Below are 71,144 nucleotides of genomic sequence, written 5' to 3'. Positions count from 1 at the left end.
CATTCAAGCGATCTAATGCCAGCGTAACTCTAGTTTCAGTAACCATCCTGGGTTCAAGATCAATTGAAGTCATATAGTTCTTACCATCTGCACAAGGCCACCCCACAAGGAGTTTGTTATTCATTCTAAAGCTCAGTGGGTAAATACTCTTCCGTTGAGGAATAAGAACAACATCCAGTGCCTTAAAAGCCTGTTCTTTGAGAGCCCATATGCCAATGAGGTCCGGTCCCCTACCTATATTGGATAGCAACAAGCAAACTGACCCTTTGTACTCTGCAATTAATTCCTTGTAATTACCAAGCCCGGAATTTATTCCACATAGAACTACATCTGGTAGCCGGAATTCTTCAAATACCTCACTCCCGGTATCAAAAGACACAAAACAAAAGGTACCATTCTGCTTTTGCATAATCCAGTACGCTACTCCATTACAAACTGCATTTCCAGACTGCCAAGCCATGGTCTTTACCAATGGATTATCAACCCTCTTCCAAGATTTTGTGCTCAAGCTATAAACCTCCAGTTCACTGCAAAGCTTCCCTCCATTAAAAGAGACCATCCTTACCACCTTGTAGTCGTTAAGCCCTGGGTGGAACCCAAATGAAACAGTGACACATACATCAGAGTGCCTGCTCAGAGTGCTGGTCGGAGGAAGGACCACATGTTTCCGAATTGACAGGTTGCATAGGTATATAGAAGTATCCAAATCCCCTAGTTCATATGACAGACAAACTAAGCCATCAACTGAACCATGTACGTCAATTTTGTACCCAGACAAGGGATGCTTAATCTTCAAGCACGGCTCCATCGTCTCATTAGACAAAAGAGTGTAACTTATCTTGGGTTTGCTCGTACTTTCGTAGAGAGCAATTACAAAAGAATGCGCATGGTTTGTTACATTCCTATGAAGATGTTTTCCAATAAACCTCGAACTTTGAATCAAATCACTCCATAACTTGCATACACACGTAAACCGAACAAGGGATTTTACTGGTAATCTTACTAGAATGTTGACCAAGATCTCTTCAGAAAGGTACTCGGAAAAAGTGCAGCCTTCGTCACTCATCCTGACAAAAAAGTTAAGGAAACCAATCAAGACACAGCTGTGCAATCAAATGAAACAGAGCCATCACGGTTTTCGGGCAATTTGTAAGTTGAAAAAGAAGTTTGGTTTCACTTTTGGAAAGAACTTTCCAACAAAATTATATTCGTCTGTTTCAAGCATTCAAGTCTAAATTCACAAAACCACCTTCAATATTATTACGACATACTGCATGAACAACCAAAATTCAACGCACCTTGAATGTAAGTCATAAATTATAATAATTCTTCCTCTGTGGAGAAGAAAACGTAAACAACCAAAGCTAAACAAGGAAAACCCTGAAATTTGAGAAAAAGGAAAGCACCCCTACCTGAGGGCTGAGGAGCGTCGAAGTTCGACTTCCGAGTTCCAACTGCCGCGCGGTAGAAAAGTTTTGGAGAGGAACTTCAAAGTTCGAGTTCCAAGATCCCTACGGCACATAAAATATATGCGCCGGGGGGGGGGGGGGGGGGGGGGGGGGGTTTGGCGGGGGTGGAAGAAGAACGTCAATACTCTCGTTAGTATTTATTTACAACCGTTGGATGAGATCCAAGGGTCGTAAGGTAACAATATTCAATTCTAGCGTGCTTCACAATCCAAGTTCCAAATCCAGTCCGATCACAACTTAATTTCTTCTTCAAAAAATAAAAATAAAAAAAAATTTAATCGATATGGAAAGATATTGAATTGTATTTTTTTTTTTACTTCAGAATCCGAGTCATCGTATCAGAAGTTCAAATCAAATGTAACTTGTGTAAACATAGATAATGATTGTTCTAGTGCTTTTTACAGGAGTTTATCATATATAGCTAAAATTTACACTTAAATTTTATAAATGTCAATTTTAATAAAAACTATCAAATGTATTCAAAATTTCACTAAAATAGACCTTAATACTCTCGAAGTTATTAACAAATCTAACCCTAAATCCAAACACTGTTAGATAAAATTATGACAATTCCACTTGTTTATGAATGAACCTGAATTCATTTCCAAGAAAACTTGGTATTGTCATCTCACCGTCTCATCCACACCTCCCAATCAATCAGAATGCTCTTTTGGATTTTTTTTTTTTTTTTTTTTTTGCAATAAAAATTGAAATTTGTTTGTTTACATGCAATTGTGATGGGCTTTTGCCAAAAAGTAGAGCTTCTTATGATCGGTGAAACAGATGGTAACATGTTGTCGTTGCTCCCAATTAGCCAGACCCTCCTTCAACTTTGCCAATATATTTTCTTTTGATTTGTTAGGTTTTCAAGGCATACCGAATGTATAAGAACAAAAATTAATTATTATTTTAATTTTTTTTAATTGAACATTTCAAAACAATATGAAGGAGAAGGATAAGCAGAGGTCAGAAGGGCAGAGGTCAGAAGGGAAGAGGGTTGCGGCGCTGGGTGTAGACTTGATAATTTCTTACATGATTCGTTAACACGATACGTAAATAATATAAAAATAATATATTTCGAATTAACGCGATAACTAATCCAATCATTATTGGATCATACGATAATAATTCGTTAATAACATGCATCATAAAAGGCCTAGAACACCCGGTTATCATTTCCCATTTCTTCTTTTAAGCTTCGAACCCTCAGCTGCTTATATATATATATATATAAAGCCGCGGTCTCATGTCTTTCCTTTATCTGTAACCAAAAGCCAAAACCATCTCTACCTAGCTTTCTAGTCATTCCAAAATCTTCCAATGGTCCTAGATTTATCGAAGCTCCAATCTGTCTAGTCAATGTCCCAGTGCACACCAAGGTAAATATCTCTTTTTTCTTACGGATTTCATGACCAGAAGTTGTATGAACTCCATTCTGAACTTGAGGCACATGGGCCCATTGATATGACGAAATTGTCTGATCTGATATTTGTGTATACCGTGCTTGCAGGTTCAACCCAGAATGGACGCAGAGGCCCAAAAATTCATAGATCCACCCCCAAACTTAGTCTCGATCCATATCCATCGATCTGCATCTAAGCTTTCTGTCTTCAGCCAAAACAAGATAGAGCTCGCTGCCATCAATCACTGCCCACATTCAAGCCGTCCTTGCTGGAAATTTGTCATAGTCTCAGGTTGGCTCCCAAATCAGAAATCCAGTACTCAGAGCCGACACCCACATGGTAAAACTCCACTCCATCATCCTACGATTTCGTCCCCAGAGCATAGATTAGGTAAAAATGTATGCCAGGATTTTGCATGCATGCTTGCTCTCTGTGCAGGAGTCCGGAAAGTGACGGTGATAGCAAAGATGAACAACATGAAGCACAACAAACTGGAAATCCGGTGGACAAGAAACCGGTAGATTTCACGAGATCCTCAGGTTCAGAACTAAAAAGGTATAAACATGCTCCCATCACTCTGTTGGCTGGAATTTCTTCATAGCATTTGGATGATGGCTCACATGAAACTCTGATAATTGTCTATAGTTTGCCTCTGTGAGTTTTGTCCGTGCATGCATCCATGGATCTAATTTTATTCTTCAGTATACACATGCCATGCATTTGCTGTGGTTGCATGCCTCCAATAGAAGAATGTTGAGCAAAAACGAACGTTGCATGATTCTGGATCCCTGGCCTGGATGGATAAATGTATGTGTTCACCTCTGTGCTGTCTGGATTCCCCACCCCCAAACTTGCATGTAATAAAGATTTTTAATTAAATGCGAGAGTGAGTGAAAGGGGCTCCAAGCGGTGCAGAGGTCTTCTCAGCAACCTCACCTTAAGCATTCTTGAACTCATGTGCTTGTTTAATTTTCTGCACTTTCCATTAAGGGTAATGCTATTCATACCATATTTTTATATTATATTTCTATACCATCTTAGATAGCATTTGATGTAGACAGTTACAATCATCATTTAATTAACTAGTTTTTCTTAATTATTAGTTTATTAAATAATGAGCTAAATTTAAAAATCTGATTAATTCAAATGATGTGGCTGTCCACATCAAATGTCACCTAAGATGGTATGAAAATGTGATACAAAAACATGGTATGAATAACATTACTCTTCCGTTAATGATGAATTCTCTGATGAATGTAGATGAATAATGGAAGTGTTGAGTTGAATGTATGAATGTTGCTGAATGCATGATTCAGTTGAATGGTGTGCTTGGTGGGCATTGAGGGTCGTTCAAATCCAAATGCATCCTGCAAATCACACAATAAAAATCTAATTAGAATAAAACCCAAAATAAAATACTGATTAACTAAAAAAACTTTGCTGTTTTTGTGTTTTTCGATTCTTTTTTATTTTATTTTAGTTTTTTGTAATTAAAATAAAACCAAGAAAATAAAATAAACAAATATAAAAAGAAAAGAGTTAGAAAAATTGGGTTGTCTCTCAATAAGAGCTTCAGTTAACATCTATAGCTAGATGAATTGGAATGAGGTTTGTGATCACGTCACTTGTTCTCTTAGAATCAACCACTCCTTGATAGCATAATACAATGATTGTAGGTACGGAATGAGTTGATGTTTATCAGTGGTTGAATTCTTCATATTTGCCCTTCTATATGAATGAATCTTTGTGATCAAATAGGGTCCCCTCCATCGATGTTTGTGTTTCCCTTGAATTGACTTCAATCTTGTATTTAATACCCATAATTTTTGCATTGGTCGAATTGCGTGATGGAGATTTGGGCTGCCATTAAACTCTTTCTTCATTCCCATGTAGAATTTAGCTCGCTTGTAGGAGACTTTCTGGATTTCCTCAAGTTTGATTGGCTATGCATGTGCATTGTCATGTGATTTTCCATATTTTGATTTGTTGTGCACAATCCTGTCCAACCCATCAGTTGCAATGCAATCCTGCAGCTTATGTGGGAACCGTTCTGGTGGCACATAAACGTGGTTAGTACTAGGTTCTGGGAAGATTTCAAGATCATCATGTGCTGCTTCCTCCTTTGGGTGTAAGCAAGCGGCAGATTTCTCCTCAGCTTCCGCATCAATCTCCCCTTCATCATCAAAAATTTTCTCACAGTTTAATGCTTGAATTTGAAACCCTTGATTGGTTATTTCAATGTACAACTCAATCGATTTCAACAATTTAGAGAGTTTGTCCTCCACCAAAAGTTCTTGTCGCACATTAGACTGCTCAAAATAGTGCTCAAGATGTTTTTTCAAGCTTGGAGTGTAGAACTCTAAATAGGATTGTTCCAACTCTTTTTCTAATCGTTTCTCATATTGGTATGCTCTTGGACAAACCCTGGAAAATATTCCCTTTTGGGACACTGCAAAATATTATGGGTATTCAAACAGCAAAGTGCACAAATTGTAGGCTTAAATCCATTAAAACCCCATTATGCAGATTTGACCCATAAAGGCAGTCCTCCAGGTTGTATATTGAATTCAGAAGGAGGTACAAATTTCATTGCTGCACAAATTGTAACCTAAAAAAAATAAAATTAAATCAAGTAAAAAAAAGATATATACAAAAATAAAAAGAGTCAATTCTGAAAGGTGCAAGAAGATGATAGAGTTAGTTCTGAAAGATGTCTTTGTCGGGCCTTAGGTGTAGGCCATGAAGCTCGCAATCAAAACTAACTACGTGCTGAGGCATACCATTGTCATCTCTGTATGACAGATGTAGAATGAACGTATTTAAGCCGATTACTTGCGCCCTAAGTTATTCTGACTTTTTATTATCAAAGGATCGTCATGGATGGGTTAAGTTCACATTAAGTACTTTTCTATGCCTTGAGATCTATGACTTTTGTTTATCTTGTATGCTTTAAAGGGTAGGGGTTCAGATTTGATCAAGGCATCAGTTTCATTTACTTTTACGATAGTAAAAGTACTAAGTGAATCAGATCTGAGAGTTAATAGAACTTTGAATCATCAAGAAACCAAAAATGACTTGCATATATATTGAGGGATATATTATAACACCAGATCTATTAATGGAAAGGCAAAAACAAAGAGAGTCAGGCAAGATTTCACCTTGTCGGGTAAGGTTATAACGTCTTGCAATCTCTTCTCTTTGCAGTTACAAAGGGTTGAGTAATAAAGAAGGACGAGGGGTAAACAAGTTTACACAAGGGAATCGATACTACAACATTTGGGGACGGTAGCAGAGCTTTTACATAGACAAAAGATTTCTTTCTACGGGAAATCTAAGGCTAAAAGGATGCATAATCTGGACAAAGCGCATCTTTCTGAGTATTTGCTTGACTGAGAGACAAGTTGTATGTTTGTTTGTTTGATTGGTTGAGTGTCCTTATCTCTGAGTCTTCTTCCTCTTTTTATAGACGAATAACCCAACTGTGTTGTTTCTGTTCTTACTTGAAAGTAACTGAAGGGTAGTGAATCATTAGCATTTTTACATGTTCTGCCATCCAAAAGTACTTTTGGGCCCGGTGTAGGTGAATTTTTATCGGTTGTCACTTCTCTTAAAGCTCAAAGTTTAAATATTAACCCAAACAATTTTCCATTGCATTTACAATGAATTTGGAAGTTTTAGGAAGTTTTAGGTCACGACTTACAGTTTATGGCTCCAAACTGTTTGTTACGAAATTGATTATTTGATTGGTGGTGTTTTGGTATCAAGAGGACGAACAAATTCGTGCTCTAGATCAGGGCAAAAGCTTGCTGTCATAAATTGAGGAGGGAGATATTTAATGACATGTATTTATCCAATCTCAAATTATATTATATTTTTATTTTTATTTTTACAATTTTTGAAGAATTGGGTTGTTTTGTAATGATGAAATGAATGGTGGTTTTCTGTTGAATTTTACTGTTTTTCAATTTGGGATTTTTGTGTGGATTGCAGACTTTGAATTTTTTATTTTATGTTGGTGATTGAATTTTTCTTGCAATTGACACAAAATTAATGAAATGAGATTGAAAAATGAGGAGTTCCTATCAAGCGTTTATGTTTTAGTATAATTTCACATCTACTATTTGAAAGCGTTTCCCCCAATCCATGAAGAAGAATATTAGCTGAGTGAGCAACTTTTGTTTTTAATACTGTGTTTTGAAAATATTTTGGAGCAACATTGTTGGACTGTAGGGCAGAGTTTTTTAACGAAAGAAAAGATCAAAGAATCCCAATTTTTTATTACAACAATTCAGGTTTAGTCAAGCATCTGCAATGTGGAGTTCTACTGTGAGATAATTCTTCACATTGTGGCTAATTGTCTTGTTTTTTCTTCTGATTCTACCCAACAAAGATTTTGTTGGAAATTCAAATAAAAAGAGGCTGTAAAAGGTTGCTGCTAGTTTCTTTACAGGTTGTATTCACACATGCTGCAACTACAAAGACTAAAGTTTCCTCCATGTGCTAGCTGAAAGTGTGTTGAAAGACAGCAGAGATGTGAGCTGCTGTGTGCAAGCTGTCCAAAGTTCACATGATATGTTTGCATGTGTTGTCTTATTGTTTATTCATTTTCTGCTTGTATAAATAAGCCTCCTTGCTAGGCTTTAGTATCATCCCATCCGAATCCCACTTCCAATTGTGAAGAAGCTTGTAAGCTTTCTTATTCCATCAGTTTGTAAACCTTCTTTTTATATATCAAAGTCCAAGTGTTTTGCCAAAGCTTGTTGCTTCCCTCCTTTCTCTATTTCTTTCCTTGTCCAATTTTATTGAGAGTGCAAAGTGAGAGGTGTGATAGAGTTTGTAAACTTATCACCCAAATATTTTGGTATTGAGTTAGCAAACTCCTTTGAATCCCAACAATTGGTATCAGAGCCAGAATACCATTCTGGCAGGTGCAGCAGTTATGGCGTCCAACTTAGTACAACTCCAAGTTCCCACATTGAAGAAAGAAAATTATGAAAGATGGTGCATCCAATTCAAAGCATTGTTTGGATCACAGGAGCTATGGGAAGTTGTCAGTAGTGGGTATGTTGTACCCACTGCCGAGCAAGAAGCCGTATATACTGCGGATCAAAGGAACACTCTCAAGGACTTACGAAAGAAGGACCAAAAGGCGCTGTATCTTCTATACCAGGGTTTGGAAGATTCAACGTTCGAGAAGGTTGCAGAAGCAACAACGAGCAAGCAAGTATGGGATACACTCAGTACAATCTACAAAGGAGTAGATCGAGTCAAGAAAGTGAGGTTACAGTCACTTCGAGCAGATTTTGAAACTGCTCATATGAATGAAGGGGAGTGCATCTCCGACTATCACTCAAGGCTCATTGTGATAGTAAATTAGATGAGGAGAAATGGCGAGAGACTCGATGAAGTACGAGTTGTGGAGAAGATACTCCGGTCACTCACATCTAAGTTTGAGCATGTGGTGACTGCCATTGAGGAATCCAAGGATTTGGAGGTGATGAGCGCAGAGGAGCTACTAGGATCCCTCCTAGTTCACGAGCAACGCATTCAGAAGAATGCAAACCCCACTACGCTAGAGCAAGCTTTGGAGTCAAAGTTGAATATTGACAAACCAAATGGAGGTCGTGGGCAGTGGAACTCACGTCGTGGGAGTTCATCTAACCGTAGCCGAGGACGAGCTCGAGGAAGAGGTCGAGGCTATGCACAAAATCGAGGTCAGTCTCAGGAGTAAAGATCTACTCGAGGAAAGGCGCATATCCAGTGTCACAACTGTAAGCAATATGGACATTATGCCAATGAATGTTCACATAAAAATGGTGAGCATGTCAACATGGCAGAATCAAGTGGAAATACTGATGAAGAACTTACAGTCTTGCTAGCACACCATGATTCCAGTAGCCAACAAGATGTTTGGTATTTGGACTTTGGTGCAAGCAATCACATGTGTGGAAAGAAGGAGTTTTTTGCCGAACTCAAAGATGGGGCCTATGGATCTGTAAGTCTTGGTGACTCCTCAAAGTTGCCAGTTGAAGGCAAAGGGAAGATCAAGATCATCCAGAAGGATGGTAAAGAAGAATACATCTCCGATACCTACTACATACCAGGTATGAAGAGCAACATTCTAAGCATTGGTCAACTGCTCCAGAAAAGGTACATTATACATATGGAGAACATGCTTCTCACTCTCAGGAATGCAAGGAGAAAGCTTATTGCACGTGTTCGAATGTCAAAGAACCGGATGTTTCCGTTGAATTTGAACACAAAGATTGGAAGCTGCAACATCGGTGTAATGGAAGATGAGTCATGGAAATGGCATCTTCGATTTGGCCATCTTCATTTCAATGGCCTAAAGTTGCTGTCAAGTGGAGGAATGGTTCGTGGTCTACCCCAAATTGAAGCCACACGCCAAGTATGTGAAGGTTGTGTGCTTGGCAAGTAAGCACGACTATCGTTCCCTGTTGGTGATACATGGAGACCAAAGGCACCACTGCAGTTGGTGCACACAGATATATGTGGTCCATTGGATCCCATGTCTTATGAAGGTAATAGGTATTTTATTACCTTCATTGATGATTTCAGTAGAAAGACTTGGGTCTATTTTCTCAAGGAGAAGTCAGCTGCCCTAAAAATTTTCAAGGAGTTCAAGGCACTCACAGAGGCTGAAAGTAACCACAAGCTTGTGGCTGTGAGATCAAATAGAGGTGGAGAGTACACCTCCAATGCTTTCCAAGCATACTGCAAGAAGCAAGGAATTAGGCATCAACTTACTGCTGCCTATACCCCACAGCAAAATGGGATAGCTGAAAGAAAGAATCGAACCATCCTTGACATGACAAGGTCCATGCTTAAGGAGAAGAATTTGCCAAAAGAGTTATGGGCAAAAGCTGTAGCTTGTTCGATTTATTTGTTGAATCGATGTCCAACAAAGAGTGTCAAGAGGATGACACCACAAGAGGCTTGGAGTGGATACAAGCCGAATGTTACACACCTAAGAATTTTAGGGTGTGTTGCATATGCTCAAGTTCCAGAAGCCAAGAGGAGGAAACTTGATGATAGAGGTGAGAAGTGTGTGTTTGTGGGCTATAGTGAAGAGTCCAAGGCATACAAGCTCTACAACCCACTAACTGGCAAACTAGTGGTTTGTAGAGATGTCATCTTTAGTGAGGAAGAGACATGGAAGTGGAACAATAAAGAAGTCAGTAAAGAGAAGATCGTCTCCACTGATTTTGAAGAACCAGAAGTTGTACCACCTATTGAGCAACAGCCTGCTCAAACAATCACAACAACTCCAGTGCACAGAATTGCAAGGAGTGGTCCTACATCTAGTGAGGAAAGCAGCTCCTCAACTCTAGTGAGGTTAAAGAGTCTCACAGAGATTTATGGACAAGAAGAAGAAGAAACCAATTTTTTCTGCTTCTATGCAGACATGAGCCTCTCTCATTCAATGAAGCTGTGGAAGAAGATTGTTGGAAGAAAGCCATGGAAGAAGAGATCCATGCCATCAAGAAGAATGACACTTGGGAGTTAACAAAGCTCCCACCAAATCAGAAGGCTATTGGTGTCAAGTGGGTTTACAAGATCAAACGCATTGCAGATGGAAGTGTGGATCGATACAAATCAAGGCTTGTAGCAAAGGGCTACAAACAGAAGTATGGAGTGGACTATGATGAAGTCTATGCTCCAGTTGCAAGACTTGACATGGTAAGATTACTAATCTCTCTTGCCGCTCAGCATAAATGGAAAATTTATCAATTAGATGTCAAGTCAGCCTTCCTTAATGGAGTTCTTGAGGAAGAAGTGTACGTGGAACAACCAGAAGGCTTCCAAGTACAAGGAAAAGAAGATAAGGTGTATCGTTTGAAGAAGGCTTTGTATGGCCTTAAGCAAGCACCACGAGCTTGGAACTCAAGGATTGACAACTACCTTCACCAAAATGGATTTCAGAAATGTCCATACGAGCATTCAGTTTACATGAAGAATGGTGCAAAAGGGGAGTTCTTAATTATTTGTCTCTATGTAGATGACTTGTTGTTTACAGGAAACAATGAAGCAATGTTCTGTGAGTTCAAGCAATCCATGTTCAGTGAATTCGAGATGACTGACAATGGATTAATGTCATACTTTCTTGGCATAGAAGTGAAGCAAGGAAGTGATGGTATCTACATTTCTCAACAAAAGTACATGAGAGATATATTAGAGAAATTCAATATGGACAAGTGCAATATTGTCAACACTCCAGTTGCAACTGGATTGAAGCTGTCTAAGGAAGGAGAAGGTGAGTTTGTAAACTCAACCGTGTACAAAAGCTTGGTTGGAAGCCTAAGGTACCTTACAATCACAAGACCTGATATAGTTTATGGTGTTGGACTCGTGAGTCGATACATGGAAACACCAAGGGAGTCTCATTGGCTGGCCGCCAAGAGAATTTTGAGGTACATAAGAGGTACTCTAAACTATGGTCTATTTTATAATTTTGGTGAAGATGCAAAATTATTTGGTTATTCAGATAGTGATTGGGGAGGTGACCAAGATGAAAGGAAAAGCACAACTGGCTATGTGTTTTTTCTAGGATCAACAGCTTTCTCATGGACTTCAAAGAAGCAATCAATTGTTGCTTTGTCATCGTGTGAAGCCGAGTACGTTGTTGTAGCCTCAACCGTGTGTGAGGCAATTTGGTTAAGAAATCTGTTGAAGTCAGTGTGTCATCCACAAGTGGAATCGACTGTGATTCATGTGGATAACGTGTCTGCAATCAAACTTGCAAAGAATCCTGTTCAACATGGAAGGAGCAAGCACATTGAGGTTCAATTTTTTAAGGGACCATGTGAAGCAAAAGACAATTGAGCTTGTCTATTGTCACACAAAGGAACAAGTGGCTGACATCTTCACTAAGCTACTACCAGTTGAATCATTCCGGTTGTTACGTGAAATGCTAGGCATGAAGGCGTTTTGATTTGAGGGGGCGTGTTGGAAATTCAAATAAAAAGAGGCTGTAAAAGGTTGCTGCTAGTTTCTTTACAGGTTGTATCCACACATGCTGCAACTACAAAGACTAAAGTTTCCTCCATGTGCTAGCTGAAAGTGTGTTGAAAGACAGCAGAGATGTGAGCTGCTGTGTGCAAGCTGTCCAAAGTTCACATGATATGTTTGCATGTGTTGTCTTATTGTTTATTCATTTTCTGCTTGTATAAATAAGCCTCCTTGCTAGGCTTTAGTATCATCCCATCCGAATCCCACTTCCAATTGTGAAGAAGCTTGTAAGCTTTCTTATTCCATCAGTTTGTAAACCTTCTTTTTATATATCAAAGTCCAAGTGTTTTGCCAAAGCTTGTTGCTTCTCTCCTTTCTCTATTTCTTTCCTTGTCCAATTTTATTGAGAGTGCAAAGTGAGAGGTGTGATAGAGTTTGTAAACTTATCACCCAAATATTTTGGTATTGAGTTAGCAAACTCCTTTGAATCCCAACAGATTTGTCTATGGTTTTTTTAATTTATATCCTACGAAGATATCTAAACTGTATTAATGATTTCATGGTTTCGTGTGACATCTTTAATTTGATGGTGTTTAAATAAGGAGACATGTAGATGTAGATATAGCAAATGAGTTTTGTAAGGGTCCAAGAAACTCAACATGGGCTGGGGTTTGCAATTGGTTTCCAGGTAAGGAATGTAACAAGCACTCACAAAGTGGGAACAGTATAAGTCGACTATTTTTTTATTGCGCAGATGAGTTCATCAACTGCTACGGAAGTAGATGTTCTACTAAAATGTACAGTCAATCTTCTGCTAATTGGCATCTTCAGGCTATCCTTGCTTTTATAACCTTACAAGTAAGTTCCCGAAATATGTGGTGGAACCGTGGAAGCAGGGCAAGAATTTCTGCAAATTCGAGTGGTATATGTCGAATATTTGGATCAATGTCTTCAAATTAAAAAATAGCTAGTTATTGAAAAAGATCAAAATTCACAATCCCAGCTAAAAAATTGTGGTTTAGTTAAGCATCTGTGGAGTTCTAATGTTCATGAAATCTCCAATTACTGTATAAATTTTTTTATCAAAATTTATTGTTTTTCACTTTTTGGTTTAGGCTCTCTAATCAATGTGAGATAATTATTCACATTGCGGCTAATTGTATTGTTTTTTCTCTTTTGAATTTTCATTTTTTATTAATTGAAATCCTACAGAGATATCTAAGCTATATTTAATTGTTTCATGTTTTTATTTTTTTTTTATTTTTTATTTTTTTATAACTGGATGGTGTAAAACATGTAGCAAATGCGTTTTGTAAGGGCCAAAGAAACTGAACATGGGCTGGGGTTTGCTATTGGTTTTCAGGTGAGGGATATAATAAGCCCTCATAAAGTGGGAACAGTCGAAGTTGACCACTTTCAGACTAGGTGGCAGTCGTAGTTAAGTGTAGTTTTTGAATTTTTGGTTTTCATTCTGTCAGTTTGCTCGATTAATGGTGAAGAAGACCTGAATCACATGTGTGTAACTATAGCATATTGTATATATACTAAAAACTTTTGACATAGTTTTTATGGTTTTAAAACTTGCAGCATCACCCCGGCACCTTCGCTAGTCGAAACTAAAACAGTAAAACTGTAGAAGAAGCCTTTGAACACATCAGTCATAGTGAAAGGGAAGTGGAGAAGATTTCCGAGATATTCTATTGAGCAAAACCGTTGTTGATGAGCTTTTTAATCTTAACAGGAACAACTCTACGATCTTACAAACAACTTCCGTCGATAGTTTTGGAGAATCCGACAGAAGACTATTTTCTGATTGCGCAAATAGTTCATCGAGTGCAAAGGTAGTAGAAAAGGTAGCAGTTCTACTAAAATGTACGGTCAGTCGTCTACTAACATGTTAGGGCAAGTCAAGTTTAATGAAAAGGTATTAGAAACTATTGCCTGGCTATCCTTGATTTTCTAACCTTAAAAAGTAAATTCCTGTAATATGCAGTGGAAGCATGGCAAGTCTCTGTGCGAATTCTGAGTAGTATTTGTCAAATATGGGGATGAATGTCTTATATTGATTGTGGTAATGTTGAAATGTTTCTAGATTCAATATATCTTCAAAATTCAAAACAACTACTAATCGAAAAAATCATATGAATCTGAAAGAAGTATGAAATATGTACTTGCCTTCATTATCAAACTAGGAAAGAGAAAAACAAAAGGGGTGTTTGACTCATATATGTGATGATGAGCGTGATGATGACGATGCATCACCAGCTTGATTGTGCTTCACCATAGAAACGAGCTGGATGTGGGTCAAAAACATAATTAGCACGATCCAAATCATGCATATTTTCCTTCATAGGTTTGTCCCATACTAGTTTAATCCTTGTTTTCTTCAATGACCTAGAATATTTGGATTCTGCAAAAATTATACCAACTTCGACTTTATACCCGCCTTGCAATTTAAGCTTATCGTTCGATAATTGCCCCTGCCAAAGATAATTTTGTTCATCTTTTAGCTGCTTCACCCAATCTTCTCTGCTTATGTTGGCTTGCAACTCAATACGCTGAGTATTATTTATATCAGTAATAGCAAGAGGAAGAGGACGATCAATTCTCTTCCCTGAGCTGTACAAGCAGAACAGAATCAACCCTTCAAATTTACGATCATCATTGGGGGGAATAACAAGGTTGACTTTATTGACATCGTCGACAAACTCAAACCAATCATGAACATAATTCCCATGGAGGAAAATGCCACCAAATCCGCAAGAAGTCCATCCCTATATATACAACGCAAGTGTCATATATATATATAGACACTTCTCATTAATTTTTCTTGTTTTCTGTTTGGTTGCTCATAAAATAGACAAAGAGAAAGAAAAATGTGGTCTTTCGTTTGCGTTTTTTATCAGATAGCTTGGGGTAAGAGACGTTACTAAATTCCGTGTGGAGGGTTTTACGATGAATACGAGTAGTCGGCGGCTTTTCAAACTCGGGCTCACAGACAACCACGGTGAGGTAGTAGCTGTGGAGTACTCTCATATCCCGGCAATCCCTGACGACGTCGTTCCTGGAACTAAAGTATTCTCTGGTACAGATTAAACTCGCCCACTACATTTACAATGAATTTGGAAGTTTTAGGTCACGACTTACAGTTTATGGCTCCAAACTGTTTGTCACGAAATTGATTATTTGATTGGTGGTGTTTTGGTATTAAGAGGACGAACAGATTCGTGATCTAGATCAGGGCAAAAGCTTGCCGTGAGAAATCGAGGAGGGAGAGATTTAATGACAGGCATGCGTCCAATCTCAAATTATATTTTTTAAATTTTTTGAAGAATTGGGTTCTGTTTGTAATGATGAAATGAATGGCGGTTTTCTGTTGAATTTTAGTGTTTTGCAATTTGGGATTTTTATGCGGGTTGTAAATATATATATATATATTAATGCGGGTGATTGAATTTTTTTAATGAAATGAGACTGAAAAATGAGAAGTTGTCATCAAGCGCTTATGTTTTAGTATAATTTCACATCTATGATACCAAAGTGTTTCCCCCAATCCAGTTTTGTCTTTTCAGATGACTATAATGCCACAACCCATGCAGAAGAATATAGCTGAGTGAGCAACTTTTGTTTTTAATACTGTGTTTTGAAAAAATGTTGACGAAAGAAAGATCAAAGAAACTGATCATGGGCTGGGGTTTGCAATTGGTTTTCAAGTAAGGGATGTAATCAGCACTCATAAAGTGGGAACAGTCGAAGTTGACCCTTTTTAGAACAAGTGGCACTTGCCACTTATAGAACTGAGGAGTGAAATTGCAGAGCGCATGTATATTTATCCTTCTTAAGTGTTGTTTTTGGATCGAACACAATTTCATGTACAATTCATATTTTTGCTTTCCTTTTTTTCAGTAACCAAAATGAGGAGTTGGATCAATGTCAGAGACGACCATTGCGATAAAAACTCTTATTTTGTATAATTCACGTGTCATCATTTTATTAGGTTTGTGGGTCCCACATACATACTAACATAATAGTTGACGGAATTTATACAAAAGAACCAAATTGATGTGCGATAATGAATGTTAGGGACAACATTGATTGATTTTAAGTGAGGGACTAAAGTGATGAGTTTGATCAACCTCAAGGACAATTTGTGATAAATTATTATTTTTTTTTAATCATGCATTAAAACTAGACCTGGCATTCGTGTTGTGTTTTTCGTGTTCGTGTCATATTCGTGAAATACCCGATATTTTAACAGGACATATTGTATAACACTCGTTAGAGTAAACAGTTAATATGACCAACCCGTTAATATTATCAGGTAATATGACCCGATCCGTTACCAGTTAAAGAAAATATATTTAAATCAATAAATAATGAAAATGAAAAAAATAATTTGACAAACAAAAAATGGAAAACATAATACTAAATTAGTATATGCATATCATATTGTCACATATATATTACTTCAAAACATTAAAAAGGAAAAAAAGAAAAAAACATTTGTCTTTCAAATATTACATACTCCAAAATAAGAGTCTAATGAAAAAATATTAGTACAATAATACAAAATATCAAATGTTTAAGATATGCAAAATAAAGGGAGTTGCATTTTAAGGTTGAAGAACCTTACACATTTATATATGCTTTTACATTTTTCAGACTTGTACATTAATGATTATGAATTTTATTTATTTTGAACCCGCTTAAAAATACTATTCATGAGGGTTTGTATGGTTTTAAAAATTCAAACGATGATGTACCAAGACTCAAAGCTAGAGAAGTGATCACGAGCGTTTGCATATTTTTTTCACATTTTTTGCACTTTTAAATTAATTATTATAATTTTGTAATGTGTTTGGTATTTTTTAATTACTTGCTATTTTTTTTTTTAATGTGTTTTATAATTTTTTTAATCTCAGCCTTTGCCTATAGTGTACCATAAAAATAAATAAAACTTAAATTTTTTTAAATTTATATAGAATAATAATACAATAATACATATTTAAGATAAAATATGGTTATTTTATTCTATAGTAAGTTTTTTTAGTAAAATTAAAATCATCAAAATAACTTTTTCTTAACGTGTCGAATCGGGCTACCCACGTGTCACATTCGTGTAAACCTGTTAAGGACCCGTTATTAACGGGTTCTTATTGTGTTGACCCAAAATTCATTATTTTCATGCCGTTTACATGTCCTGTTAATGGATCATATAAAAAATTGTCAGGCATGTTTAAAACCATAAAAAAAAAGGTTATAATTTGAACTTGAGTGCTATAAAATTAATCAATGAACTTGATTGAAATAAATAAAGGTGGTGCTATTTGCACACCTCTTTTTTATCTTCCATATACTCTTTGTCAATTTTTGTCTTTTGATCTTATCCAATTTATTCGATTCAATAGTCAAAAATTGAGAATTATGTAAAATATTAAAAAAAAATATATATGAATAACACTATCCTAAATAAAATGATTACATGGACCCCACTTAAAAACCAGATAAAACTTTACCAGTTACAAGAGTTTAAAAACCAGATAAAACTTTGCCACTCAAAAAATATGCAATATAAAGGAATAAAATTTCCCAGCACTGCGGTTATTCAGTATTGAGTTATTGTTTGCCACTATGGTTGGAACTGACAACATATAACCAATGCAACAGGGATCATGTCTTCTATTTAGGTTCCGTCTGCCCAGCGAAATTCACGAAAAAAGTTAAGGTAATCTAATCAAGTAATGAAATGAAGAATTTTCTGTAATATGGCGCACATTAACCAAATTAATTTGGTATTGTAGACTAAAGCAGTGAGAAACTATGCAAGGAAACACAAAATATCTGATACCATGCTAAAGAAACTGAAATAAAAACCGTAAAAAGAAAAAGAGAGTACATACCCACTGCACTTCTCATAAATCAAGTCAAACATTACATTTCAATCTTCTAATATGCAACTCGTCTTGGATATACTTAGGATCATGAAAAAACAGAGGAAACTGAAATAACAATAAAATGGCCAAATGCACTTACCAATAAGGAAGCTGTGCATTTCTTCCATCATTGAGTAAAATTAAACTTTCAACATAAGAATTCGCAGAGCAATTGTATAAAGATCCAAAATGAAGACCCCCATAGCGAGAAAGCACCAACCTAATCCCGGTTCTATTAACCCGAACCTGGTTGGATTGAAGTGTATATAAAACCAGATCTGCCATGCCATCACGATAATCTCCATCTTCCACAAACAGTTCATTGTCTGTCCGAAAGCACAACGGGAGACTACCTTCTCCATAAATGACGAAAAAACACAACTTTTCAAAAGACCCCTCTTGCATAGCCCATAAGTTAACTTGTTTCTTTCCATCCCTTCGAAGAAAGACTTGAAGCAGGCAAATTGATTCCTTATACACTTTGATACAGAGACTTCCTGAAGAAATAGTATTCGGCACCACCACTTGTTCAAACTTTTCACTGTCCGTATCTAATGACACAATCCTGACAATTGAATCCTTCATGATAAGCCAATACGCTATTCCATTCCAAAATTCACATCCCAAATACTGCCACGGGCACTTTAACCAATCAGGAATTACTTCAATCCTCCACCAAGAGTCTGTGCTAAAAGAATAAACTGCCACGGTAAAGGAATCCATCAACCTTTGACCAAAATGCAGCATCCTTACCACCTTGTAGTCGTTAAGCTCTGGGTGGAACCCAAATGAGAGACCAATGTCATATTTGGCACCAGGATGCTGTGGAAGGCCAATAAGTGGAAGGATCCTAATCTTCCTAACAGATGGGTTCCATATCTCTATTTGACTCCTCCAAACCAAAATTCTTGTAGAAATGCAAAGTAAACCATTACTTGAACCGTATATCCCAAAATGTTTTCCATTTTCGGATGGAAGCCTTAACTCCAAGTACTGCTCGAATGTTTCATTACAAAAAAGAGAGTAGCCAATCTTTCGTTTGTCTCTCGAGTTCTGGTGGAAAGCAACTAGATAGGTAGGAGCATGCTTTCGGGCATTCATCAGGTGTGTGCTAATGAAACTTGAACTGGGAATCAAATGACCCCATGACTTTGATACGCACATAAACCGGACAAGCGATTTTACTGGTAATTTTACTAGTATGTTAGTCAAGACTTGTTCAGAGATGTAAGAGGGAGTCTTGCAGCGTTTGTTGCTCATTCTGAATCAAAACGTAACGAAACAAAAACAGAAAAATAATGAATTTAGATTAAGGAGCAAATTGCAAACAAATCCATTCCACAATCAACTTTGGAAAGGTTAAAATGGGAATGTAAAGGAAAGAACTTTCCTTCACGATGGGAAGGGGGTGATTCCTTGCTATAAACATCAACACCCAGAGAGTATATATCGTAACCCAGATATTAAAATGGCTAATTGTGCGTTTGAAACGGTAAAAATGTAATTTTTTTTTCCATTTCCAATTAGTGAAAAACAAAACCCTCTAACAGCTAGAAACAAAACCAAATTAAACACCCAGATGTAGGATTCCAGAATCTAGAGGTAGCTGAAAAACTTCATACCTAAACTGAACTGAGAAGCTGGATTATGCTGAGGAAGTGAAGCGAGAAGAAACTTGCTTGTTGCTGTGAGATGGAAAAATGTATCAGTCCCAGGCTCCCAGCCAGTAACTGTGCTTCGGATATATATATATTTTTTTTTTTGTTATTATTTTTTTATTGGAATTTAGTGGGAGTTACTGTGGGAGAAGAGAAAGTGGAGTAAAATTAAAATGAGATTACCTTAATAATTTAAAAAAAAATGTCAAAATGTTCAAATTATTATTAGCAGTCAAAACAAACATTAACAATGTTTTCCAACAAAAAAAATCAAATTTGTTGTGGCATAACATGAATTGACAGCTCTTAACTTTATTGTCAAAATTAATAGCAGCTTCAAAAAAAATTTGAATTAATTATTGAATGCATTTTACATTAATTTTATTATTATTTGAAAATATTTATCATACCCATTACCCATGGGAAATTTGAAAAAAATAACTAAAATTTAATAGTTATAACCTAATGTTAATATAAAAGTACTAATATACCCTCAATGACTAAAGTCATTCACAATCATGTCCATGCCCTCCTCTTCCTACTCCATAGCTCTCACAAGTCACAACCCTACTCCCACCACCTCGCTGCAATGCTTCAAGTTGCTTTTCAAATCTGCCACCACTTAGAAGCTTCTCTTGCTGCACCCGGATGGACAAGTACATAAAGATCGAAGCTTTAGTTTCAGTAGCTAATCAGTTGACATACTTTTGGGAATACATTCGACCCAGTACCATTTCCATATGGTCCTTGCTGATTAGAGCCTTGACGTGGATTGATTCGGTGAGGAAACGATACAGCGAATCCATTCTTGTTCAGACGCTCGAGAGTGGGACTGCTGGGTCCGAATCCTCATTGATAGTCGACGAAGCTCTCCGGCAGAGTAGGAAAAGGTTGAATCGATTCGAGTCAAGAAACCTAGTCGTCAAAAACATATGTATGCAAGGGCATTTTAGAACTTTTGCATGGACTTTTGGTTAAATTTATAAGAATTATAAAAAGCAGGCTAAAAATCACTTCGTGCGACAAAATGTGGCTAGTTTTCCAAATTTCCCCTCCCACACCTCTCTGACTGAAAATATCAATCTACAAACCGCACAGCTTCTTGGTTCAGAGAAAACCCTACTCCACACCCCACATCTTGGAAGCTTGGCGTTCTCTCCAACCAGTAATTTCTCATTTTCCAAGAAGTTTTCTACCACCGGCCACCTCTGCACCAATATTTCCCTCATGTTCACCACTTGAGACCACACTGACGGCCTTCCGTAATCGAGTCTTCATCTTTATGCTTCCATTGTGCATTTCCAAATGAGTGCGGAAATGGCTTTAGTACGCGTAGGGCTTGGCACTGTGGCACTTGCAGCTATGGACTGGAGAGCAGCAATCTTTGAGGTATCAAACACAATCCTCCTTGTTACACAATTTTCTTTAGTAGTTTTCACAACGTGTTGGGATATATTTAGGAAATCTAGTGGTGGGAAGAAAGGCTGTAACACCAAATTATATGGAAAGAATCCAATAGAGAAGAAGTAATATCTAATAGATATGGAATCTTACCCTATGTAAAGCTTCTGAAACATTGATTTCGTATTTAATTCGTCAAAAATAATTTTTCACAATCAACATGTTTGGAGTTTCATTGGTTAGAGTTTTGTTCAACAATAGAGTGTGTAAGAGGTTTTGATAGTTAACACGTTAAAAGTGATGTGGGGTGTGTTTATAAATTTCTTATATTTTTAAAACCTAATAAGGTCGGAATTATCATTGCATAGTAGGGTATATAAGTAATTTAATATTGAATTTTTATGTGGGGTGCATTTAACATTATGTGAGGTGCTAATATAAAAAGCCTTTTTGAATTTGACATATCGGGTGGAACAAAACTTTAAAATATGTCAAAGTGTCACACTAGACCATCTTCAAAGGAAATATCAAATCTTAAGTGGAGTGTCCCGTAATAAAATTTAAAGGCAAATAGAAGCTCTAACCGATATGCCAATCTTATGTGAATTGACATATCTATTATGCGATGCCATTTTTTACATATGAAAAAAATAAGATGTCAAATTATTTTTTAAATGTTTTGTTGTGTGGGTTCTAGTAATGTACCAATAAAAAATCATGAAAATTAGCTTTTAATTTTTTTTTTCCTTTGAAGAGTGGGTACTACATATATTAATTGAATAAGAAAAAACATATGGGTTGGAGTAAAAGAAAATTGGGAAATTGCCAAAAAATGACATATTTTATTAATCTTAGGACTGAAATATGACAAATTGGCTATGCATAAGCCGTGCACATCATACAAAAAACTGAAATGATGAAAATACCCACATATGAAATGTAAATACTCACAGATGATGACATCATTTTTCTGATTTCGAAGAGAGGGTTGTGAACTCTAGGTTTTTGGGTTAAGCTCACATCTACGAGTATATCATGTGCATGTCCGTATACATATCACTGGAAATAGATGATTTTTAATGGGATTTCTAGAATCTAAGTTTAGGTCCAAGATTTGTCTTATTTCTATGTGATTCCAATCCCTTTTTCCTAAACGTCAACGAAAATGAAATGGGTATAATAATAATGCTCATCCTCATCATTGGCTGCAGAAAATGAAATGGGAGTTGGTAGACATAGGCAATGGAGGCGGAGCCAGAACCGATAGTGAATTGTATTGGACCCATGGATCGACGATTGGAGCTCTCGGGGATTTTTATTTAGTCGTGGATTGGTTCTGCAGCACCCACTGAAATTAGTTGGCGCCATCCATTTCAGTCCTATTTGCAACACCCACAGATCAACCAAGATCTTTGCTACTTGGCAGAGGCGGAGCCAGATCTGTAACCAACTTTTTTCACTGACACTCATCCTCCGACGTCTGGACCCAATAAACCCTCAAAACCCATCACCCCAAAATCCATTCCAGACATGGCCATTCTGCAAGTGTTAAGAGCAGTTCCACCATTGCTAAAGCCCCCCGAGGCTATTCACTATTTAATGCACCAATAAATAGTAACTGCCTTTTGCATTTCCACCCCTACACTGAATAGCCCTGGCAATAGGCAATAAAATATTAGTATTTTTTCTTATTTATAAAATAATACAAAATAATTTTATTTGTACTTTCGGATAAGATTTTTAATCATTTTTGTTGCGCCACGTGTCATTATCCGAAAAGACAATTATTGGTGATGGATTTCGATAAGATTTTTATCCAACATCGTTGTGCCATGTGTCGTTACCTTTTCAGAATCGTTGAGGATAGATTTCCGATAAGATTTTTAACCAATCACGTCACGTCACGTGTCACATTATGTTTACAATCTTTTAGGATAGATTTCGTTCAAATTTTTAACGAATGATAGCATACCATGTGGCATTATCTACAACCTAATCCTTTCTGAATCTTCCATATAATCCACCATTTATCCTCAGAAATCTCCCACCAATTTTCTTAAGATCTCTATCATTATCAAAATTTGTATCATTATTCATAGATTCTGCTTCATTCTTCACCAAAATCAAAATTTGTATCATTATTCATAGTTTCTGCTTCCTTCTTACAATGTCTTCTTCTTCAAGGATGATGTGGGAAATCGATCAACAAGAGGAAGAATTGTTTAACTAATCAAAAGAAATGTTCAATCTCCAGGTGGCCCAAAATGAGATGGAAAATGATGAAGAGTGTAGAATGAGAAATGATGAAACAAGAATGGTCAGAGCCTCACATACTCGTCGAGTCATCCAAGTTGTGGCTCAGATCTGCAGGTCCTGCCGTTTCGCAAACCTTGATAGAAGCAAGCAACAATGGGGTACGGAACTGTTGGACGATTATTTTGTCCGTAACAATGCATTCTCTGATACATACTTTAGACATCGTTATAGAATGGAATGACATTTGTTCAATAAAATCATGATTGCTGTTTGCAACCATGATTCTTACTTGGTGCAAAAGAATGATGCTTTTGGTGTTATGGGTCTCATTCCTGAGCAAAACATTACTTCTGCCTTACGTATGCTTGCATATGAAGTATCTGCAGACCAAGTGGATGAGATAGCGAGGATGGAGAAATCAACCATTCTTGAGCCCCTGATGAGGTTTTGCGGAGCAATGGAATCTATCTACACCGCAGAGTACCTACGGAGACCTACTGAGATGGACTTGCAAAGGCTTCTGACGAAGAGCGAGATGCGAAGTTTTCCTGGGATGATTGGAAGCATCGACTGTATGCACTAGACCTAGAAAAACTATCCAAGTGCATGTCAAAGTGCTTATGGAGACAGAAAATGAGCAAAAAGTATCATTTTGGAGGCAGTGGCATCTTTTGATACATGGATTTGGCACACCTTTTTCAGGGTTTTGGGAGCTCAAAATGACCTCAATATCCTTGCCCAATCCCCAATGTTCAACAATGTCTTGCAAGGAAAGGCACCAAGAGTCACGTACTGGGTCAACGGATATAAGTACAACGTGTCATACTACCTAACAGATGGCATTTACCGAAGGTGATCATCGTTTGTCAAAACAGTGCCAAGTCCATGAAGTGCAAAGGAAAAACACTTTGCAAGCTGTCAAGAGGGGTGCATGAAGGATGTGGAGCGTTGTTTTGGTATCCTCTAAGCTCAGTGGGCGATCGTCAGGGATGCTACCAGAATGTTTGATTTAGAGTCACTTCGATTCATCATGATGATGTGCATCATTCTTCATAGCATGATTGTGGAATATGAGTATGATTATGATGCCATTGATGAATATGAGCCAGACACGATGAACAATTCCAGAACACAAACATATTGTGCTCATGACGCCACCGAATAACTCATGCAACACGAACCATTAGAAAGGGATGAATGTTACAATGAAAGGCTCATTCAATGATATATTGCACTTCAAAGGCCATATATGCACAATGATCGGCAAATTGACTTGATAGAGCACCAGTGGGAATTGAAACAAGCTCAAGATACTTAAGTTCATTTAGTGTGTTTTTTTTATTTGGTATGTTTTTTTAGTTCATTTAGTGAGTTTTTTATTATTTGGTATGTTTATGTAATTTTATTTGAATAAAGATTCTCTTAGTATAAATAAATTACCAAATTAAATAAATTTACTCTTACTTTAAATAAAGTACTAAATTCAATAAATTGGAAACAACATAAAGGACTCCATTCAATAAATAATAAATTACAACCCAAAGTGATTGGAATATTATGGGCTCCGATTACAAACAAAGTGATTGGAAAATTATGGGCTAGTGAATGGATCATCATCACCTAACCAATTCGTGGTGCTAGGATGATCTTCTCTTGTCGTGCTAGGACCATCTCTACTTGCTCTCGCTTCTCTTGCACGCCTCCTTCACACCACGTCCGCTTTCTTTGACTTCCAAAAATATTTAGAATTTGGAGACTTCCCTTCTAAAGGCGTGTTCATAATGTCACGATCTCGTTGAGCCAATCTTTCTTCTCTAACATATTCCCTTTCTTTCCTAAGTAGCTCTCTTTCTCTCTCATTAACTTGAAATTCTCTCTCACCAGCTGCAACTTTTGCCTCATCTCTAGCCTTATTAGCCTTAAATTTAGCTATTTCCCGCGCCAAAGTCAATTCACCTTGGCAAACAAGTTCTTCCATATATTTTGCATAATCATTCTTAGAAGCACTCCCTTTTCTCTTTGAAGCCTTCTTACCTTGAGGCCTAATTGGATAACAGGTCGACCCCGACGCTTGTTTAGGGGGGCGTTTTGGGCACTCCATCTGCGTCATCTTCATGAACATGTGAGGAATGATCGGGCGTAGAGTGTAGATGGGTGTTGTTCATGATAGGAATGTGGTTAAAAGTAGTTAAGAAAATATGAAATTGTGGTGTAAGGTAGAAGATAATGAGAAGGTATTTATAAAAAAGTAAAATTAATTTTTTTTTAAAATTTTAAAATTTTAATTGATTTTTTACATTTTTTTTAAAATTTTTATTCACATAATTAATCTCTGTCGTTGGATTAAAAAAATTTGAATTCCAACACTCCAGATTGTGCCACATGGCACAACTGTAAGATTTTCATAATTTTAAACTGTTTTTTTTTTAATTTATAAAGGTAAATAACGTGGACCGTTGATCTCAGATCCAACGACTACAATTAAATAAGGTTTTTAAATTATTATTACCGTTGGAAATCCAACGGTATAGAAAAAATTACCGTTGAGATCCAACGGATGCGGAGGCTCCACGTGGCCTCCCTAACGGTAACATTTTCAAATATGCGCCACGGGCCCCATTTCTGCATTCTTGTTGAGCGACGCGTGCCAACACGAGCCTGATGGAATTCAGATACAAATCGTGGTTGACGTCAACCTTGCTATTGGGCTCTTGGGCCGTCTACTCTCGCCAGGCTTCTCCCTCGAGCTCAATCGTCCGGATGGGGGTCGAGCTACTGTCCATTGTTTTGGGGCCCATCGTTGAGGCTAGTCCACACGATGAAGTTGCTCTAAGTTCATGAGTAGGAAAAATTGCAATTTCGAGACGCTGGGTTCATGAGCAAGCATTGAGTTCATGTGGGTAAAAACTTGGAAGGAAAATCAAAAGCTGGAGACTCTGGGTTCTTCCAAAACCACAATTTCAAGATGGAGAGAGAAAGAGAGTAGAGAGAAAAATCAGAAAATGGGAGGAATTAACCCATTTATATACGAGGACGATAAGGTCATATTGTTGTGCATAATGTGTACATGTTCTGTTCATGGCCGATTTGTCCTATTTCAGTCCTAAGATTAAGAAAATAGATCATTTTTGGCAATTTCGCAAGAAAAGTTGACATTGCCACTTAAGCCTTCAAATTTACATTTGATCTTTTGGGTTGCATACAAAGGCTATTATCATCATTTTAACTCTCCTAATATATAGAATGGAAGTATAAATAAAAGATCACTGACTTTTTGTGTGAAATCCCATTCCCAGATTTCGCTGTTATAATTTACGTATTTGTATTATTGAGATTTTATATTTTTTTTCACAAATTTATATTAATTTATTTGAAATTTGATTTCAATTAAACTAGTTACAAAGAGAGTTTTGAAAAATTATTATTTACTCGTTGACCTTTCGAGGTCACAAGTAACGTTTTCGAATAGGTCTCGAAGCCACAAGCGCATAGGCGAAAGCTGATTGCGAGTCCGGGTTATAACAGTATAGTTGCGGACGTTTGAAGTTGTGAAACTTTTGGTTGTGAAAATTATTTAATTTCCACTAGAGGGTAAAAGGCCCAAATATATAATTGGGTTAAGGGAACCGGCTAGGAAGAAGAGAAAATAACCAATCCCCCCCCCCCCCCCAAAAAAAATTGTCAACCCGTGCACCCTCAAAAACGGTTTCAACCTGGCCAATTTCAGGCTAAAATCCTTTATTTTTCAGGTGTTTTGCACTCATTCATCACTTGCAACCTACTCAGCTATCTTCCTCCTTCCATCTCCACCCAAAAAATCAAGGGTTTTTAAGGTCTAATTCGGGTAAAACTCCACTGGAGAACCCGAGGGTTCTCGATGGAGATTCGTCATTCCGGTGAATATCACCATGCACCATCACCCTTAATCAACTCCCTTAGACCTAGAAACATGACCCAACAAGTTGTAGGGGCGTTGGAACACTGAGGAAGTCGAATTGAAGAACACCCACCTTAGGGTTTCCGGCAGTTCGTGGCCAGTTTGGGGTGTTTTCCGGCCAAATTAGCCTTGGCCGTAGGTATAAAGTTTACTCTACTTGTTGAGATCTTCAATCTTGTAAAATTTGAGAATTTTTGGAAAAAGTTGAATTTTCCGATGTGTAACATTCGATTTATGAAATGCTGTTGGATGAGTATATTTTTGTTATGGTCCGCCACTCGAATATTCTAACAATTGACAATCTTACCATTGAATTGACACCAAATTTTAGTATGTTATTGTAGATATTGTTTACAGATCTTAGGGAATTACTAGTGAAAATCTAGTGGGCCTATATTGGTTAGATAGCAACTTGAATATATGAAATATGATTATTTTCTTAATTTCTTATATTAGTATCATTTGTGAATATGAATTGGTCTTATAATTATGATTTCTATTGAAATGTGAATTTTATATATTTAGCCATAGACCTATGCTAATTAACTATGATTTGGCTTGTGTATTGATGATGTTGTGATATATATGTGTTTGATTAACTTTTTAATAATGTGAATGATAATTATGATGAATGTTATGACAATTATGGGATCTAAATATTGTTTGATAATTATTTGGATATGCTTGCCAATTGAATACCTATTTGAACTTGGCACTATTATCTAGCATGTGATGGAGATGGAAGTCAGGAGATGAGTTAGGTACTTTATTAGATTTTTAGCAGAAATAGTAATTAAGGGAATTCCTTGTGTTGTGCTCCATCTGACAAGATGCTGGTTGATATGTGGAATCGATAGCATGTATGCGTATAATTATGTTTAATGTGTGATGATGAGATTGCACCACGTATTTGTGGTACATGGATGGTCCTGCTTGGTATATCCGCGATGGGGGACCATATGTATTCATGGGCGATCATGCTTGGTATATCTGTGATGGGTGATCACTGTCTGCACGATGAGTTTATGCCTATGGTCCTACTTGGTATATCCGCGATGGGGGACCATACGCATTCTAGAGGTGATGATGATTAATTGTGCATGGTACATTTTTAGGCAATCATATTTGGTTTGGTTCTGTTGAGTGGTCCGAAACTTGAGGTTGTTGAATTTCATGGAGTGGCCTAAAATCCCATTATTTTGGAGAATTAGGCTTGGCCTAACTGTCACTCTAGCCTTAGTTATATATATATATATATATATATATTTGTGTCAATGGTTTCGAGAGTCTTGTGAATTGAGTTAGAAAAGATGTTGGACGTCTGAGTGACTCCTTCGGGATTTTCTATGATTCGATTATGATTTCATAAGGTATGAATTTAGAAGATATGGGAATGATTGTTATTACTTTGATCAAATTAATTAATGCGGCTAGAGAATGGTTTTGTGTTTCGTCGGCTCTTAAAAATGATGTGTTGTGAATTGCGATATCATGATGAGACATAATGATTTATATGTTGGATGGGAGAGAAATCATGTTTTCATAGGGATTGGTTATGCAGCCTGAGTCCAGGAATTACATGTTGTCAAGTTATATTGAATGATTGAGGAATACTATGCTTTTTTGCTTGAATTTAGTGGAATAAACATCTGATTTTTGTGCTAAATGAACTACGAATGGCTTGATCCCTATTTGAGGGTACGTAGGCAGTCTAACGAGGAAGTTAGATGCAGCCAAAAGGTAAACGAAAAATTTCTTTACAATTTGATTCTCGAATTGTGATTTGCCATATTCCTGAGACGGGGTATGTGAGATATACGAGTAATTGGGTGACGTCACATGTCGCTCCTGAACGTATGTCGAGATCGGGGCATGACATTTTGTTTTCTTCTTGTGTTTTTAGTGTATTTAGACTACCTTCAACCTAAGGATTAGAAATCTATACGTATGAGGTTATTCAATTTTTTCCTTCAAGGGTAAAGGATTATAATTTCCACCCCCAAACTTTATTATTTCCAAGAGGCTCGACATCCAGTAGATGGCAACGGTCATGAAATCGCATTCGCACATTTTTGTCCTACCATAAGTCACTTCATACTGAATTTGCCCACGTTAGTTAAACTAACGTGCGAGCCCTGCTATCCCCCTTTTTCGCATAAGTTTGTTTCTACAATGGGGCCATGGCCCCCATTTTCCACCCAAAACCTTATCCACCTGGGCTTTAGAAGTATTTTCACTTAAAACTATTAAAAAAACTCTAAAACTCTTTGTAAAATAAAAGATAGAGTCACTTAGTACTACGGTCTAATTGTATTCTTGTTTACTTATAAGTGAGAGTTCTTAAGTTTGTTTCTTGCCAAAGGCGAATTTGAACCACATTATTGCTAGTCTATTGTGAAGCTTAGACCACTCTTTTAATGCAGATAATATCGTTTGTTAAAAAAAAATTTAAAAAAAAAAAAGTGCACTGTCCGAAATATCTTCTAAGCTTGTACCTGATCTTCGATTTCCTTCTAAACTTTTTCTTTTCAAATATTAAGTACCCAAAATATATTGGACAAGGATTGTCTGCCCTCCCGTGCCCTCCTGTTTTGTGTGGTCACGTCAACATTTTATATTATTTTTTTATAGAGATAATAAGACAAAAATGTATAGTAATATAAAATGTTAACATAGCTTAACCGTGACCACACAAACAGGAGGGCAGACAATCCTTGTCCAAATATATTTTTAGCCAATTTTTCCAACTGTGTCTATTTTCTGTACGTTCCAACCAAATTGCCGTTCAAAAGAAGTACATGCACACACTAAAAATGAAGAGAATTGGGACGCACAAAGAAGGTAGGGGAGGGTGGGTGCTTGGAGGAGAATCACCAAATTGTTCTCAAAACATTAATGTGTTATGCAAAATTAGGCCTGGTAGAATCTGACATAACCCATTAACCCAACACGACATGATACGAAATTAGCAGGTTTTTGGATCGTCATGATAACGAATCGGGTCATTATCGGGTAACCCAATAAACACCTGTTAAGATAACAGGTCAGTCCAAGTATACATGTGGGTAACCCATTACACGATAAGAAAAATATTAAGTTAATAATTTTATACCACTAAAAATAATTGCTTAATTAATAACAGTAGAATTTAGTCCCGAACTGAACTGAAAGTTAATATATATATATATATATATATATATATATTAATTTAATTTAGAAAATTGTTGATCGTTGGATCGACTGAGATTTAATATCGATCGTCCAATATTTTTCTCAGCCTATATCAGACTCTCTCATTCTTTCGTTTCTAGGGTTTGTAAAAATTGGGGTTTTTCGTTCCGAATTAGTTTTCGAAGTAATATTTATGTGGCAATATGGTATGTGCAAATTTAGAAGAAAAAAAAATTCTTAACGAGTCAGAACGGGTCAGGTAAAATGACCTGACCTGTTAAGAACCCGTTAAGATAATAAGTGTGACACGACATGACATGTTAAGATAACAGGTGTTACGTGAACATGACAAACATAACCTGTTTGCCAGGCCTAGCAAAATAACAAGTAGTTTTTTACTGTGTTACGTAAACCAATACATACTACTAATTTATTTACGTGTTATAACACGAGTGGATAATATGATTAATAGTTAATGTACCTAGGCATCTATTCCGCATAAGAAATGAAGCCTCAATTGGAGAAAGTTTTGTTGCTTCATTTTACGAGAGAGGATCCTCGTTGGATCCTCTTTGTGAGGATCTCGAGGATCCTCAAATCACATCCGTTCATCGTACATCATGTGGTCAGAAATCATTGTAAATTTTTTTTTATTTAAAATTGAATATAAACCGTATTGACAAAAACTAGCCGCAAGATGCATGATGAATAGATGTGATTGGAGGATTGCCAGGATTCTCACAAAGAGAATTCGGTAAGAATTCTTTCACTCATTTTACCATTGAATGTTTACTTGGCACTTTTAACAAGCTTTTGACGATGCTCTAATAACCATCCCAAATTCTAAAAGCAAAAATAAACATGGCAAGAATTTAGTGAAAAAAATGAAATGCGAGAATGAGTTCATGGATCATATTTATAATTTTTTTTAGAGACCATATTTATAATTAACTCTTTCATTTTTATTTTCTTCAAATACAAAAGGAGAATTAAGTTACCCCTCAAATTAACAGAAAAATAAACAAAATAGACGGAAAGGACGAAAGTGGTTACAAAAATGAAAGCTGGAGGACAACCGAAAATAGATTATTTTTTCAAGGACCAAAATGCAGTTTGAAGACAAGTCTAGTCTCCTCTATATATTTTTTTGGGTAAATCTCAGTTTACTACCCTTAAGTTTCGTGGTTTTTAACATTTAGTATATGAAGTTTTTTTCGCCCCAGAGTCATACATAAAGTGCTAATTTTGGGACAGTCTCATTTTGGGACAATCTCATACATCCGTTAGTCTGGCTGTTAAGTTTTCCGTTAATTGATGATGTGGCACCCATGTGGACAATGATTGAGCGCCATGTGTCAATAAACGTCCCACGTGGATATTAAAAATTCAAAAATATTGAATAATAAAATAATTAATTAAATAAAAGTTTTAAAATAATAATAAAAAACGCATAAACCTTCGTCTTCCCCATGTCCCCCACCCACTTCCATACCCTCATTTCCATATCCCCACCGCCACCCTCAATTTCAACCTCAACCACCACCACGCCGTCACTTGAAGGCATCATCTAACCATCACTTGAAGGCAATACTCCAAGATCTATGGGGGCGACGATACTCCCAGATCTCAAAAATCGGAAACCTGACCGAAAGCCATGGAAGCCATACAATCTCTAGTGACGAACATCCAAGGGCTGTTAAGCTCCGACGATATCTTACACATCCACGTCCTTCTAAAGCAAGCACAAGAGTCGTTCTACACCGAGTCGACTCGGTTGCTTCCCGTTCTCGACCAGCTTGACCCCGCCACGCACTTTCTCGGATACTTCTACATTATGTGAGCCTCTTCGTCACTTTAACACTCCTCGTTTTTTAGTTTTATTTGTATATTTTTTGTTTTCAATGTTGGATGCCCTAGGGTGTAGGTAGATGGCGTCGTTCGCAATGCGTTAGGGTTTGATTATTGGCAAGTCCAGAAACAATTGCACCTCTCGGATCCAGTCAAAGTTGAGCTCAATCAGCTCGAGAATGAAGTTGGAGATGCGCATGCTGCTCAATCCACTGCTTTTCTCCAAATTTGCGGTCGATTTTTAGAGATTTGTCGTCAAATCTGCAAGGAGAGTGAGAGAGAGTGATGAATAGTGGGGAGAATATAGGGGGTGAGGGAATGTGGTGGTTGTGTACAGAGAAACGGGGCCATCGAAGAGGATGAGGGTTGAGTGGATGGAGTCGAAGAGGGAGGGGGAAGGATGGATGTGCAGAGGTTGGGTAGGTGCAGAGGAGAGAAGGGGGGAAGGTTGGGGTCGGGAAGACGAATGGGTTCTGGTTTTTATTTATTTATTTTAATTTTATATTAATTTTTTAACTTTTTTAAAATGAAAAGTGACGCCCAGTCATTGTCCACATGGGCACCACGTCATCAGTTAATGGAAGACTTAACAATCAAACTAACGGATGTATGAGACTGTCCCAAAATTAACACTTTAGGTATCACTCTGGGATGAAATAAACTTCATGTACTAAATGTTGAAAACCACAAAACTTGAGAGTAGTAAACTAAGATTTATCCTTTTTTTATTTTTTTTATTTTTTAGAAGGGATCAACTGGTGACTTCGTCACGATAGTCCATCCTTTTGGAAACCAGAAAGATTCACAGAGACATTTTTGACCTCTCTATGACCACCATTGTGTGATTCAAATGTCCCAAGAATCAAACTTATAACGTGCTTATGAAATAGGGGTATGAAATTCGTTCTCAACCACTGCACCACCACGCGCCGTTCAGTCTCCTTTATTAGCTCTAACTATTTCTCAAACGACAATAAAATTGGTGTCGTCCACACCTATCCACCCGCCCCCGTCTCTCCAGTCGCTACATAGGTTTTAGCAGAAATCAAGCAGCTCCATCTTCTTCCAAGAAATGGCGTCCAAAACCCTAATTCGAACCGGAGCTTCCCTCGTGAACCGGTTCCTATCCAAGCCATTGCTACACCCGAACCCGAATCCGAATCGCCAGATTGTATCTCACGGCCTCGGAATCACTCCCAAGCTGTTCCCGTCTCTCTCCCACTTCGACACCTCCCTCCATTTTCCCCAAAACGATGCCGAATCGCTGAAACGGGTCTCCTCTGAAGGGTTTTGGTACCCCTGCGGCCTCCCTTATCTTCCGTTCTACTTACCTGACGGTACTCTCTCTCTCACACTCTCTCACATCATCGGTTTCTGCCAATTTTGGAATTTGTTCGGGAAATTTGTACTTTTTTGTTAAGTATTTTGAATTAATGGACTGTTTGGTTGCTGAGAAAATGTTGGAAAATACTAGAATCAGCAGTTTCGTTCTACGTTGCGCATTTCAGGAGTGTACAAAGTAGAGAGATTTATTTGGAGTGTAAATATTTACACTTATAGTGAGGAGTGGGTGGTTGACTTTAATTTGGGAAATTAAGTGAGTCTTAATGAGAAATTTGATTGGCTTTGTTCATAGTTTTCGGTTTTTCGTTTTGAACAGAATTAAGCATTTCAGTAGAATTATGTCATATTCCCCGAGTTGTATATGAGCATATACACATTGTTTAGCTTCTAAGCATGTCCTTCACTGGCACCTTTCATGCCTCTAAATTGTGCGTGCCTGGATGCTTTGACTTCATAGATTTTGGGGTGTTGGGGATCTGAAACTTAAGTAGTCACGTAAGCTTGGCCTGTAGTCACTTTATGGATATTGTTCTTGAAGTCCTAATGCACGTCTAACATCAAACATTTTGTTCTGTAACTGGCATTTTACGTTTTTAGGCACTCAAGTATATTTCTTTGTTATTTTTTTTCTAACTTATGCAAAATGATGGAAATCATCGGTCTTCGATCATGACCATCACATATAGAGTGAATAGTTGCTTAAAGTCGTTAGATTGGGTTCAATCATGTACAATAATTGATCAGCAAGAACAGCCTTCAAATCGACATATTTTGGTAATGCTAATGCTGGGCAGAAGCAAGTTTCTTTTTGAAATCTATGCTCTTTTTTTTGGTAGAAAATTGTAGAGAGAATACTATTGTAAGAGGTTAAGAAATGTCTGTGTCAAATTATATAGCTCAGAATGTAAAAATCTCTATTTCATGTCCTTTACTGTTGTCCCCTGTTAGAATTACAGTTGTCATTGGAGAATGGGAACCCAACTTCTGATGTTTTAAGTACCCAAAGGAACAAAAAAGAAAAGATTTTTGTCCAAAAGGCAATGCCTGTGAAGTATGCCGACAGTGTAAAACTTAACATGTAATATTGACAGCAACTCCATTTTGTTCCTTTCGGTCATGATCATATATGTTTTATTCCTCAGGAGATGAATCTTCATCAACAGAGCCAATGCTATTATTTCCAAAGCGAACCTTCCAGCCTAGTACCATCCGGCGGAAGAGGAACCATGGATTTTTTGCTCGGTCTCTCTCTCTCTCTCTCTCTCTCTCACGCACAAGCACACGCACACACATGCAAACGCACACGCACACTCACCCACACACACACATATTTAGTTATCTGGATAAAGGATAATCAAAATTAACCATGACCATTACTGTCATTGAACCTGTATAGTTTTGCTTTTCAACGTGAATGCTAGTTTTGCTGTCAGATCAACTTATGAGAACGCTTACTTTTGTGACCCGTGTTTTCTCTTATTTCAAGTTTCAAATCAACCAGTAATATGTAGATTTTTCATGTGTGACTGACACATTATCACATGAACAGCAAGGCAACCAAGGGTGGACGAAGAGTAATAGCTAGAAGAATAGCAAAGGGTCGAGCAAGGGTCACAGCTTAACATTTCTTTCTCTGGCCTAGTCTTACCTTGGGATCTAGTCGAGAAGTTTACCTTTGGATCATGGTAATGTTTGGTTTCTTTTGTAGTTGTTTAGCCTTTGAGTGCTGAGGCTTCTTTACGGGAGAACAAGAATTAGTTTGATGACATTTTCTTCTGGCAACCTTGAAGGTGTCGGCTATTAAATCACGTTCCATGTATTTATGACTGTCACCAATTTCTTGTTATCTCAGAATTTCATAATGTTTGCCAGTTTAGTAGTTGATTTCCTTTTCTGGGTGATTCTGGTTCGGCATGTTGCTGTTTTACGAGGATTCGAACAACACAGCCTTCAACAAGTTTCGCTCGTGATTAAATTGTTTGTTATAATTATGATTCACTAGAAGGATTATGAAACGTGAGTTTGTCACTCCACGCCAATATATTTTTCATCAACAACTTATACGATTATTAATTTTGACCAACAAATAATGGAGATGCTAATATTACTAATTTATTAGAATATTTGTAAACCTAAACTTAGTGAAGTTGGCTAGAGTAGTAATTTCCTCGTTATGCAGTAAAGTTTGAAACTTTTTGGTAATTTGATTTAATTTTAGTTTTAAACATTGTTCATTATCAATTTCCAAACGAACATTTATCATCATCAGTATTGGGGACCAAAGCTGGCCCATTAGAACTCGCTTAAAGTACTGCTTCTGCAATCAAGACTCGAAAAAAAGGGAAGGGATCCTCTTCGTATCATTTCCTCTTAATTCACCAAATTAAGGAATTTGTGCCATTGAAAATTGATCAAATAGTTGAAGTTATTATAACTTTTAAAGTGGATCCCTGTTTGTAATCGTTGGATCAAATTTCAATAACACAGATTTCCTAATTTAATGGATTAGAAGGAAGGGATCCCTTTCCGAGAAAAAGTGCCTTGTCTCATGAATCTATTGTTTGTAGGGAAAAGATTAACACTCTTTTTTTTTCTTTTCTTTTTTTCCATATACATCTCTTTTTAATTTTATTAATTATTTTTATTTGATTTATTTAATCTATCTATTGGAAATAAAAAATATTAGGTAAGATGCTCAAAACAGTGTGTGAAAATCAACTTCCTAGTACTGCTAGGTGTACCAACAATTTTTTGAATTATCTTTTAAGGTTTGACTCTAGGAGTCATACTTTTTGTACTTTTTCTGGTGTTTTCGGAAACAGTGAAAAAGATAGACATAAGAGGAAAACAATAGAGAAGTGATTTCACATCCGTCTTCTCTTCCCGTACATTTCTATTTTTCGTTGTAGTCTTTGGACTGGATCAATCAAACATAGAGAAATATACGAGTGTGCAGAAGGAGAAAAGGAAGTGCATATATATTTTCCAAATAATAGTGAAGCAGACAGGTTCTAGAGTACATAATAAACGATATTCAAAGAGTATTTTGATAAGAATAAAATAAAGTGAGCAACATGTGAAAGGAGATTCAAATTTATGGAGTTTCAACAAACATTACTCCCTAAGGAGCCTGAACTAGCAACATTTAGGTTTTCTGGTAATGAGAATATCATCACATTATTCAAACGTCAAGATAGAAAGATAGGAAAGGGATCATCTCCTAATCCCTTCCTCCTAATCCACCAAATTAGGGAATCCGTGCCATTAAAATTTGATCCAACGGCTACTAATGGGGGCCCACTTCAAAAGTTATAATAACTTCAGTTGTTGGATCAATTTTCAATGGTATGAATTCCCTGATTTGGTGGATTAAGAGGAAGGGATCCAGAGAGGATCCCTTTCCAGAAAGATATGCAATTTTCAGTCTATTTCAATCAACCATACAAAATACCTAATTCGCAAATTTAATACTATGTCTAACCAGCTAGGCTTCCCAGCAGCTTCAACCAACATTAGGGTTTGCGACAAATTGGCTGCTTGAAAGGTGACAAGGATGAAGATGTCGATAGAAGCGACGACAATGATGAAGACGATGGCAACGAGGACATGATTGCATTAATTCACTCCAACTGGTTGGATGGAAATTGAAGATCTTGAGGGTGAGACCCATGACCAGAAGTAAAGCATGATAATTTGGCAAGTGAATCAAGTTCTTGTGCATCAGATGGGTATAGTATTGGCATTCCACAAGCATTACTATCAATGATTTCACAAAATTTAGGCATGGTGGGTATATTTGATGGATTTTCATAAGCGGCTGGCGCTGACGATGCCATACTAATAGGAACCATAAGCTCATTACCACCATTATTATACTGTGCCGCAGCAGCTTCATTGATGCTGAAATTTTGAACATTTGGATCATATTGGTAATGGGGCTGATAGCCTAAAGACCATGATGAGGATTCACATGAGGATGAATTATTTGATGGTAATTGGAAGGGCGGCAAAAAATGATCGACGAAATTGGAAGCGTAACTGGTCTGGTCTAACTTGAGAATGTTATTAAAATCACCATGATCATCGAGACCTAGTGATGGCATTGGTGGAACAATGGGGAGGTATAGCTGGTCTTGTGGTTGAGAACCCAAATTAGGGTTTGTATTGAGAGTGAAGAAACCTTCCTCAGAGCCATGACCTCTAGAGTTGTGAATATGATCACTAGAAAAGGAGGCAAATGCAGGATTAACTTCATGAGGGATGAGCTTCTTTTTTATGCTTGAGTTCCAAAAGTTCTTCACTTCATTATCTGTTCTTCCTGGCAGGTGCTTGGCTATCTGAGCCCATCTGCTTATAATTTACGTATCAAGATTATTACAATTAACACAAAAACATAGGGAGTTGTTACTGACACTTCAAAAATGTCATCTTGCACTCTTTTAACTTTTACTTGTTTTTTGTAAATTTAAAGTGCCTAATGACTTTCTTGGACTGTCAATAACAGCTTCCAAAACATATACAATGGTGATGAACTAATATTAAAAAGTTCAAATATTTATACTTATTGCCTAGAATGCTATGGAGTTCGATGATGAGTGCAGCTTCTTGGGGAGAGAAGCTCCCACGTTTCAAGTCAGGTCTCAAATAATTTGTCCATCTCAGTCTGCAGCTCTTTCCACATCTCTGAAGGCCTGGCCTCATGGATGCAAATTTAAACAAAAAAATTTAAATAAAATGTTGAAAACTTAGGCAACAAATTGTAATGGGTTAATTAGCAACCAAAATCCCGCACAATCCAAAACATATATATAATGCATATATGTATATAGAACAATTAATTATTAATAAGATATATGTATATATAGATGTACAGAGAGAGGGAAGAGGGTACCTGCAAGTTTAGGAACTGAGCTCCAGCAGCCATGGCCATATGTTGTAATGCAGTTGATGAGTTTTTCATCTTCCTCCGGAGACCATAGCCCCCTCTTCACTTTCTGTTTGTTGCAGCATGAGTGATGTCCCATCTCTCTCTCTCAAAGAAGTATTGCAGCCAAGGCAGAGGAAGATAAAAAGTAAAAAGAGAGATCAACAGAGACAAAGGAAGCTAGTTCTTGTGCTCGACCCGTATGATTAAGCAGCAGAGAAAGAGGTAACAAAAAGAAACAGTGAACTGAAAATGTACTAGCTAGCTCGCCACATCTAGGTTCTGATCACTCCGAAAATATGAAAAGATGAGAGAAAAATAGATGCATGACATGAAGGTGTAAGTTCAGTGGGGGTGGTGAATTTAATGTTTGAGAGCAGTACAAGCAATGTATATGGTGGCCCCTGTTAGGGTTTGTCGCAAAGGGCTAAAAGACGCAGCATCTTTCTGTGAGACTTGTCTGGGCCATAGTGGATTAATCCTTTGCTCACTCAGAGATGGGGTGGGCACGTACACGTGTCTCAAATGCAGGGTGGTGGATCCCTGTCAGTGTATTTGTCAGGTCCCACTCTTGGGAGACTTATCTTCCCTCAGAGAGGGTCAATCTGCAGGTACACAGTTGAATGAAAATGTGACAATTGGTTTAGTTCATTGAGTGATTTGGATTAGGTCTTAGCTGGATTTTTGTGGAAAGTATATTGAAATGTTTGACATGTTTTCTTCTTCATTTTTCCTTTTCTTTTTCTTGTTTGCAATCAAAGATATAAGACATCCACTCAAATAGAATTAATAGTAAAAGAGTCAACCCAAGTACACTAAATTATTCGAAGTAGTGTGTTTACTTAAAGAGAATAGGAATTTGAATAATTTTTTTTGAGTTTTTCTTTTTATTTATTTATTTTCATTTTATTAAACATGAATATGAGAATTACTATGAAGCACGAATAATTCAGTTTGATCATGTCTCTGGCATTTGATATTTAGTTTGCTGTCGAATATTCTCAAATACTTATCTATACGTATCATGGTCAATGAATACAACTTTGACTTAATAGATACGCATATACTGGATTGGCGATACACCTAGGTTGTTTTTACACTTTCACATAAGAAACTAAAATAAGAAAATTAATAGGAGACAAAGCTCCAGTTGAAATCTTATGAATATGAAGAGCTTGCCTATACTGAAACTATATGAATACAATTCTCATACTTCTTCTTCTATATATCAATAGAACTTCTTCTTCTATATATCAATAGAATTACATTCCAAAACTTTTCTTCTCCAATAAATCAAATAAACTTGAATTTGGATGATGAATGTGAAGTTTTGTGTTATTAAATATGTTTTAAATTTTTGTATTTTTATTGTTATATACTACTTTGGAGAAATTAAGTTCTCATCCCTCATTTTTTAATTTCATTGATGGAAACCTTATTCCTTTTTCAATTTTTTTTTTTTTTGTGGAAAAATGGAATTTTATTAAACTTTAAATACGAACAATTACATTTGCATCTTTTGCTAAAATATTAAAGAGAAACTCCGGACCTAATTCATCCCAGCCAAATCTCCTACCATGCTTAACTACGTGCAGTGGCGGAGATAGAAATTCAAACTAGGAGGGGCCTTTAAACCATATGAAAGAAATTAGACAAAATATAGCCACATAGCCAATGAGATAAAATTAAAGGGTTTTTTTTTTTTTTTTTTTTTTTTTTTTTTTTTTTTTTGTAATGGCATGAAAAATTTTAACCGAACAAGAGTATACATCTTTAAAATGTATGTAAAATTTTGTATTGAAATAATTATATCATAAAAGCATAACTTGTTACGAACTTTGATTCAAACAAAAATTTAAAATCATGGCTTAAAAGATTGTTTCATACCAACCAGCCAAAAAAATGGTTAGTTTTTGTAAGGTGTTATTAAATGTTTTAAATATGTTTATTTTTAAATTTTTGTCGAAAAATGGAATTTTATTAAAGTTTAAATACAAACTGTTACATTTGCATCTTCTGCTAAAATATTAAAGAGAAACTCCGGACCTAATTCATCCCAGCCAAATCTCCCGCCATGCTTAACTACGTGTAGTAGCAGAGCTAGAATTCAAACTAGAAAGGGCCTTTAAACCATATGAAAGAAATTAGACAAAATATAGCCATATAGCCAATGAGATAAAATTAAAGGTTTTTTTTTTTTTTTTCTGTAATGGCATGGAAAATTTTAACCGAACAAGAGTATAGATCTTTAAAATGTATGTAAATTTTCGTATTGAAATAATTATATAATAAAAGCATAACTTGTTACGAACTTTGATAAAAAAAAAAAAAAAAAAAAAAAAAAAAAAAAAAAAAAGAAGTTAACGTTAGATTCTAACAAAAATTTAAAAGGATAAAGGATGTTAACCTAGCAAGTTCGAACCTATGACGTGCAAGAACATTAAAACCTCAATGACCAATGAGCTACATGCTTTGCAGTTTTACAACTGGCAGATAAACATCAAGTGTCACATCAGCCGTGACCTCCCTGTTAATCATTTGGATCAAACCCTTTGAATCCGATTTCACCTCCAGACGTATCCTAGGCTCCATATATAACACCACTATCAATAATCATCTCCATCCTTTGATTTTTGTCCATGTCATTATTTCAATAATAAAAATATTACAAGTCACTAAAGTTTAAAGGAAAATTTATTAGGATGACACTAACGCCAGCGATGCTTTAAGGCCTGGAATGTTGGGTGGTCATAAAGTAACACGTGGAAAATGAGTGTAGCAGAGATATGAATGTTTTGTTGCATATGTGGGCACATGAGAAAGGATATGATTAATAACAATGACATCCGAGGTAAAGTAGGAATGGTCGCAATTGAAGATAAAATGAAAGAAAATCAGTTAAGATGGTTGGACATGTGAACTGAAGACCAACAGATGCTCTGGTTAGAATATGCAACAATGAGATGGAGACTCAAGGCAAGAAGGGTTGGAGAAGACCTAGAAAAACTTTGAAGGAGACTATAAAAAAAATATGGCTCGGGGAATAAGGTAGTTTTTTTTTTCTTTTTTACTTATTTAAATAGGGTAAATTATTATAATATTTTAAATGCATAAAAAAAAAAATTCCATGTGGCAGACATGTCAACACCACGTCATCACTTAACGGCCTACTTAACGGATTTTCTAACGGATGTATGAAATTAAAATAAAATGATAAGTCAATGTATGAAATTAAAATGTTTTAAAGATGTTGTAAAGAATTGAAATCCTGAGGAGGTAAAATGTAATTTACCCTTTATTTTAAAAAGAAAAAATTTGATCAGTTTTCACACAATTTAAATATGAGAAGAAAAAATTAAAAGTTCTTATTTGGTATTAATCTTTGCATAATTTTAGAAGGATTTAATAATTTTGTTATTAAATTTCTTAACTGATACTAAAATTTGACATTTTGTACCTTCAATAAAAATATTCAAATTGATAAAGTCTCAATCTAAGATTTTAGTCAATTAGGGACTGAAACCAAAATTTCCCTAAAAGGTTTGGGTTAATATTTGAACATTCATTTCTATTTTTTTTTTCTTCCAATTCTAAGAAAGATAAATCTTGAAAAATCTGTCAATACATGAGGTGGTGGGTTTGGCTAGGTAACATAATGGAAATGTATTGGGTTGAAGCCTTGGAGGGTTACGTTAAAAGAGCAAAAAACCCGAGGCTAGGTTACTTTATATTCTCAATTGTCATATCTATAGCATATCGTATCCTAATTTTGAGAGATATCTTGCACCATCGCATCATGTCGTATCGTATCGATGTATCCTTATTAGTGCTTCATAGGAGAATCATTTCACTTCTTAAAATATGTAATCAAATATCTAGGGAATCAGAAATCAAACCAATGTTACTACTACATATGGAACCATAGATAATTTCCTTGTTACTTTATATTTTTTTATTGCCATGTCTTTAGTGCATCATATCCTAGTTTTGAGAGATTTTTCGTATCGTTGTGTCGTGTCGTGTCATAAGTCGTATCTCTATCCGTGCTTCATAAGAGAACATTTTACTTCTTAAAATATGTAATTAAATATTCAGGGAATAAAAAAATCATACCAGTGTTTACTAATACATATGGAACGAAAGTTTCCCTATTACTTTATATTTTAATTATCTTATCTATAGCGTATTGTATAGTAGTTTTGAAAGGTTTTTCGTATCATCGTGTCGTATCGTATTGTTGTATCCCTATTTGTGCTTCATAGGAGAATCAGTTCATTACTCAAAATAATACATGGAATAAAAAAAAGTCTGAGTTGATCCGATTTGGTTCTCCTATTTTTAAGTTATCTGACTCCTTTGTTTTTTCCATTTATGTTAAGAAAATCTGAGTTCTCCTATCATGCATGTATGTTTATGTTGAACCTAGAAATTAGAAAATCTATGTGGTGTTTAGGCAAATAACTACTAAGCTAACTAAGTCATTCTTGTGAATGCGGGCTTGCCAACTGGCAACTAAGCTTGGTCAGGCAAATAAAATGGATGTGGTGGTGGTCAAATGTGCTGCTAACTTCTGCACTTAAGCAACTACTACAAAGGAATGAACGCTCTCGGCTTAGGGTTCTAGAACCAAAAGACAAGGTTATTTATTTCACTATGAAGTTCAGGATTTTCTGCACCAGGTTTGGCAATTTCAACTATATTCATGATAACATAGTGCGCTTACTTGGTGTGAGGTTGTAAAGGCAAAGATACTCAAATGATATGAGTGTCTTTATGATGAACTTCATTCGGCCATCTGAATGCCGAACTCTGAAGTACACCTGAAAGTAACCAATCATAGAACATTTTACTTCGCAGGGAAACTAATGAAGTGACCTCGTTCTTCGAAAGAATCAAAGACTTTTTATCGGCGGAGACTTCGATGTATAACCAATCAATATGTGGCTCCAGTGAAGTTAATCCAACTATATATGTCGCAATTGTCAACACAACGTTGTTAATCCAAACTAAAGATATGTTAACAAAAGGTTAGGATATTAGTGTTTTTCTCAATGGTGTAAGAATGTTTCGCATAGAGTGAGATTTCGCGTAGAACATTTGAGTTTGTGTGTTAAGCTGAAGAGGATTTTCACATTGCAAAACCACTTCTATTTATAGGGGTGGATTTGGTGATAATTGACCTTGTTGATGTAAGAGTCCTTATAGGACTATGCCTTCTCAGCAATCACCAGGATTTTGTGACAATCGAGCTTGACATTATCTCTTTAATCTCTTCTTTAACTGAAATCTAATCTCCAGCTGGTCTCAACTTCCTTGACTTGAACTAGGATTCTAAACCTAGCTTTTTTCTGCATTTAATTTATTATACAATCAGGCATAGGTTTTGATTCCTGGAATAATTAAAATCTTTATCAAAACTCATCTTGATCCTTAGTAATTTTAATTTAACCAAGACTCAATTGAGCCACGTCCAAGTTTGATCCCTCAGTAATCCTACTTCTATTAGGACTCAGTCGAATCATGCCTTTTGGAGCTGAGAAAGCCAACTGGCCTGAAGGATCACCATTAGGCTGAAAGTCATGGCCTTAATCAAGAAATGGAGAGGTAATAAATACGAGGCTTCAAGACAAGAAGGAGTCCACTCACACAGGTCCTCACACTCAGATATCTACACATCCTTCAGGTACTTATACTCTCAAATACCCTACACACTCAGAAAACTCTTTGCATTCTTCGCGAACCATTAAACACCACTACACATGTCGGTTCCTCCATTGCCACAAGCCAAACTCTTGCAGTGCTCATTGGTTCGAGAACAAGTGACTACAACCCTCGGATCAATCACCCTACACATACATTGTGCATCCCAAAGATCGAATCAGAGGATTAAGATTTTGTATCAGAGATTGTAACCCTAAACTTTCATTAATAAAAATTATTACTTTATATGTGTGTTCATATTTCATTTTTGCTAGAATTTTGTGTTTCCATAAACATTAGGTTAATTTATAGTATATATCTTAAAATAAATAATTAACAATATTAGTCTTTTGCCAACAGCCCACAAAATCTATCGTTCTTTGTAGGCTTGTATGATGTATGATATACCTGAAAAGGATTGTCCTTTTAGAAATTCCTTTCTATAATGTGTGTGTATATATATATTAAGTTTATGAGATTTGCAAGAAAATTTTCTATAAAATCTTAGCCTTTCTTCCTATTTTTTTTTTCTTTTATTGTTTCATTCATTTTCATTTATATTTTCATATGTAGTAAAATCTTAATATGTGGACCTTGATAATGAGGTTTATGAACTTCTATTTCTCTCTAAAACTGACGACAAATATGGGTGTAATGGATAAAAATGTTGCCTATCAATGTTCTGGTGAAAGTATGAGTTCAAATTGTTGTTTGATATGTCTGTAGAAGGCCCCTTCATTTGATATCCTAATTCCACTGTATATTTCGTCTTACTTTTGCTGCTTTGCATGTGGCTATGATAAGGAGCCAAACGCTCCCCATGAAACTCTTATAGAACTTATACTACTAGAAAATGAAAATCTAATAAAACTTCTACTACTAGAAAAAGGGGGCATAAGCCACTGATTGCCTGGCCTCATGTGGATAAACCGTTTATTTCTTATAAGTCGCCACGGTTTGTACATCTGAGGCCATTAAAGGGTTTAAGAACAGCATTCGTGGCAATCTTCCTCTGAGGCCTAATTAGGACCTAATTACACGAGGCCTTGGGATGAGGAGGACAAGTAAGCAAATACAACATCCAATTTAATAACTGCTCCAGAATAAAAATTAAGAATAAGCAACTGTAAAGTGGGAGGAGAGACAGCAACTGTTGTAACTGTCCTTATAAGTTTATATTATGATTCACGAACAGGAATTACACATAGAAATTGATTGAAAGAGTTGAAGAATCTTGTTGTGCACCACTTTTGATGTTCATCTGGGGCTCCATTTTGTTGAAATATTATGAAAAGCAATTGAGGATAATAAGCAGGCTTTTACTTTCTGTTTGAGGATTCGTTGTTATTATATAATATTGACTTAATTGCTTTGCTTTTGCTATATAATAATGGACTCTATGATGAAAAGCAATTACATATAAAAAATTTGTCCTAATTGCTTCGTTGTAATTTTAACTTTTCTTTTTGTTGATGGTGGTTTAGTCATGATTCTTGATGGCCACCAGTTAGAATTCAATAAAAATCGTGTTAGTGGTGAAACAGGATGCAAAACCTACTAACAAGTAATATTGGTTGCTTCTGATAGAAAAAGCAAGACTTTGAAATGCTCTTGATGGAAGAAATAAGACCAAATGAGATTCTTGAATTTTTGTTTCACATGCAACAATTCATTTCAACAGACTTTTGCTTTATTTGTTGAGCCATCAAAGGACAAGCTGCAAGAGGTTTTTGTTTTTTTCCCTACTTATTGGAGAATCAAATGATGAAGAACATGAAAAAATGACCAGGTCATTTGTTGTCTTCTATCAACAGGATATTGATCATGGTATTGGTCATTTTCCATTCAAATATTGTTCGAGGAACTCAATCAAAGTTTAGGTTGTTAACATTGTCCATGTTTATCTCGTTGTTCCTTTGCTTTACTTTTGCGAGGATGATTAGTATTACAAAGTGCAACAAAATCATCTTTTCCTTATTTCTATTTTCTTGACACCATTTCTCTTGAATAGGAGGAAAAGGTCAGCAGTAATCAATGCTGAAATCACTAAATGGCATTTTATCTTAGAAAAACTAATGAAAAGGGTTTGAAAACTTTGAGTTTTAACGATAAGGACAAAATAAAGGGTAAAGTGAATAATACCAGGATTGACTTTTTAGTGTAAAAAATGTGGTTTTTCGTTAAAGTGAACAGTACTGTGGGCTTTTCGTTAAAACTCCCTGTTATCTTGTGTGTGTGTGTGTGTCTCTGTGTCTGTGTTCCGGTTAGTTGCATTAGTGGATAGAATATGGACAACAAATCAACAACTGTGAGTTCACAATATCATGACATTGACCATATCAATGACGCCATCTCGATTGCTTCTCTTCGGTTTAAAAAATGTGGTTAATCGCAACCTAAACTCTAAACTATAATTGTACCCTCGATGAAAGACTGAAATAAAAGCCACGAATCAAGTATATATATGTCAGAGTAGTTTGATACACACTAAAAACTCCAGTAACTATATATCTTTTTCAATTTTTCATCCAATCTAAGTTGTATATGATAAAGGGCAACAGTACCAAAAGCAGAAGTTTTAAAGAAAATTTGGAACCACAAGTAATTGGCCTAAGGATCCCAGTTAAGGGGTTGGTAAGATGATTTTGGACCTAAAAAAAATGTCATTAAACTATATGTCTCTAATTGCAGCCACCAAAACATATAATGCCAAATATTGGATTAATTAAATACCGACCTAGTTCTGGTCTTTTTTTTTTTTTTTTTTTTTTTTTTGGAAACAAGTTGTAGCCTTTTTATGACTTGCATAAAGGAGTTGAAAATTTGTAAATTATAGAATCTAAAGCAAATACATTATTAGCTTTTTACTTGATTGAAACAAAAAGGTCAAAATTCACAAATGAAAGTGTTGTCGAGTTCATCGGGAATCAATCACAGTGACTCATATGATATGGAATCATATGGTACTGAAACAAAATTAGAGTGAAGTACTAGAGAAAATGACACAGAAAATTAAAGATGCATGCATGAAAAAACAGATTAAGTGACCCACCACATTGAGCTGCTTCTCTTAATGGCAAACCACCAACCCCACACCCCATGAAGGAAAGTTCACGTATTTTCTCACAATCGAAGAAATGTCGCCATGCTTTTTTCTTTCCAGTTTTACTTGCAGAGAATCTCCAACAAATGATATCTACAAAATTTCATAGCTTTTGGCGGAATCCTGATTTCTTTCATTCGTTAGCACGTACCTCCCACGTGAGCAGGTTGTGGACCAATCACAGTGCAGGGAGAGAGAAGTCAACCTTTAACGGATTGGAGAGATGCTGTCTAAAAACGTCTGAAAAATGTGTCCTTGCTTGTGAAATTGACCTACGAACCATTTCATCCTAGTGTGGTCTAGTCGAAAAAGGGGGAAATTCTGCCATAGGAATATATATATATGAATACGAACGTTGTGGGAATCCTTAGATCAGCATAATTTTGCTGCTCAATCGGTGTGTGTTCAGTGGCGGAGCTAGAATTTCTTGTGGGGAGGGGCCTCTCATAATGTAAAAAAAAAGGGTAGTATTTATAAAATTACTAATCAAAATATTATAATATGTATACAAAATAATCATATTTATCCTTGACGAGTTTTCATATTTTGAAACCATTGGATGACAACCTCGTGCTTATACTGTTGAAAGAATTTTATTAGAATCAATAGGGAGCTCTATAAAAAATTTACAAATCATAACACTCAAGTAAGAGGTAGAATAAAGTAGAAACGAATAAAAATTATGGACAATAATAGAGAGTGTTATTGTTGCTTATTGAATGGATTTGTAATTTTTTTTTTTCCGATAAGTTGAATGGATTTGGAATTTGAAATAACAAAAAATATGAAATTTCGAGAATAAGATAGGGAATAACTCTCGAATCTCAGGGTTGCACCGTGAAAGAGATAAGATTAGAGTGTGAGGCAAGATTTTTTACTTTTATAAATAAAAGTTAATGATGAGTTCAGTTTTAAAGGTTTAATTTGTGATAAAGGACCATAACAAGAGATAATGATTGAATTTATTTGAAGTGTTGAACAATAGGAGGGTTTTTTTTGTTTTTGTTTTTGAACAAGTGATATTATTTATAATAAGAGAGAAGAGATGAACTGAGCCTCACAATGGGTTAGCAATAATATGTCCAAATTTGCATTTTGTAAGAATTGAACCTAAGACCCTCTCACTTACAAGTGAAGAGGAATACCACTAGACCGTAGTACTAAGTAGCACTTTCCTTGGCACAATACGTTCCGGTGGTAACAATAGGAGGGTTTTAGAGGAAGAGAAATAGGTGTTTTACGCAAAATGTATATAGATATAGATATAATATCTTTTAAAGGTCAGGATGGGCCCAGGACCACCATGGTCCCTTGGTGCCGCCGCTAGTGTATGTATTAACAAGGGAGCCATCGATTCTTGGGCGAGGGTTGCCTCTAGTCCTGTGCAATGATATGGTAAATGAAATTTTTGGTGCTATATTCCTATGAAGTTCATTGGTAATGGATGAGTTAACGAGACATATTCAAGATGATATTCCTTGATGTATGCTTTTCGCGGATGATATAATGTTGATAGATGAAACTCAGGAATGAGTAAATGCAAAGCTTAACCTTTGGAGAGAAGTGTTGGAATCTAAAGGCCTTTCACCTAAGTTGGTCAAAGACAAAGTATATGGAGTGCAAGTTCAGTGCAAATGGATACTCAATTGAGTTAGGGGTGAGGATTGGAGATGAGGAATTATGGAAGAGTGACGATTTCGCTACCTAGGATCAATCTTGCAAAAGAACGGACGATCGAATGGAGACCTCAACCATAGAATACAAACTGGATGGATGAAGTGAAAGGGTGCATCGAATGTGTTGTGCGATTGTCGTATGCCATTAAGGCTTAAGAGAAAATTTTATAGGACAACAATAAGGCCAGCAATGCTTTATGTCACAAAATGTTGGGCGATGAAGCATCAACACGTACATAAAATGAGTGTAGTGGAGATGAGAACGCTTCATTGGATGTGTGGGCATATGAAAAAAGATAAGATTAGGAATGAGGATATCCAAGGTAAAATAAGAGTACCCGAAAATGAGGGAAAGATGAGAGAAAATCGATTACAGTGGTTTGGACATGTGAAACAAAGGCCTACGGATACTCTGGTTAGAAGATGTGACAAAGAGACAAAGATTCATGGCCAAAGGAGTAGAGGAAGACCTAAGAAAACTTTGGAAGTGACTCTAGAAAAGACTTGGAATACTTGGATCGAATGGAAGACGTGGCACAGAACCAAGCGCAATGACATTTTAGGATTCATACAACCGACCCCACTTAGTCAGATAAGACTTTGTTGTTGTTGTTGTATATTCCTATGAAGTTCATCCACTTAGCAAATTAAAGCCCACCCCACTGAACTAACAATTGGTCTACTCTACCTAACATCTTCTAAGACTAAGGAAGTCACTCTAAAACGACGAAAATACAAAACAAATTTAGCTCAACTCTGACAAAATTTCTGACTCCCCTCTTGTGTGTTAGGATGACAAACAATCTCTTGAAAACATTTATTTCATGTCACTTTTACTTTTTTATTTATTAATCCTCTACGCTTCAAGGAAATTTTCCTTAAACTATTTTTGACAACATATCATGTGCAAAATAAAACATGTCTGCTTAAACTTTGTCATCTCTTAATTGGATTGCACATAAGGCCCACACAAAAGTTTTTCTTCTGTTTTTTTCACCTCGATGATCATGGTTTACATCTTCAAATCACTTCTAGGCAAGGAAGATTGATAATAATACATGTGGTCCATTTAACTAGATGGGAATGAATGCGAATGCAAGGACCATTTGGTTATTACTAATAATGGTGATACCTCTTTTTTTTTTCTTTTTGAACTTAAAGGGGATAACCCAAATGTGCATAATTCATCCTCCCTAAAAGGAGTTCAGATTCTAATTTTTGGCCTTAATGGTGAAGCCCACATATGTGCGTGATTTGTTCTTGTTCTCTTAAGTGGAGTTAAAGAGATTAATCATTTCTCAACATGATTAACGGGGTTATCATATGTAAAGTTTAGCTTTATAATTCAAGGTGTTTTTAAAGAAAAGAAAAGGGAAAGTGAAATAGTAAAAAAGGTAGATAAAATTCCTATTGGGCGTTACAAAACAGTCAAAGTCAAGTTTGATAGGTTTGGGACACCACCGTCTTAACGTCTCCGTTTCATATAGTCTTTCTCCCTCTTAGTTGTATTCTATCTACGGCTTGTGTATTTTGCAAGTGGAGTCCTTGCCAAGCATTAAACTTACTGCGCAATTTCCAGCCAGAACATTAAACCTACTGCGCAATTTCCAGCCAGAACTCATCGAAATTCCACATCACAAAAACAAGGGGCTCACATTTGGCATGAGAACCCAAGAGATCTTTATATCACAACTCAATCACTGTACGTGTAAACACTTTGAAAATGTCATGCTTGTGACAATTTGAGCAATTTCAGGCCACAAACAACTGAACTTTGTAGTAACCAAATCACACTTTCCCTGAAACTACAAATTACAGATAGCAGAAGAAGTCTTGTGAAAAATCATAGATGCAATTCAGTAACATACTAATGACACCACCAAATCAGAAATGAAGTTTCACAATTTTTTAAAATCATATAATCACTCACTCAAAAAACATTACTTTCCCACTATAATCACAATCAATTGTCCAGAAACTTATCTTAGTTCTGTATCAGTAATCCTTTGAGGCAAATCTATGTGTAATTTGAACAATATGGAAGTTAAAACAAGGGCAACAAGCTGTTGAAATCATGGAAAAGTCCACCTAATGCAAGAAGGCAGTTCTTAGTAGATCTTGATCTCATCGATATCTTACTCGTTCAGCTCTACCAGCGAATACTGGAGGATACAGATCAGAATCGCCATTGCTCCTTGTATCATCGTTAAACAATCCCATTGACTTGTTATGATAATGATACTCCTCCATGGAATGCCTCTGCATATTAAAACAATTGGAAGTTCTCTGCTTGGCCTTAGTTGATTGTGTGAGATTCATGTAACCGGGTTTCCCTACATTAGCTTCCTCTACATTTTCTACCTTTAGGTAGTTTCCAGACGCTAAAGTTGAAGACGTAGAAGAATGTGATCCTGAGGTCTCATCCTGTAAAAAATCAGAACTCGGGGCAGATGATGAGCGAGTAATTGGACTTGCTGTACGAGGCCTAGCAGAAACCCTAGTTGTGACATTGTTCCTCGTTACTTTCACCGAGTTCTGTTCAGAAGAAAATGGACAAAAGCCAACACTGCCATCACTTTTCCTAGAATAAGGATGAGTCACTTCTGATGGCACGCTATGAATCTCTTCCATCAGTCTGTTTTCCCATGGTTTGGCTGCCATCCACTTTTCTATCCAGTTCCATCCTGAAGTCTTTTCGGCTACCTTCTGATGTCTAACATCCTTTGGTGTCTTGTTTCCCCTACTATATGGACTGGCAGACCTTGGTCTCTGAGAAAGAAATATAATCAAAAGCTCCATTCAACTAGCTCATGGTTTTTTCTTTCTGTTAACTCTTTTACAGGAAAGAACGAAAAAGAATTCATTACCTGTTGAGAGGAGTATGCAATTGCCCTCTCCCTCTTTATGTTTCCTCTTTGTCTCATTTGAAGCTTTGCTCTAACTTCACTCACCGTTCCGGGACTATCACACCATCCTTGCTGAAAATTGTTGTAAACAATATTGATGATAGAGTTAATACCATCAATATCTTCACGAACATTATAAAAACTTCAAGATAACATGCAGAATGCTAGAAAATTTCGATAAGTACCTCAGCCTGCTTAATGGGATCAGCTTGGTAGAATTGTTCATCCAATGAATCATTCACAGATTGCCCTTCTTCAGAGTTTCTTTGTGCTCGCACTCGAGCCTGAACTCGAACAAGTGCCTGCATGCACCTCAGTGTAACCGCGGCTTGCTTCCTAACCTGCCGACCACGAAATAAAGCCTGAAGCCTTACCACTGCTCTCAAGGCCCTCAAAGCCTGCCTTGCCTGCAGTTATCAGTTATCATATTAACCATCATAAAATACAATCAAGTATAATAAGACAACATTATTTTGCAGATTAGCTTATATGCTTCAAAGTTCACATTGTCTGATTCATTAGGTAAATAATCTAAGAAGCAGTTCGTTAATAAATTGGGAAGCTATGATTCAACTTCTCGAGCCAGTGATATCTGCAACCTCCGATTAATTCCAGCATTCTGAAATTATCTATTCAAGCATTTCAGGCTGCAGGACTGAAACAACATAAGCTGATCAAATCTAGTATTCATTTCTTTTAATCTACTAAACTGTTTCAAATTTATTCTTTATCGCTTTCATTTGACATCGAACCAGCTCAAATCAGCGTAAACAACCTTAAATTCGTACTCATACGTGGTAATTCGGATGCAAATCTGACTATTATTCATAGGAGCAAAGTTTAATATTTAATTTATATAAGATACATGAAACTACAAAAGGCACGCTTGATAGGAAATAATAGTCGACCATGAAAGATGGTAACGAGCATGATAAGTGGTGATGGAGATAATCAAGGGATTCGACAACACCCCGAAAAAGGGCCAGGAAAAACCAAAAACAAAGTATACTAATTTGCAGGTCTAATTGAATTCCAAAGAGACCAAAACGTTTGTATCTTAGCATTACCCAGTTCAGAACTTTTGTTTCAAACTAACTAAAAACAAATGATTTTCCACTCCGAGATCAATCCATCCATAAAATTAACAACTGCTGACAGAAACCTAATGGAAAGATTACAAAATTTCCAACAGAAATTGTACTGAATTCTGTAAGTTACCGACATACCAAGAATCCGCGAAACACGGCTTGGATACGAATAGCAGCCCACTCTTGCTTGAGGACCTTAAAATCTTTAGGCTGGGTTCTGACCAGAGCAGCCATTGCAGCAGCCAGTGCATCATCAACCGAATTCGACGTGGTCTTTGAAGCCGTCACTTGGCTCCTCTTCACCCCACCTTTGGCCGGTGACCCAAACCCTTCCGATGAACTCCTCCATAGCTTCCATTTCTTCTTCCCCTTGTCCCCCATCTTCTCCTAAAACAACAAAAACAGAGTAAAAACAAAGGAGCAGAGGAAAATATGGAGAGAATAAAAAAACAGAAAACAGAGGATGGTGAATTTTTGTGATTACTTGGTCAAAATTGGTGGCCTTTTTGGGATTGATAAGTGATTTCAGCCATTTTCCAGGAGTAGCCATTTGAGAAATCAAGCTGTAAAAGCTGAATCAATCTTGAACTGCTCTCTATCTGTTGTGGAAAGTGCTTTTTCTGGAAGCGTTTCTGGGAAACAGAAATGGAAACCGAGTTCGGTGCAGAGAGTTGTTGTCTGGGTATTTTTGGGGATTGGGGTTTTTGGAATTCAAGCGAGATCTGTATGTTAAATTACTTGTTAAGGCGCCTTGCTTCAACGAGAAAAAGAATGTTAGTTGGATCTTATTGCCAAATTTGAATTTCGAATTCGTAAAAAGGTCAATTAAAGCATAACGGATACAAATTGCAATCGAGGGTTTTACGCAGCTGGGCTCCTTTATAAAACGACGACGTTAACCTCAAGCATCCAAATTTTGGATTTCAAAACCTTTGTTGGAGATGTGGGGGCCCGGTATAAAGTCCATTAAAGAGAGAGCTAGTCGGGTACGGACCTTGATTCGGGTCTCACTTTTGTAGCCCTCTTAGTTCAGAATTTTCCCTTTGTTTTTCTTGTTCTTGGATCAAACTCAATTTGGTATCAAATTTGCCATCCACGAGATTCGAACCTAAGACTTCTCACTTCCAAGTGAAGAGGAATACCACCAGACCGTAGTACTGAGTGGCACTTTCAAATGACATTTAGACGTTTATTTTCAAACTTACAATGGTATTAAACTTTTTATATTTGAGGCGAAACGGTAATAGTTTTATTCAATATATTCATTCACTTTAGTTAAAAACAAGTTGGACTATAAATAGAGGTGGACACGCTTCAATTCGGTTCAATATTCAAACAAAATCGTAGACTAAATAAAAATGTTGGATTGTTTCAGACTTAAAGCAAAAGGAATTGAATTGTTCAATTATTTTAGAAACGTTTAATTTGATACAAGTTATCTACTTACGTAATTCAAAACTTATTTTATTTGATGAAAACTCAATAAAAGCACAACTTTTCTCAATGTTAAAAGAGATCTCGAATTCCGATCACTCTTTTATGTTGATAGCAAAAAGTTATCTTCTTCAAACACTAACCGATAACAAGGATCTTAGCATTTTTAATTTAAAAATAAATTAGCAAAATTGGTATTTGTGGTCAATGGTTAGGAAAGTATGTCCAAATTTTTCCAAGCATGTGTGATATATGTGTGGAGTAGGTATGGTCAAACTCATCACAAAGAGAAGATTCAAGCTCAACACATGGAAAGAATTTCAAGATATTCTTCCAATGATTATTCCATGATGAATACAATGGTGAAATCAAAGCACTTACAAATCTCAATTAATTCAACAAATGCTAATTAAATTATTATATATTAATCTAGTGATGATTTGGCAGTCCCATGCATGCAAGCCTAGGTGACAAGTGGATTTTTGGACTTGGTCTTGGTGAAGGAATTGGAGCATTGCTGGCAGAACTTTCTGGTGTGACTCTTGGTGATAGATTGACCTGCTCAAGTGCCTGAATTTGGAGCTCTGCTGGGTAGTCTCGTACACATCCGATTCGAGGACCGGCTCCGGTAGTCCATTTGCAAGACAAAGACCTGCCTGAGTCGAATTCTGGTGCTTCTTCAACGTTAGTTCCGACGCCATCCACATTATGTTCATTTTGACCGTTTGCTATATTAGTGGAAGTGGAGCCTTTTTCTGTAGACTCAGTGTTAATCACTTTTTTCGTAGGTTTCGAAGGTGGAATATCATCATCTATGGGACATTTCTGTAGAAAATAAGTTCATGGAATTGTAGATATTGAGAAAGAGAATCATAATAAAAATATTACATGTTTCAAAATCATATATGTGAACCAATTTTAGGCAAGTTGTGGAAGCAAATTTGAAGACTAGAGAATAATTTACCTTCACATTTGTCATGTCCACCTTATGCTCCTCTAGGAAGCTAATGAATTCCAAAAAACTCTCTTCTGTTGGGCGGTAATGACCGCTATAGCACCATACAGCCTGACCAATATGAAGATCAAAGGTTCAAAAATTATAAGGATAACTTGCATATCAAGAAATATAATGTACATATTAGAATGTATTAGTATAAGAAACGAACCTCGATAACCCCCTTGCATGCAACCAATCTCCCGGCTGCAATGGTGGCACCTCCTGCTAGAAAACTGGAGTGTTGGAAAAAGCCTTTCTTCTTCTCCCCTACGTACATGTTCCTCGATGCGCCGAGGACAAAGATCCATTTAGAACCCACAGCAGTATTCACAAGGTTCCTACTTTGTCTGTACACAAGCTTCCCGCCGTGTACAATCACTTCATAAGCTTCCCTCTCTTTCTGCAAGAGCAATTTACAGATGTTACGTCATTTACCATACATCAAAACTTCAAAACCCTACATTTCATTCCCTCAGAATTAAAATTCGAATTTTTTGTTTCAAAAATTTAAATATCGACGAAGGATCCATACGTAACCTATGTGGAAAAAGAATTAGAGACTTTAATACTTACCGGTCCAAGGTATTTGATGCACTGACGCTGCAAATCAGTTCTAGCACACTTCTCAAGATTTTCTTCTTTTCCATCTCCAACATCCAACCTTCATTAATTTCAAATACAACATATGAAAAGCCAGATAAATCTTTAAAATACGAATAAAAATGGTAATGTATGAATTCTACCAATAGAAGAAAGGTTGAGAGCTCCCATTGTTAAACCAGACATCATAATACAAGTGCAGATTGTGCCCGTAACGATGGCGTGGATCAATCTGTACATCACAAGCAGAAGGTAAGTCAAATGGATTAATTGCCTGAACAATTAGTAAGAAATTCGTGGATCAATCTGTACATCACAAGCAGAAGGTAAGCTAAATAGATTAATTGCCTGAACAATTAGTAAGAATATTCGTAATGCGAGCTTACCGCTTCAAGCCAATGTCTTAGAGCTAACTCCTGGGCCTTCTCATCCTTTGATAAACCCTTTCCAACCTGGAATCAACAATGATACTTGGTCAACAATCAATGTCTACAGAAAGCATTTCTTTACAAGAATTTATATAATAATTTTGAACTAGTCAACCATTCTGGTCATGGTACAGTACAAATCAAAGAAGCGCAAGGATTTTGTCTTCGAAAAGACTCAATTAGGTCCAAATGTTGAAAAAAATATGTTAAAAAATTCGGTTATCTTCAATATATTGTAAAAGATAAGTAACATAAACCGCAACGTGTCAAAAAATCACCTTGGCAGCCCGAGTCCTAGCACGCAACCATCTGGAGACAGCAGTTTCTGATTTATCAGAGTTAAAGAATGACACAGAGCTGCGTTTAAGAGCCGCAAAGTCCAATGCCTTCCACCTACAACAATTAAACACAAACGGAATAAGCATATGTGACTGTACGTAACAACTATGAGCCGTAAAATAGGAGATAATGACAGAACAGACCATAGCTCCTCGACTACAACAGCGCAATCTGCAAGGTTCCGCCTAGTCCGGTAGCTCTTGTAAAATTTCTGCACTTTGATTGCAGCTGCCTGAAGCTCACTAGGATGGCATGGAGAAAGGAAATCTTCTCGCTTGGGTAAGGAAATTGTTGGATTGACCTCCTCAATAAAACTATCCACTTTTCCTTCTATTTTCTTGAAAGAAACATTTGTCCCTAGCTTTATCTGGCCTGCTTTTCTTTTCTTGGAGCTCAAGGATTCTTCAATAGTCATTTTATCTACCTCATTAGATTCACTGGTGCTGCCCATATCAGTTTTCTCCTCGCTAACTGCTCCAGATGTCACCGTCTTTTTCCTGGACTGGAAACTAATGGATGTCAGTGTGACCATTTCTGTAAAATTTTTGTCAAAACAAAAGGAATGTGCCTCAGAGAAAAGATATTCCGATTGATCTTAAAGCAATAGTGCATCAAATGACAAATGAACCTGCTCAACTATATTCGTAGAAACTATTTAAAGTTTTGGTAATCCAGAGAAGAAAATGCAGCTTGGATTCCATGAAGAATTTCTACAATCTACTTCCATAGTTATAAAATCAGACAGAGTAATGTTCTCTTTTCATTCAATTAATCCACATTTTCACTTTAACCATGATCAAATTCAAGGAAAAACTAAACTTGGGTTTTTCAAGGGAGTAGATAATTAACTGAAACATATAAACAAATCATCAAATTAACATGTTAATCATACAAAGGAGCCCAAAAAATTTAGAAAAATTAAGATGAAGGTTGAGGTTGCTCACCTGGATTAATTCAAGTAATAGAATACCGTGAAGGACAATGAAAACGAAGTAGCTCGGGTTGAAAGTTAAGAGTTATTCTCTCCTTTATATACCGTGAAGGACAATGAAAACGAAGTAGCTAGGGTTGAAACTTCAGAGTTGATAATGGTACCTTCCAACACGTATTGGACAAAAATTGCAGAAAATAGAAAAAGAGTTTGAAATCTGGTCCCATGAAAAGGGGTTTTTTGAATGAAAATAGGAAAACATGACCGGATTTTGACAACCCCACGAGGGGTTTGATTTCTTAAACTTAGAGTGTTCAAAGTTGCCAATATTCTTGTCTATTACAGGCTTGTGGTATTCCTCTTTATTTGTAAGTAAGAGGCCTTAGGTTCGATTATCGCTAAAGACGAATTTGAACCACATTAACATTATTTCTAGCTCATTGGGAGGCTAAGCCCACCTCCTTTCCTTTTAGTGTGAATAATATCGTTCGTTAAAAATAATAAAAAATAAAAATTAATTAATTAATTAATTAACTAAAAAAAAACTTGCCTATATACTTTTGGTGCTTAATTACTTTATTTGGAACAAAAATATTGGGGCAATTTAACGTTTGCGCCGGCGGGGGGGTGTTGGTTTGGTCAATCATAAGATTTTGTGACATACTTGTCAAGGATACTGAAGATGTTAATTTTGATTTAGCTTTGTCGCATATTTTGTGGAACTAATAGCTAGGTTAGTCAAATGGTTGTTATCCTATGGTTGGTATGCAGACGGGACGGAACGGAATGGGACGGGACGGGACAGGATGGAACGGAACGGAGCGGGAGCAAAGATGTCCTCGGATGGAAACAAGGAGGAAGAAGAAGGAGACGAAGAGGTTATAATTTTGTGTTCCACGAATGTGGAACGAGTCGTTCCAGGGGGTGAGGTGGAACGAAAATTCACCCAAAACTCGTCCCGTGGAACAACTCGTTCCACCCGTTTTAGGCGCACCAAACGTGGGACGGAACACCTTGTCCCACTCTGTTCCGTCCCGTCCCACGTACCAAACGGTACCTGGTATTGTTTGGTATGCAGACAGGACGGGACGGAACGGAATGGGACGGGACGGGACGAGACGGGACAGGACGGAACGGAACGGAACGGAGCAGGAGCAAAGATGCCCTCGGATGGAAACAAGGAGGAAGAAGAAGGAGACGGAGAGGTTATAATTTTGTGTTCCACGGATGTGGAACGAGTCGTTCCAAGGGGGGTGAGGTGGAACAAAAATTCACCCAAAACTCGTCCTATGGAACAGCTCGTTCCACCCGTTTTAGGCGCACCAAACGTGGGACGGAACGCCTTGTCCCACTCTGTTCCGTCCCGTCCCACGTACCAAACGGTACCTTAGGATCTTTGTTACGAGAACTACAACCAAATTAGTTAGTTTTGAACCAATTCTCCCTAAACATGCTGAGTAGGTGTCTAAAATTAGTTTATGTGGAAGCCTGTAATAGGTTTAATGATTAGAAAGAATGTCTCGTGTATACAGAAAAATACATGGGTTTCTTAGTTCATGCAAGAAAACTGCGTGTACATGAGTTTGCCCCATGTATTAGGCAGGCCTTGATTTGAAGCCAGAAAAGTGCAAAGACAACAAGCAAAAACTGTACATATACCTACGTAGCTGGCCGACCACCTTCGATGGAGTATGGGCATCTATAGGCTTTACTACTCTGGATCTTTGTAACCATGCTTTTGTAGAAATTAATTAACTACCACAAGATTAGTAGAAGGTCGGAACACCAAGGTGTCTTCCCATTTGACAAGTACTCCTCTTGGATTCCCTTCTTGTCTAGTTGGGTTTGACGAATTTTGAGATTATTCATGTTGATTTATGACACTTTGAGCAAATATGATGATTTTATTGGATTATGTATATACATACTAGTATGGTTTTACATAAATGGGGCTTTACAAAGAAGTGTGAGTTATTATCATAAAGAAAAAAGGGTTTTAGAAATCTTTCTTTTTGTCCACTCCCATGTTTCTATTTGACGCCCCTGCAAAACCTTATAGCAGTGAGTACGTCAACATCGAGGAATTATTTGACAGCTCTACATCTCTTCCGAAAACGTATGGAGATTTGAATGGACAATATATATTTAGCACTTATGCTTTCGTTGCACTACTTTACTTATGCTCTGAACTTATGCATGCATTGTTGTAGAGGGTCTGATGACCACTTGGGTGTGGCCCTTCCTGGATATTCTGTTGTAATAAAATATTGATACTTTTCCAGCTTTCAGTTAATTACAGTATATTTATGTGGAATTGGATCCTCTTCGGGAGGTAAAACCTCGGAATCTTTCTGATTCATTAATACGGACCGTTGGATTTTGATTTAATAGCTACAATTATTATAACTTTATAGGAGTCTCCCTATTTGTAGCCGTTGAATCAAAATCCAACGATCCATGTTATTGGGTTAGGAGGATCCCGAGGATTTGCCTCGAAGAGGAGCCAATTCCCATTTATGTTATAATGTAATATTCCTTTCAGTTAATTCTAGTAGATTTTTTTTGTTATAAAGTGGCTTTAAATTTTCTTTTCGGGTTATTTTTCATATTATTAAATAAAATTTTGAAGTTTCTCTCAACTTTACTTTTTATGTTGTGTTAATAAGCGTATCTTTTCACATATCATGATGCTTCAACAATATATAAGCATTTTATCATTTTAGCAAATATCACATATCACATTAGTCAACAACTTTGAAGTTTCTCTCAACTTTACTTGTTCCAAAGTGCGTCTTTTAGGGTTAGTGCTTGTGAATTTCAAAGTGCGTATTTAAGAGTTAGTGTTGTTTTCACATATCATGGTGCGTCAATATATCTACGTTGTACCTTGTGTGTGTGTGTGTATTAATTTAACCAACAATCTTTGAGGTGTCTCTCTCAAATTTACGTGTGATTGAGATAGTGTGCTTTAAGGTTTGCGCATGTCAATCCGTGGTCTATCCTCAGTGGCTACTGGCATCAATAGCCACACGCGAATCCATGGGGATTAATCAAATTTCTGTAATGATATGACTTATGATCCAGGGTCAGAATAACAATTACAGAAAGAGATGAATTATTTATATTCGATTGAATTTAATGTCAAAAGGGAAAACTATAATCTATAGGCTTTAGGCTTAGGGTGGTAATACGATAGTGGAATATGTGAGATATACAGATTACATGTCAAATATATATAGGAACTTAGCTAACTTAATTATGTCTAGCTAAGTAGATTAATTATTATATACATGTAAAACATTTGAGTACATACACTAATAATGTAAAACACATTAGCAGATGGGGATATCTTCAAGGGTGCTTGATATAGACTTTGACTTCACGTGATCATTCTTGGTAGCATATGATGGTGGAACATCGTCATCGATAGGGTATGTCTGCATAGAACAATTAGAAAAAGAAATACGCTTAATGAGAGTAGTACGAAAATATCCTCTTAATTAGCAGCTTAAACACCAAGTTTAGGCCTCTATATGCGATACATATGATATGAGATCAGGGTTCAGGGTTCAGGCTTAAGAATAATTTACTTTGACATCAGCCAAGTCCACCTGATGCTCCTCTAAAAAGCTGATGAATTCCATAAAATTCTCTTTTGTCGGGCAGTAATGACCGCTGTAAGGCCATACAGCCTGAACATTATGAAGATCAAATTAAGGTTCATAAATTATGAGGAAAAAAATAATTATGTAATTTGTAATGTTATATATATTGTGTGTTTAAGGAAATAATTCATTAGCAATTAAGCAAGTAATTAACCTCAGGAAACCCATTAGAGGCTACAATTCTCCCTGCTGCAATGGTGGCCCCTCCAGCAAGAAAAGTAGAGTGCTGGAAAAAGCCTTTCTTCTTCTCCCCAACATACATATTCCTTGATGTGCTGAGGACAAAGATCCACTTAGAACCCTCACGAGTATTCACAAGTTTCCCACTTTGTCTGTACACAAGCTTCCCACTCTCCACAATCACTTCATAAGCTTCCCTCTCTTTCTGTGGGAGCAATATACGGAGAAAACAAACATCATTAATCAAGATCAATTTAGAAAAAAAATTGAAACTTAAATATAATCAGATGGCCTGCTATGGAGATCTTTGTGCAGGAAGGTTGTTCTTTAGGCATGTATGGATATTGTCAAAAATATATCGATACATTAATAAGTTTTGTTGGCGGCAATGATATCGCCACATTTTTATGTCATATCGGCGTTAATTGCATTTTTTAAATTGATGGCATATAAAAGACTAGGCAATGTGACACATGTTCCCAGTATCTGGGAAGAGTGATTAAATGTATTGATGCTCACTGGTCCAAGGTATTTGATGCATTGAGACTGCAGATCAGTTCTTGGGCACTTGTCAACGTTTACTTCTTTGCCATCACCAATATCCAACCTTCGTTACGGACAGAGCATCAAAAATTGCAAAAGAATCCTAAAAAATGTTAAAAAATCAGAAAACTTGGGTTCTGGAGGAATTTCACCAGTAGAAGAAAGGCTGAAAGCTCCCACTATTAAACCAGACATCATAGTACAAGTGCAGATTTTGTCCATACCGATGGCGAGGATCAATCTGTACGACACAAGCAGAAGGTAAGGATCCTTCATTTTTATAATTTTTGGTACTGCATGTGAAACGTTACTAAGAAAAAAAATAGGAATTCCTAATGTTGTCAACTTGACTCAATTCATTTGTACACTTAATTTAACAGTGTTAAAATCGAAAAAAAAATTAGCTAAATACTCGGTAAAATTAATCTTAATGTGAGCTTACAGCCTCAAGCCAATGTATTAGAGCTAATTTCGGAGTCTTCTCGTCCGCGGACAAACCCTTCCCAACCTACGTACATTGATCAACCATATATGCTTCTTCATCAAACATAATGTGTATAACATATTAACAATTTAACATAGCATTCTTACAAGATCGTATAATATAAGAATATTATATTTAATATTAAATGAATAATATTCAAAATGCTAACGTTTAAAATTTTCTAAAAGCTCAGTAATTTTCACTGCAAGCGAAATGTATAGAAGAGATCACCTTGGCAGCCCTAGTCCTAGCCCTTCCCCATCTTGAAACTGCAGTTTCTGATTTAATAGATTCAAAAAACGACACGGAGCTCCGCCTAAGAGCAGCAAAGTCCAATGCCTGCCACCTATAACAATTAAAAGAAGATCGAATAAGCACAAATATATTTTTACGCATTATGCAATAAAATTGGACATGAAGCTGCACAAACCATAGCTCCCCAACAACAACAGCGCAATCTGCAAGGTTTCGTCTAGTCCTGTAACTCTTGTAAACTTTCTGCACCTTGATTGCAGCTGCATCAAGCTCAATTGGAGACCGCGGAGAAACCCAATCTTCTGGCTTTAACTTTTCAATGAAAATTTCAGTTTTTCCCTGTGCAGTTTTCCTTGAAACATTTGTCCCAATATTTAGCTGATCACCTAGTTTCCTTTTCTTGCTGCTTATAGATTCTTCGAAAAGCACTTTTTCCATCCCATCAGATATTCCAGTTTTGCTTAAATCAGTTTTCTTGAAGCTAATTGTTCGAGGCGTTGCCTTCCTCTTGGAATTCAAATTGGTGGATGCCTGGGAGCCCATTTGTATAATTTCTGTCAAACCAAAAATCATGTTCACTGGTCTTATAAATTGATTCCAGAAAATACAGCAGTGTTTGAAATTTAATTGGCCCCGTTAAACAGTTGCTTGAATCGAAAGAGAAAACACCAAGAGAGGTTTAAACTTGAAGGGTTAAAAGGTTACATATATATAACTATATAAGAGTGCTTAATCACTCACGGGTTAGTATTTACTAAGACATTTACCAGGTACGTTTTCTTTCATTGCAACGAAATGTTACGAAAATTTTATGTGTATCTGTGTGTGAAAGGGAAATTCAGGCAATTATGCAAAGAAATAACCCTAGTGTACTAGTCAAGAATGTAGTCAGTCACGTCATTGCTTTTAATACAAGATAAAGAGCAAAACGTTAATCCAAAGTCCAAGAAAACAAGGAGAAACTTTCTACAAATTATAAAAGTCACAACTTATCTAATTGTAGTTTCCTTTGAAATTTAGAAAATTATGGGATATCATATATAAAATAAACCCAGGAGCCAAATCTTAATTCCTTTTCTCCTTCATATTTTTCACCAGACAAATGATTTTTTTTTTTTTTTTTTTTTTTGTCAAATGATAGATTTGTTAGATTAGATGTTAGATTAGAAAGCCGATAGAGTTCATACCCATGCCGTGGTGCAAGGGTAACACTTATTTTCAACGCTATGGTAAATGGACACTTGCCACCAGACAAATGATTAATTACACAGTTTCCTTGAACCCTACTAACATAGCCTTCAGCAAATTTCTATGTCGTTGTTGAAAAGTGATTAAGGTTATAAAACATGGAAACTGGAAACCTTTCAACACGTTTTGCAACTGCCCTCACTCCCTCTGAGAAACATTTGGGAAATGATCTCACACTTTATCAATCTGTTGACCTAGTCTATACTAATTTCCGCAAAGATTTACTGGAAATTTCATTTTTATAATTTAAATTACACTAGAAGCTTTGAAGCTTGACCTACCGAATCTTAATTCTAATCCTAATCCAGTTTCTCATCATCTCCCACACAAATTCTAGTTCAAAGTTATATAGTATTGTTCATGGAATTTCTATACCGAAGGTTTTACTTGACCATTTCCTGTTTAAACTTTTCTTTTCGCATCCCAAAATTTTCAGCGCGACTTTTAAGTTTTCTTTTGTAATTCACACATATAACATATTTATATGAAATGAATGTATTAATATTAGACCTTAAAGTATAAGTTATTCGTCAATGTGTTTTATAGTATGATTGAGTGAATTTGTAACAACACTTAACAAGTCAAAGAAGAATTAATAGGCGAACACAGTAGGAGCTCGTTTACTTATCAGTAATGGGAATGAAAAGAAACGAAATAGGTTCTCTTCATGACTTCAATCGCGTTTACTTGTATGTAATTCGTAATGAGATTAACTAAAATCCGTAATGGAATAACCAATTCAAGAATTGGATTAACATTTGATTAACTAAGGGGAGGTTTTTAATCCAAATCTCTTTCCTTACTTTTTCTGATTCTAAAATTATCTGATTCCTTATTTCCTCATTACTTATGAGTAAATGAGCCCTAAAATGTAGGGCTAGGCAATTAATTAAAAAAAACCGACTAAACCAACCAAATTGCATAGAAGGTTTGGTTTGGTTTTTTTTTCTTTCAGTGAGTAAACCGAACCACATCGACTAAAGTCAGTTTGACGAGTGGTTCCTATAATTCTTGGACATCGGTTAACCGAACCGACTCGTGTGTTTGCTTTTATTTGTTTTAATCAGAATAGAAACCTTAGTGGTGACGGTGGTGTTTTGTCTGTATGCCTAGGATGACTTTTCTGTTGCATAGTTTGCATCGATATCACCTTTTCTTTACTTTTCTCGCCTTTTTAGCTGTTTCTCTTTGTGGCCCCATTTTGGGTGTTTAATGGACATCAGTTTTTAGTTGTTTGTTCTTGTGGCCTCTTTTCTCTCACTTTCAGACTTAGTTATCAAACCTAGCACAACAACCTCCCAACCGTGGCCGCCATCCTTCCTTCCTCCACCACCATCATGAATCTCTCCATATGATAGCTCTCTCTCCCACTCCGCTTCATCCACAAACTGAAAACTAACCCAAACCAACTCGTAATTGTTGATTAACCGACATGATCAGTTTTATCCCCGACTTGATCTATGTCGGTTTGCAATTTTGATTCAATCAACTAGGTCGGTTTGGTTTCGGTTTTGACCCAACCCAAACCACCCCTACTAAAATGAGTGCAAAGTAGGAAAAAGAAAAGGACCGTAGAAATTTGGGACTTAAGCTTCATTGGGCTCACTATCGGCATATGGGTAGTCATGGGCCAACAGTAAATCCAAGGCCTCGAGTTCCAAATCCAACAACAAAATGGCTCAGATCATAAGCTATGATCACGCCTTCTGCATTGACCAAGAAAATAAGATCGGAGGTGGATTGTCTGCTTTTTTTATTTTCATACTTTCTTTATGTTTTTTTATTTATATGGTCATGGTTAAATCACGTTAATATTTTATATTCCTATTATTTTTTATTTTATTATTTTTATAAAAAATTAATATAAAATATTAACACAACTTAATCGTGACCACACAGCATAGAAGAGTATGAAAGGAATATAAAAATGGAATAGTAGACAATCCTCTCCAATAAAATAACATTTTTGCACGTCCCATCCTAGTTCTCCGTGCAGTTGCATCAGCACCGTCGAAAATCATCACACGGCCCCACTATATGTCGGCCCTAAATTTAACGGCCAAGATGCAGACACCGCCTCTTGTGCAAATGTAGAAATTAACCAAACATCAAAATAAATCAAGAAATTGAGACCCACAAAAATTCTCAGAGGAACTCCAATGGCAGAACCAAAACCAGAGCTCAAGGACTCTCTCTCAGGTACTTCCATTTCCTTTGTTTTTTCAGAATTCCCCATATCTAATATCAAATCATTGTCCACTTTTAGCAATTACATATTTTTTTCATTTGATTTCTGGGTTTCTGTAGAGTTGATATTGTTGAATTGAATTCTTTTCCAATGATAATTACAGTAAAAATTTGATCTTGGTGATGGGTTTTAGGTAAAGTTGATAGTTTTCTGAGGTGGTGGTATTTGTTAAGCCGATGTAAATTGCGCAGAGAAAAATTCGAGCTTGAGTGCGAGAAATTTTTTCTTTGTGATCGGAAGTGTTTTTATATAAATGGTGTAAAATTTTAATATTTAAGTTTTTAACCTTTTAACACATAACCTACCATTTGTACAATGTCGTATGATGTACCATCATGTATCCCATTCACTTTAATCAATGTGGTTACACCAACGTCTGTTATTTATTGAAGAACATGTAGAAATGATACTTCTATTAGCCAAGTCTCGATTTTAAATATAAATTTATGCATCTATTTATATATTTTGGCATGGCAGAGAAATCAGCAGGACATCATGGTGATAAATCACCAAAGCATGACAAAGAAACGCATGGAAGGAGTGATGACATTGATGAGAGCACCTCCATAGATGAAGTGAAAGGGCCAAGCGTGTTTGAACGGGTGAAGGAAGAAGTGGAAGCCGTTGTCGAAGCAGTTATTCATCCTACGAAATAATCCGCCAGTCGCGATTCGTCTCCCAAGTGAGAGGTTGGTTGATTGAGCCTCTCAGTTGTAAGCATGCTTGAAAATATTTGCTCTCATTTGGAGAAATGGGATTTATAGTCGGCAATGTTTGTGTAGTTTCTTTAATTTGTACTTGTTGCGTTGCAGTTCATGTGGTTGATGAAATGGAGCCATTTTAAGGAAACTGTTGCATGATTCCTCAAATATTGCTCATCATCTGCTTACTTTTTGAGTAATATACTCTTAATATTATTTTACAGATATTTGAACTCGATATATTATCTTATGGAACAATCAAAATAGTCACGCAATAAGTGAGATAAAAAGATTGTTATATATCCCCCCTTGGATGTAAGAGTCTCTGCAAATGTAGAAGCTAAATAGTATCATGACCACTCTAAGTTCCATCACAATCTGCTATAGGTTTGCACACTTGTAGTGGTTAAACATGATATTGTTAAATGGTGATGCCATTTGGTATGTCTTGTATGTGGGAGAAGGGGAAGGGTGTTGTGGGGCAAAATCTGGGGTGTAATAGAATATATCCCCGTCTCTCCATCTCTCTTCGTGCGGTCATGTGATGAAAAAAACAAAGATGTGGGATATATTCCGGTTACAACTTACACGTTAAAATCTCGTGTTGTAGTCTAGAGCATCTTTGTTTTGCTTTTAATACATGACTTGATTTTACTATAGTTGAGATATTTACTTACCCAACAATTACTTGAATTGAATTATATATGAATCTGATTTGCTTGGAAGTTTATATCTAATTTGCGTCCGATTTTCTTCAGATCGGATTCAAACTTCCAAGCAAAGCCAGTTTCAATTTTCATAAACTTATCAAATTGGATTAAATCTTCAATCCCATCAATCTTAATCTTAAGTTTATTGAGCATATCAGGTGGGAGGTCTGGCTGGAATCATATAATAGCACATATTGACCTTTCTTCATAGCAATAAATGAGTCAATGCCTTCTTCCACACTCCTAGTTGTAGTTTCAGGTGGGAGAAAGAGAGAGGCTTAGGGTAACACTCACATGGACCGAAAAATAATCTAGTATGGAACGACTCATAACATGGTCTAAGATCTATGGCCATTTGATCCTTAACGGTATAATTCAATGGCTAAGGATCAAACTGCCACATATCTCGATCTATGCTATAAGCCGGTCCATTATAAATAACCTCCACATTGACTACTAGGGAGAAATCCCTAGGAACATGAACTTACTAGCATATATATGCACGTATGTATGTAGGGATGCTTTTGACATTGGGTTGTGCAGTGCTGTTGCTACAGCAGTCTTCCTTTTTATGACGTTGCTGCTGACCGAATAATCCCATTTAGGCAAAATATTTGCAGCAAATTCTTACTCAAATTTACTATTAGTACGGCACAGCAGTGCCTATTGCTTCCTAGCAGCCAGATAAAGATAGACTGCTTTCACAGCACAAACCTCAAGAAATTATATTTACTAAACAAATTTTATGCTGGAAATACACTAGCGTTCAACCCCCTGTCAGCGTATTTGATTTTTTGGCCGTTGATGCATGTAGGATATCGTATAGAATTCACGTATAGTTAACAGTTATTTGCGTAACGTCCGAGTCTAACAATTCCCATTGTGAATTGATTTTTTTACAAACTGTTTTCTGCCTTTACACACTCCTATTTTCTTTTATTAGTTGATATTTATTTCTAACTTTAAATTGAAGAAACGAAGAATTATGAAACAAAAGTAAACAAGTGTGTAAGAGTGTAACAAGAGAAGAGAGGATGTGTATGTCAAAAACAAAGAAAGCAAAAATAATGTTGATAACGTGTTAATGTGATCATCTGGGATTCTGAAAGTGGCTTGATGACAATCGAGGCCGTCCAAATTCTTAAATGCCACGCTGATGCAATCATGCAGGTCCCCATGGAGGGTCCTGATTGGATGGAGGTACAGAAAGCGTGGGTGTTACCCACTTACCAACCTGAAAAAAAAAAAAAAAAAAAAAAATTGACCCAAATAAATGTATTAAAACTCATTAAATTCCTGTGCTGATCCTTTCTCCTTTCTGCCACTCCCTCTGGAAATCTGGATTCGCATACCCTTTTGAAGCAATGTAAATAATATCAGATTAATGAAAAATAGGTGTGGAAGCTAGCTAGGCAGCTAAAGGAGCCGAGATTTCTTGAAATTTCCAGACCCCAAAGGAGGAGCTGTTATTGGGAGATAGATTGTCTGTCATTTCATTTTCATACTCTTTTAATATAAAATATTAACGTGGTTTAATCGTGATCATATATCACAAAAAAGCTTGAAAGAGTATGAAAATGAAAAGACAGACAATCCAACTCTATGTTATTTTGGGCCTAGGGACCCGCTCATTGAATACTACTCTGGGTTGATTTCAGAGAGAGAAACAGAGATATTTCTAGAGAGAGAGAGAGAGAGAGAGAGAGAGAGAGAGAGAGAGAGAGAGAGAGAGCATATCAGTATCTTCCTTTGATCATAAGGGTTTTGAAGTGATGGAAGGAGTGAAGACATTGACGAGGGAGAATGATTATCTTTCCTTCTATTATCATCTCTTTCTCTTTTTTCTTCTCATATTATTTTTTTTGTATTATTATCTTTATAAAAAAATCAATATAAGATGTTTACATTATTAAACTGTAACCGTTCAAATAAAAGAGAAAAGAATGAGAGAGAGATTAGAGAGAGAGAATCTTTCTCTATTGATGAGAGCACCTCAATAGATGAAGTGAAAGGGCCAAGCGTGTTTGAACGGGTGAAGGAAGAAGTGGAAGCTGTTGTCGAATCAGTTATTCATCCTACGAAATAATCCGCCAGTCACGATTCGTCTCCCAAGTGAGAGGTTGATTGATTGAGCCTCTCAGTTGTAAGCATGCTTGAAAATACTCATTTGGAGAAATGGGATTTATAGTCGGCAATGTTTGTGTAGTTTCTTTAATTTGTACTTGTTGCGTTGCAGTTCATGTGGTTGATGAAATGGAGCCATTTTAAGGAAAATGTTGCATGATTCCTCAAATATTGGTCATCATTTGCTTACTCTTTGAGTAATATACTCTTAATATTATTTTACAAATATTTGAACTCGATATAATATCTTATGGAAGAATCAGAATATACCACGAGATAAATGAGAAAGAAAGATGGTTATATATCCCTGCTTGGATGTAAAAGTCTCCGCAAATGTAGAAGCTAAATAGTACCATAACCATTCTAGTTCCATCACAATCTGCTATAGGTTTGCACACTTGCATTGGTTAAACACTGTATAGTTAAATGTTGATGCCATTTGGTACGTCTTGTATGTGGGAGAAGGGGAAGGGTGTTGTGCGGCAAAATCTTGGGTGTAATAGAGTATATCCCCGTCTCTCCATCTCTCTTTGCGTTGTCATGTGATGAGAGCAATAAAGAGATAGGATATATCCTGATTAAACAGTTGAATTTTTTGTTGTAGTCTAGTAGCATCCTTGTTTTGCTTTTAATACATGACTTGATTTCACTATAGTTGAGAGATTAACTCACTGAACAATTACTTAAATTGAATTATCCTTACAAATGTATGAATCTGATTTGACTTCTGATTTGCTTGGAAGTGTAAATCTGATTTGCGTCTGATTTTCTTCAGATCGGATTCAAACTTCCAAGCAAAACCAGTTTCAATTTTCATAAACTTATCAAAATTGGATTAAACCTTCAATCCCATCAATCGTAATCTTAAGTTTATTGAGCATATCAGGTGGGAGGTCTGGAATGACCATATAATAGCACATATTGACCTTTCCTCCTAGCAATAAATGAATCAATACCTTCTTCCGCACTCTTAGTTGTAGTTTCAGGTGGAAGAAAGAGAGGGGCTTAGGGTAACATTCAACACATAGACCGAAAATTCTAATATGGAACGGCTCATAATATGAACTATGATCTATGGCAATTGAATCCTTAACAGTATGATTCAATGGTAAGGATCCAACTGCTATATTTCCCGATACATGCTATAAGCTGGCACATAATAGATAACCTCGACATTGACTACTAAGGAGAAATTCCTAGGAGCATGAACTTACTAGCATACATATACATGTTTGTATGTAGGGATGATTTTGACATTGGGTTGTGCTGTGCTGTTGCTATACAGTCTTCCTTTTTATGACGTTACTGCCGATCGAATAATCCCATTTTTAGGCAAAATATTTGCAGCGAACTCTTACTCAAATTTGCTACTAGTACGGAGAAAAGCAGCTAGAGAGAGAGAGAGAGAGATAGAGAGAGAGAGAGAGATACTGCACTATCAAGCTTTTGCTTATAGGACTTGCTTTCACA

General features: G+C 36.4%; 8 protein-coding genes across 8 annotated transcripts in view; 2 read left to right on the top strand and 6 right to left on the bottom strand.

Annotated features, from left to right (window-relative positions):
* Positions 1-1,066, bottom strand: part of LOC137738826 (F-box/kelch-repeat protein At3g23880-like) — a 1,116-nt gene extending 50 nt beyond the window's left edge. Inside the window, exon 1 of the mRNA XM_068478298.1 lies at positions 1-1,066. This exon is cut by the window's left edge and continues 50 nt beyond it. Coding sequence (XP_068334399.1) covers positions 1-1,066 — 1,066 coding nt within the window.
* A 16,805-nt stretch (positions 1,067-17,871) lies between these two features.
* On the bottom strand, positions 17,872-19,486 carry LOC137740581 (F-box protein CPR1-like). The gene is made up of 2 exons (XM_068480421.1): positions 19,398-19,486; positions 17,872-19,036 (listed from the first exon to the last, which is right to left on the bottom strand). The coding sequence occupies exon 2, from the start codon at positions 19,033-19,035 to the stop codon at positions 17,872-17,874; it is 1,164 nt and encodes a 387-aa protein (XP_068336522.1). The 5' UTR covers position 19,036; positions 19,398-19,486.
* Positions 19,487-23,349: 3,863 nt separating this feature from the next.
* On the top strand, positions 23,350-23,673 carry LOC137740580 (uncharacterized). Its single transcript, XM_068480420.1, has one exon. The coding sequence runs from the start codon at positions 23,350-23,352 to the stop codon at positions 23,671-23,673; it is 324 nt and encodes a 107-aa protein (XP_068336521.1).
* A 9,366-nt stretch (positions 23,674-33,039) lies between these two features.
* On the top strand, positions 33,040-35,277 carry LOC137739891 (uncharacterized). Its single transcript, XM_068479629.1, has 3 exons — positions 33,040-33,383; positions 34,533-34,632; positions 34,940-35,277. Exons 1-3 carry the CDS (start codon positions 33,119-33,121, stop codon positions 35,010-35,012), a joined length of 438 nt encoding a protein of 145 aa, XP_068335730.1. The 5' UTR covers positions 33,040-33,118; the 3' UTR covers positions 35,013-35,277.
* A 1,733-nt stretch (positions 35,278-37,010) lies between these two features.
* LOC137738980 (transcription factor MYB26-like) lies at positions 37,011-38,414 on the bottom strand. The gene is made up of 3 exons (XM_068478451.1): positions 38,282-38,414; positions 37,952-38,081; positions 37,011-37,737 (listed from the first exon to the last, which is right to left on the bottom strand). The coding sequence occupies exons 1-3, from the start codon at positions 38,412-38,414 to the stop codon at positions 37,011-37,013; spliced, it is 990 nt and encodes a 329-aa protein (XP_068334552.1).
* A 12,278-nt stretch (positions 38,415-50,692) lies between these two features.
* LOC137740825 (protein IQ-DOMAIN 8-like) lies at positions 50,693-53,472 on the bottom strand. The gene is made up of 5 exons (XM_068480633.1): positions 53,272-53,472; positions 52,926-53,174; positions 51,885-52,106; positions 51,661-51,771; positions 50,693-51,562 (listed from the first exon to the last, which is right to left on the bottom strand). The coding sequence occupies exons 1-5, from the start codon at positions 53,335-53,337 to the stop codon at positions 50,918-50,920; spliced, it is 1,293 nt and encodes a 430-aa protein (XP_068336734.1). The 5' UTR covers positions 53,338-53,472; the 3' UTR covers positions 50,693-50,917.
* Positions 53,473-54,650: 1,178 nt separating this feature from the next.
* Positions 54,651-57,117, bottom strand: LOC137740824 (IQ domain-containing protein IQM1-like). Its single transcript, XM_068480631.1, has 8 exons — positions 56,729-57,117; positions 56,525-56,639; positions 56,205-56,270; positions 55,962-56,050; positions 55,792-55,879; positions 55,388-55,618; positions 55,186-55,287; positions 54,651-55,046 (listed from the first exon to the last, which is right to left on the bottom strand). The coding sequence occupies exons 1-8, from the start codon at positions 57,115-57,117 to the stop codon at positions 54,651-54,653; spliced, it is 1,476 nt and encodes a 491-aa protein (XP_068336732.1).
* Positions 57,118-60,709: 3,592 nt separating this feature from the next.
* On the bottom strand, positions 60,710-63,186 carry LOC137740579 (IQ domain-containing protein IQM1-like). Its single transcript, XM_068480419.1, has 8 exons — positions 62,819-63,186; positions 62,620-62,734; positions 62,347-62,412; positions 62,057-62,145; positions 61,881-61,968; positions 61,336-61,566; positions 61,107-61,208; positions 60,710-60,953 (listed from the first exon to the last, which is right to left on the bottom strand). The coding sequence occupies exons 1-8, from the start codon at positions 63,184-63,186 to the stop codon at positions 60,849-60,851; spliced, it is 1,164 nt and encodes a 387-aa protein (XP_068336520.1). The 3' UTR covers positions 60,710-60,848.
* Between the last annotated feature and the right edge of the window lie 7,958 nt (positions 63,187-71,144).

This window comes from Pyrus communis, chromosome 7, assembly GCF_963583255.1.
Source record: "Pyrus communis chromosome 7, drPyrComm1.1, whole genome shotgun sequence".
Taxonomy (NCBI): domain Eukaryota; kingdom Viridiplantae; phylum Streptophyta; class Magnoliopsida; order Rosales; family Rosaceae; genus Pyrus; species Pyrus communis.
Note: the sequence above shows the minus strand (reverse complement) of the source record. Positions and strands in the feature narration are given on the sequence as shown.

Bases quoted from the DNA above. Each gene is read 5' to 3' on its own strand.
- LOC137740581 (XM_068480421.1), bottom strand. From the start codon at position 19,035: ATGAGCAACAAACGCTGCAAGACTCCCTCTTACATCTCTGAACAAGTC.
- LOC137740580 (XM_068480420.1), top strand. From the start codon at position 23,350: ATGATTGCTGTTTGCAACCATGATTCTTACTTGGTGCAAAAGAATGAT.
- LOC137739891 (XM_068479629.1), top strand. From the start codon at position 33,119: ATGGCGTCCAAAACCCTAATTCGAACCGGAGCTTCCCTCGTGAACCGG. The intron at 33,384-34,532 runs GTACTCTCTCTC...TTTATTCCTCAG, and splicing joins TCCGTTCTACTTACCTGACG to GAGATGAATCTTCATCAACA. The intron at 34,633-34,939 runs GTCTCTCTCTCT...TCACATGAACAG, and splicing joins AACCATGGATTTTTTGCTCG to CAAGGCAACCAAGGGTGGAC.
- LOC137738980 (XM_068478451.1), bottom strand. From the start codon at position 38,414: ATGGGACATCACTCATGCTGCAACAAACAGAAAGTGAAGAGGGGGCTA. The intron at 38,082-38,281 runs GTACCCTCTTCC...CCATGAGGCCAG, and splicing joins CTCAGTTCCTAAACTTGCAG to GCCTTCAGAGATGTGGAAAG. The intron at 37,738-37,951 runs GTATAAATATTT...AATTATAAGCAG, and splicing joins CATAGCATTCTAGGCAATAA to ATGGGCTCAGATAGCCAAGC.
- LOC137740825 (XM_068480633.1), bottom strand. From the start codon at position 53,337: ATGGCTACTCCTGGAAAATGGCTGAAATCACTTATCAATCCCAAAAAG. The intron at 53,175-53,271 runs GTAATCACAAAA...TTGTTGTTTTAG, and splicing joins AGGCCACCAATTTTGACCAA to GAGAAGATGGGGGACAAGGG. The intron at 51,563-51,660 runs GTAATGAATTCT...TTTCTTTCTCAG, and splicing joins TTGCATACTCCTCTCAACAG to AGACCAAGGTCTGCCAGTCC.
- LOC137740824 (XM_068480631.1), bottom strand. From the start codon at position 57,117: ATGGTCACACTGACATCCATTAGTTTCCAGTCCAGGAAAAAGACGGTG. The intron at 55,880-55,961 runs GTAGAATTCATA...AAATTAATGAAG, and splicing joins TCTCAACCTTTCTTCTATTG to GTTGGATGTTGGAGATGGAA. The intron at 55,619-55,791 runs GTAAGTATTAAA...TTGCTCTTGCAG, and splicing joins GCATCAAATACCTTGGACCG to AAAGAGAGGGAAGCTTATGA.
- LOC137740579 (XM_068480419.1), bottom strand. From the start codon at position 63,186: ATGGGCTCCCAGGCATCCACCAATTTGAATTCCAAGAGGAAGGCAACG. The intron at 61,209-61,335 runs GTTAATTACTTG...CATAATGTTCAG, and splicing joins CCTCTAATGGGTTTCCTGAG to GCTGTATGGCCTTACAGCGG. The intron at 60,954-61,106 runs GTAAATTATTCT...TGTTCTATGCAG, and splicing joins TGGACTTGGCTGATGTCAAA to ACATACCCTATCGATGACGA.